General features: G+C 42.2%; 4 protein-coding genes across 10 annotated transcripts in view; 1 reads left to right on the top strand and 3 right to left on the bottom strand.

Annotated features, from left to right (window-relative positions):
• Positions 1 to 2,399, bottom strand: part of LOC135528129 (plasma membrane calcium-transporting ATPase 3-like) — a 33,975-nt gene extending 31,576 nt beyond the window's left edge. For all 7 annotated transcript variants that reach the window (XM_064956969.1, XM_064956971.1, XM_064956970.1 and 4 more), the window contains exon 1: positions 1,957 to 2,399. The gene's annotated coding sequence lies outside the window, so the exon portion shown is untranslated. The remainder of the gene's footprint in view (positions 1 to 1,956) is intronic.
• Positions 2,400 to 4,022: 1,623 nt separating this feature from the next.
• On the bottom strand, positions 4,023 to 24,961 carry LOC135527448 (deleted in malignant brain tumors 1 protein-like). The gene is made up of 14 exons (XM_064955973.1): positions 24,913 to 24,961; positions 24,379 to 24,420; positions 22,253 to 22,588; positions 22,041 to 22,064; positions 14,230 to 14,547; positions 11,989 to 12,306; positions 11,164 to 11,505; positions 11,028 to 11,051; positions 10,328 to 10,357; positions 9,883 to 10,200; positions 9,710 to 9,733; positions 9,447 to 9,578; positions 5,094 to 5,411; positions 4,023 to 4,571 (listed from the first exon to the last, which is right to left on the bottom strand). Exons 1-14 carry the CDS (start codon positions 24,959 to 24,961, stop codon positions 4,549 to 4,551), a joined length of 2,298 nt encoding a protein of 765 aa, XP_064812045.1. The 3' UTR covers positions 4,023 to 4,548.
• Positions 24,962 to 28,058: 3,097 nt separating this feature from the next.
• Positions 28,059 to 33,842, top strand: LOC135528127 (UDP-glucuronosyltransferase 2A1-like). The gene is made up of 2 exons (XM_064956967.1): positions 28,059 to 28,234; positions 32,063 to 33,842. The coding sequence occupies exon 2, from the start codon at positions 32,070 to 32,072 to the stop codon at positions 33,696 to 33,698; it is 1,629 nt and encodes a 542-aa protein (XP_064813039.1). The 5' UTR covers positions 28,059 to 28,234; positions 32,063 to 32,069; the 3' UTR covers positions 33,699 to 33,842.
• A 68-nt stretch (positions 33,843 to 33,910) lies between these two features.
• LOC135528128 (death effector domain-containing protein-like) lies at positions 33,911 to 43,706 on the bottom strand. Its single transcript, XM_064956968.1, has 5 exons — positions 43,582 to 43,706; positions 41,116 to 41,757; positions 40,713 to 40,817; positions 39,299 to 39,436; positions 33,911 to 39,006 (listed from the first exon to the last, which is right to left on the bottom strand). The coding sequence occupies exons 2-5, from the start codon at positions 41,690 to 41,692 to the stop codon at positions 38,576 to 38,578; spliced, it is 1,251 nt and encodes a 416-aa protein (XP_064813040.1). The 5' UTR covers positions 41,693 to 41,757; positions 43,582 to 43,706; the 3' UTR covers positions 33,911 to 38,575.
• Between the last annotated feature and the right edge of the window lie 8,523 nt (positions 43,707 to 52,229).

Here is a 52,229-nt window from a genome sequence, read left to right as displayed (position 1 = left end):
ATTGTAAGGATTTCAGCATTTTGACAGGATTTCACTCTATCATAAAAATGTGGTCTATAATTTGCACCAAGGAGAATTATTAATGAGCCAATAGGAGTTGCTGCCATCCCACCCCCTCCCTCACTGGGACACAAATCAAACAAAACAAAAAAACAGATATAATTTATTTATAAAAGGTCTATTGATTTTTAGTTTTTTGATTTAGGATGTTATGGCCTCTCTAACTGCTGAGTAGTGCGTTGGCTCTCTGATCAGGGGGACATATTTAACCGCAATGAACGTTCATTGAAAGGCACTGGGATGAAAACCCATGCAAATATACAATATCTTCATAATGTTATTTATCTATGACTCTAAGTTACATCCTTGAATCTTGGCATCAAATTGTAATCACAATCATGATCATGATTTTATACATTTTAGGACCTATTCAATGTTTTAGAGGCATTTGCAAATAATCTAAAGGTGTGCATGGAATTATTTGATTATTTTGTCTCCTCATGAATTTTAGAAGCCTTTAGGTAATGCATCAGACCTACACTATTCTGAGTATTGTATAATGACCTTCGCATAATAACCCCTCTCCTCCTCATCTTCAAACAGTGAATTGCATTCCCTTTATGCTATTCCACCCATACTTGCTATATGGGCCCAGGAATCATCAAAATCCCAACAACATTTTTAAGGTTAAACACATTTTCAGAAAATATTTGTTATCACAGTACAGTCTCCAAAACGAGCGTCGTGACGCTCGTATGGAAATAGCCAATCCATGTCTAGAATGGGCTTTTACCAAGGCGACGCGCACAGCCATGATGCTCAGCGATCTGGGATACAGAGGATACTCTCCTCCGAGTGATGCGAGGCGAAAATTGCCTCCATCGTGGCACGAAGGAGTAGGCTTTATTAAGATGTTTTTATATTTCCACAGTATCAAAATGTGAATGGAAACATATGTGTTTATATATCATAACTTTAAAAAATCCTCAATATCCCTTGCAAGACGGAGCATGTTTTAGTACATTGTCAAAATCCACCATGCCCTTTACTTGTAACCTTCAGATATCAGTGTTAACCTTGGTCTGCACAAAGTCTGTCTTATGTCAGCGATATCCATCCCTTACGATAGAAATGCACACTAAAGTAGGGAAATAACACCTTTCCTTATATTCATAATTTTTACAATTGTTTTTCCAGAGGTGAATGGGGATATAATGGGCCTAATATGAACGAGAACATGTTTTCGAGGCAACAGATTTCAGAGGAATTGCAGCTCATGGAAAATTACGATTGGAACATAGTGTGTTTCTTTATGGTGGGAAAATTATACAATTTTGCCCGAGTGAATGTGCTACATTTAATCTGTGAGCTGGCCTACTACAAGGTTATAACAGTGTTGACTGGCTCATTTGCGGACTAATTTATCTCTGTGCACGGATTTGACTCATTCAGACATAAAATAACGGCATACTCATAAAAATCATAGAAGTGACCCGTAGGCCTATACCCTATTCCCAGAATACGCCAAATCGGGATTTTATATATTCCAGATGGCAATGCTGCCCTACTATGAATAATAATCTATTCTTGTTGTACACACCATTAATGTAGCCTACCTAGTCTACTCGGTAATAAATTATAATTGCCTGACAAATAAATGTTTTATAGCATGTCGTATTGATAAAGGTTACGTAGCCAATTAACTATATTGGATTCATGAATACATTTTATCTCATAGCTTACCTGTACCATAATATTTTGGATGACTGCTATCAATACTAGTGTTCTACCGAGAAAGGTATGGGCAATAATAATAGGCCTAGGTCTAATAAATGGTGCAAATATTCGCCATTTTCACAGGTCACTCCAATATCATGAGGCATTTTGATGCCATATTATCCTTAGTCCACCATAATGATAGACCACCATTGAACTGAGATTTAAAAAAATACTCACCCGGCCATGTCCAAGGACGTCAAAGGAGAGTTTCGAAAAACAGGAAATCCAATGTTCTTTACTTTTAAATTCGCTTCATATCCGACAGACAAAAACGTTTGAAGGATGTAGACTGTACCGACGTGATGTTCCATCTGTTGTTTCTGGTCAGGAGATAACAATGTATAGCACGGAATTGTGCAGACGTCTATGTGGAATTCCTCTAATGCGGAATAAAATTATATGATGGAAGGCAGATATTAGCGTGTTTGCATAAATTAACGGTTAAGGACCGCAGGTAGCTAGCTATTTGATATTATTACTTTTATTCTGGTCGTTGGTCCCAATTATTCTCGTTGCTGTAATTTTTTCGTCTAATTGATTATACAGCATAAGCTCCAATTGGTGAGCAAGAATTTGGGTCTACATGCTGAAACGATTCCTCGCTTACCGCACTCGTCCTATGATGATGGCAACATTAAAATGGGCTGTTCTATGCGACGGGTAGGAGTGGGAGGGGTGGATGGATGCTGCGACTGCCGAGCTGACGCTCCTAGCTATCCCTCCCTGCAACCCCTCCCCTTGCTCACTCAGACTTTACAACCACGTTAGTCCAGAATATTGGTACTAATATCCCTATATAGACTGTCTGAGCTTTAGACAGCCATTGGTAAAACAAAATGTCAATATAATAAAAAATAATAATCAAATCATCATACAATAAATAATCATCAGAATGACTTTCATCAATTTATGGAGGTAGATAGGCCTATATAAGCTACTTGATAGCCCTACGTTGAAAACGGCTCTGTAACATGTTTATGTTGCCTCATCACGATTAAATATTTTTATTATCATCATAATAATTATCTAAGCATTTTGTCTACAGAACATGTAATAAACAATCAGAGCATATAGTGTTACGTAGTTTATTACACATAGACAAAATGACAGGTTGTTTCTCTGTTCTCATTGATATGCACTGTCCATTCATCATAATCAGATTTCTCCTGTCCTTCTCCCCAGAACACATTGCCTTCTAATGCTAAACTACATTAATTATAGAGGTAGCCATGTAGCCAGCGACTTCCCTATTAATAAAACATAGCCCAGTGCCAACACAGGAGTGGGGTGAGGAAGAAGGAAGAGGAAGGAGGAAGGAAGTTATTGAGTCCATGACCTTCACCTGCATGAGTCTGGCATACACTTGGTCTCTTCATCCCTCTATAAAAAGAGACCATCTTTTTTTAAAGTAAAGCCCAAACAACAATTTACACAATCATTTAATTAATTTGAAATCCTTTAAATGTCCTATCAGAATTGTAGCAGATGTGAATTGAGATCTGCCGGCTCTAGCACACCACAACTGGACTGTATCCCTCTTCTGGCATAAAATGGAATTGCCTGATTGCATATTCAGAATCTAAATAGAGATTATTAAGGCTCACCCTGTGAAATGAGCTGAGTTGCTGGGCCTCTTTCATGTCATAAATGTGATTGTCTGATGTTATTTCTGTCTAATGTTAATTCATTGAACAGCAGTGCACCTCCCATAAGCCTAACGTGACAATGTGAAACCATTAAGGTGATTGTGGGTGAGAGATAGGAGGACAATAAGAATGTAAAATGAAACATATATTCCTATTGATATTTTGGGAAAAGTCTAATGTTCAAGTTAGCCTATATTGTAAAGCTTAATTAGATACCTTGATCATCTCACAATGACCTATTGTTGCTCTCTATTGATGGAGTGGATGGAGAGGAATTTAGCAGGTGAACTTACTCTTGCAACTTTGTGAATATATGGGTAAAATCCCAAAGAAAATAAAGAAATGGTAAATACCTTGGAAGAACAATACAGTATTCATTACTTTGATTTAATCCAAGATAGAGTCAATAAGAATAATTCACAGTACACTAGCCTGGTAATATGACTCAAGGTCCTGTTACTTGTAGAAAGCAAACTATGCAAGGGACATAACAAATACAGTGTTTAGTAGAACTAGAAAAATGTCAACACAAACTTTTAAATGTCTAAATATAATGTAATGAATTTAAATTAAAATCATGAATAAAAAATTGCCCATTATTTTCTCTGATGATTTTTTTGAATTGTATTTCAGTTCACTTCCTAATTGAAGTTACAGTATTGTCAACACTACACAAATAATTTTCAACACCTTATGCATACTAATCTTATACCTCATGTGATTGCATTTGAATTATATTGGAGTTCAAATTTAGAAGGCCTTTGGGGCTTGGCTGGCCTGGGTTGTCTTCACCTTCTCAGTCTGGAAACTCTGACACAGCAACCTTCTTGGCATTGTGTCATTAAAGAGGGCTTTTATGAATGATACATGAGGCAGGATTTTAAATAGTTGGATGCCACATTCCCTGCTGAAAGCAAGAAAATCCCCTCTGGTCAGAATTCAATTGTTACAGATAATGGTTTTCCGTACTGTATTTTTATTAGTGTGTTTGATTTGCACACCAGCATGTCCCAGGAGGAGAGAGGTGGTATCATAGAAATATAATTTGAATGTACATACAGTATATATGGTTGACCATTGTTACTACTAGACTGGATGGATGAGATCTCTACAGTACATGCTTTCAGAAGGCCCCGGAAGCAGAACCTAAAATTAGAAAAACAGTAAAACATTGACACATAGGGTCACCACATATTAAAATGATCAAAATTATTACTTTTCACACAGACTTTTACACAGCATCTACATATGAGCTAGCAACAACTTCTTGACTGATTTCTACTTAACGGGATAGTTCACCAATAGTACAACATTAAATTGGTTTCTTTATCCTGTAAAGGATAAAGAACAAGGTTTGACAGAAATCCATGTTTTGGTTAATTTCCCTGGAATTGTTTACAAATGCTAACATTTTAGAATTTGTGGCACGAATCCATCCAAATCATGGCACCAACATTTTTTGTAAATCATGTCCAAATCATTCGAAAGTATCTAATATGTATTGTGAAAATCAACAAAGTCACCTATAGATGATTTGAACATGATGTGGGAAAAATGTTAACATCAGTACCATGACTTGAATAGGATTTGTGTCACAAATGTAAGTACAGTTACCAACATAGACAATATCATGATATGTAAACTTCCTGCCACAAACATTTATCTCACCAACGCAGGTGACTCCTGCATCTTCATGGTGGCCACAGTCATGGTTACCCAGGCCACTGTGGGGACACTGCAGCAAAGAGTCTTCAGAGCCAGAACAAGCCAAGTCATCCAGAGAGATGGAGCCACTGCCCTTTCCAAACCTGGCAGATCCAAAGGCCTCTAGTGCTTCTCCACAGCCCAACTCTCTGCACATCACCTGAGCATCCCTCTGATCCCAGTCATCATCACACACTGTACCCCACTGGCCAGAGTCAAACACCTCCACTCTACCAGAGCAGTTGTTGGGACCGTTGACCAGACGCACTCTGGAAATGACATCTGTAATAGACAGGTAGAACTGTGAAGATGACAGGGTGTGGGATTGATGTTTAGTTAAAAACTTTGTAGAAAATATACAGATGTAGCATCTTAATTAGATCACCCTGTTGTAGGATAACATGCAATACAGGAAATGTAGAACTTGTAGTGTATTTGAGGTTTAAGACGGCTTCTGAAGTTTGTAATTTCCACTTTGAAATCTCAGACTTGATTTTCCCTTATGAAAAATGTATCAACCCCGACAAAAATGTCCATTCATTCTAATCCACAGAACAATTAACATTTCATGTTGATGCAGGAATATTTGCCATTGACCTTAACAAGGCCCACAAGACCAGTGGAAGCAAAATAACCCCATAACATAAAACAATACACCACCATATATTACAATAAGTATGGGGTCCTTTTCTGCCCATGCATTCTCATTTCGAGGCCAACCCCCAGCACTGGTGAGCGTGGCCAAAGAGCTCTATTTTCATGTCATCTGACCATAGAACCGGTTCCAATTCAAGTGCCAATGCCATTAAGCAAACTCCAGGTGTTTACATTTGTTGGATGACATGAAAGTTGAGCTCTTTGGCCACGCACACCAAATTAAATCAAATCAAAATTTATTGGTCACATAAACGTGCTTAGCAGATGTTTCTGCGGGTGTAATGAAATGCTTGTGCTTCTAGTTCCCGACAGTGCAGCAATATCTAACAAGTAATATGTAACAATTTCACAACAAATACCTAATACACACAAATCTAAGTAAAGGAATGGAATTAAGAATATATAAATATATGGACGAGAAATGTCAGAGCAGCATAGACTAAGATACAGTAGAGATTATAGAATACAGTATATACAGTGGGGCAAAAAAGTATTTAGTCAGCCACTAATTGTGCAAGTTCTCCCACTTAAAAAGATGAGAGAGGCCTGTAATTTTCATCAGACTATGACAGACAAAATGAGAAAAAAAATCCAGAAAATCACATTGTAGGATTTTTAATGAATTTATTTGAAAATTATGGTGGAAAGCATTCAATTGCATTGTCTGTGGATCTATTGGGGTGGTAAGTAAATTGAAGTGGGTCTAGGGTGACAGATAAGGCGGAGGTGATATGATCCTTAACTATTCTCTCAAAGCACTTCATGATGCCAGAAGTGAGTGCTACGGGGCGATAATCATTTAGTTCAGTTACCATTGCATACTTGGGTACAGGAACAATGGTAGCCATCTTGAAGCATGTGGGGACAGTAGACTGGGATAGGGAGAGGTTGAATATGTCCGTAAACACACCAGCCAGCTGCACATGCTCTGAGGACGTGGCTAGGGATGCTGTCTGGGTTGGCAACCTTGCGAGGGTTAGCTAGTTTAAATGTCATACTTACGTCGTCCACGGAGAAGGAGAGCCCACACTAGGTGGCACTGTGTTATCCTCAAAGCGGGCAAAGAACGTGTTGAGCTTGTCCGGTTCCAAGACGTTGGTGTCCATGACGTGGCTGGTTTTCCTTTTGTAGCCTGATTGTCTGTAGACCCTGTCACATACGTCTCATGTCTGAGCCATTGAATTGCGACTCCACTTTCTCTATACTGAAGTTTTGCCTGTTTGATTGCTTTGCAGAGGGAATGACTACTTTGTTGTGGTTCGCATGTTCAGTTTTGCGTGAGTGCTGCCATCTATCCAGTTTCTGGTAAGGGTAGGTTTTAATATTCACAGTGGGTACAACATCTCCTATACACTTCTTGATGAAATCAGTAACCGTCTCAGTGTACACGTCAATATTGTTCTCGGAAGCTACCCAGAACATATCTCAGTCCGCGTGATCAAAACAATCTTGAAGCGTGAATTCCAATTGGTCAGACCAGCGTTGAATAGTCCTTAGCACAGATACTTCCTGTTTGAGTTTTGACCTATAGGAAGGGAGGAGCAAAATGGAGTTGTGGTCAGATAGGCTGAAAGGAGGTCGGGGGTGGGCCTTGTATGCATCCCGGAAGTTGGAATAACAATGGTTGAGTGTTTTTCCAGCGCAAGTACTACAGTTGATATGCTGATAGAATTTAGGTAGCCTTTTCCTAAAATTTGCTTTGTTAAATTCCCCAGCTATAATAAATGCAGCCTCGGGATATATGGTTTCCAGTTTACATAAAGTCCAGTGAATTTCCTTGAGGGCAGTTGTGGTATCGGCTTGAGGGTGGATATACGCAGCTGGGACAATAACCAAAGAGAATTAACTTGGGAGATAATACGGTCGGCATTTGATTGTGAGGTATTCTAGGTCGGGTAAAAAAAAGGATTTGAGTTCCTGTACATTATTACAATTACACCATGAGTCATTAATCAGGAAACATACACCCCCGCCCTTCTTCTTCCCGGAGAGATGTTTATCTCTGTCGGCGCGATGAACTGAGAATCCAGATGGCTGGACCGACTCTGACAGTATATCCCGAGAGAGCCATGTTTCAGTGAAACAGAGTATGTTATAATCCTTGATGTCTCTTCAGAAAGTAACCCTTGCCCTGAACTCATCAACTTTGTTGTCCAGGGACTGAACATTAGCGAGTAATATACTCGGAAGCGGTGGGTGGTGTGCGTTCCCCTAAGTTGGACTAGAAGACCGCTTCCAGTCCCTCTTTTTCACAGGCGTTGTTTTGGGTTGCTCTTTGGAATCATTTCAATTGCTCTGGGTGGTGTGAACAAATGATCCGCTTCGGGAAAGTCGTATTCCTGGTTGTAATGCTGTTAGTGCTGGTGAGTTACCGCCACTCTGATATCCAATAGTTCTTCCCATTTGTAATAATCTACCAGTGGTAGGTTTGGTGTCGAAATGAGAATGCATGAGCAGAAAATAACCCATACAGTATGTACTGTAAAATATGGTGGAGGATCTTTGATATTATGGGGCTATGTTGCGTCCATTGGTCCTGGGACCCTTGTTAATTAAGGTCAATGATATCAGAAACTTTACCCAGTACCAGGACATTTTAGTCAAAAACATGGTTGCCTGTGAAGGAGGCTGAAACTTGGCTGCAAGTGGGTCTTCCAGCAAGACAATAACCCCAAGCACACAGCAAAATCCAAATAAATTATTAATTGGCCACAAAATCAACATTTTCCATGAAAACATGTGGTTTAAATTGAAGAGCGCAGGGCCTCCTGAGTGGCACAGTGGTCTAAGGCACTACATCACAGTGCTAGAGGTGTCACAACAGACCCAGGTTGTATCACAACCAGCTGTCATAGGGTGGCGCACAATTGGGCCAGCCTCGTCCGGGTAAGGGGAAGGTTTGGCTGGGGGGGCTTTACTTGGCTCATCGAGCTCTTGTGGCGGGCCAGCTGCCTGCAGGCTGACCCCGGTCGTCAGTTGAACAGTGTTTCCTCCGACACATTGGTGCTGCTGGCTTCTGGGTTAAGAAGCGCGATTTGGTGGGACATTGTTTTGGAGGACGCATGACTTGACCGTTTCTCCCCGAGCCCTTTGGGGAGTTGATGCGATGCGACAAGATTGAAAAAGGTGGGTAAAATACTAAAACAATTGAAGAGGGCAGTCCATAAGTCAAGGATCTGGAAGGATTCTGTATAGAGTAATGGTATAAGATCCCTCCCAATGTGTTCTCCAACTCATAAACCATTTTAGAAAAAGGGTCAATGCAGTTATCCTCACAGTGTGAGGTATTGAAAGGTATTGACCTTTTGAGAAAAAAAAGTATTACTTGTTGAACAAAATCTGTTTCCCTGAGCAGTTTTATTAGTATAAAATAACATAATTTCAAAGAAACAATATAGCTTAGTATTTTAATGATTTATTTTATACAGTAATTTTTGCTCATCTTTATCAAGGTTGTCAAAAAAATGTGGAACCCATTGTATGTAACCTTAAAAAGTGCTATATAATAAATAAAGCTACCTGCGTTTTAAATTAGCTAAAGGTTGCAGTGGCTGTTTAAAGAAAACTGAAACATAAATTACAGTTCTCCTGGCCAATAAACTACTTTCAGGATCAGGAACCATCTAACAGTTGAATATGGAACTTCCCCTTAAATCTCACCTGAGCAGACAACACTCGCATCCTCAGGATGCATGTAGTTGTACTGACCTATCACATCAGAGGGGCAGTCCATGTTGTCCAGAAGAATGGGAATACCATCTCCCATACCAAACCAGGCCCATACGGAGGCATCTATAGCCCACATACAGCGGAGCAGTCTGCAGACCATGTCAGCAGGGCTCACGTCCCAGTCATCATCACACACCGTACCCCACTGCCCCGCATGACACACGTATAATATAGTTGTATGGAATTGATCTTACTGTTTCTAAATGGGTCTTCTTGTTCTTGAATTGAAGGTTATGAAAATAGGAAAATATGGAAAAGGGATATTGACAATGAGAGTGAGATATTGTGAAAAACAGGTATTAAATTATCCTTAATTCATCTGAACATAAACTATTTTTGTCTACTGTAACTGTAGACTGAGACTTACCCATCATGCAAGTTACACTGGCATCTTCATCATGGCCACAGTCATGGTTTCCTATCCCTCCTGAGCTGCATTCCAGTAAAGATCCCTCACTTCCCATGCACGCCACATCATCCAATAGGATTGAGCCACTCCCCTCACCAAAGTGAGCCTGGTGAGGAGCCTCTGTGGCTGGTCCACAGCTCAGCTCCCTACATACAACTTGGGCATCTAGCACAGTCCAGTTATCATCACAGACTGTCCCCCAACTCCCATCCTGGTAGACCTCCACCCTGCCAGAGCAGCGGTTGGGACCATCAACTAGGCGCACTGTCAAGTCAGCTGTTTGAGTTAAGAGGAAGGGAAAGGAAGAAACTTGTAACGGGCATCGACTTTTTGTTTTACAAATACATATTATGACTTGTTTAGCAACTGAAACAAAGTAAGGAACCATTTTTAGATTACTCACAATGGGAATCTGGATCTGAAGGGTACGTACCTGAGAGAGAGAGAGAGAGAGGGGGGGGGAGAGAGAGAGAGAGAGAGAGAGAGAGAGAGAGGGAGAGGGAGAGGGAGAGGGAGAATATCGTATGGTGTTAAATCTTTCCCCTTCAATTATTGCTGGAGAGACAGACAGCACCTGCCATTGTCTGCCAGCTGAATTACAGGACCCAGGTCAAGGGAGATAGGTCGCCTAGCAGTTAAGAGCTTTGGGCCAGTAACAGAAAGGTCTCTGGTTTGTGAAAAATGAGTGAAAAAGTGAAAAATCTGTTCATGTGCCCTTGAGCTAGGCATTTAACCCTAATTGCGACTGTAAGTCTTTCTGGATAAGAGTGTCTGCTAAATGACTCAAATGTAAATGTAAATCTCTTATTCAAACCTAAAATATACCGACCATAAACAAAGCTCAGATTTATGGTGATAAGTGAAAACAAACTGCACTGAGGCAAACTGGTTATGTCAGTTAGGGGTTTCTTCTCATGACGTGTGAATCATAATTTCTTTGCATATGGTGAGGTTTTCTGCAATTGAAACATAAAGTAAAGACCCACTGGGAACACACTGTTTAAATCAACATTGTTTCCACATCATTACAATGAAACTACGTTGAACCAATGTGAAATAGACATTGGCTGTGCCCAGTGGTAATTCATTTTTAGATGACTCACAATGGAAATCTGAAGGGGATGGACCTGAGAGAGAGAGAAAGAGAGAGGGAGGAAAAAAATGTTAACATTACACAAGCCCCTGGTTGGGGTTGGTAGTTTAAATAAGTTGTCTGAGAAATTTCAACCATTCACTTACCTGACTGCCCCTCACATATCGCTGCTGCATCCTCAGAATGTCCACAGTTGTGTGACCCCAGTCCATCTGAGCTGCAGCCAAGCAGTGACCCTTCATTCCCAGAACATTGCACATCCTTTAGCCAGATCTCCCCCCTGCCTTGGCCAAAGTGAGCCTGGTCCGGGGCCTCCAGCGCCAACCCACAGCCCAGCGCTCTACACACTACCTTGGCATCCAGCAGGTCCCAGTCATCATCACACACTGTGCCCCACTGGCCAGAGTGGAACACCTCTACTCTACCAGAGCAGTTGTTGGGACCGTTGACCAGACGCACTCTGGAAATGCTGCTGTTCTCTGTAGGACCTGTAAACAAAGATAACTGTTAACTCCATTTACTAAGTGGTTTGGTTAGGTGAATCCCTGTTCGCTTTATTAAGGTACAATTGGGTTAACGAACAATACTGAGGTGAGTGCATGTTTCATCAATTTTGCATTGTTTTTCTTTGCATATACCAAAGCTTTATAAACACTGCAAAAGCAAAGGCAAAATACTGCAAACTTGACTAGTTCCGCTACACTGAAGGAATTATTTTTAAAGGACATCATTAGTGAATATGGCGCTAGGTTTTTATACATGGTTTTGATCCAGCTAATAAAGTAAGATCCCATATTAGATTGAGCCAATACTGCAAAAAGAGAATAGGAAAGTCCACAGGGAGTTCAATGGCTGGATGTCTACAGAAATACCTGTTGTAGAATTTGGTTTTTACAGTGTAACACTAGCCCTATTACCAACATATACAATATAATGATGTATAAATGTCCTGCCACAAACATTTATCTCACCAGCGCAGGTGACTCCTGCATCTTCATGGTGGCCACAGTCATGGTTACCCAGGCCACTGTGGGGACACTGCAGCAAAGAGTCTTCAGAGCCAGAACAGGCCAAGTCATCCAGAGAGATGGAGCCACTGCCCTTTCCAAACCTGGCAGATCCAAAGGCCTCTAGTGCTTCTCCACAGCCCAACTCTCTGCACATCACCTGAGCATCCCTCTGATCCCAGTCATCATCACACACTGTACCCCACTGGCCAGAGTCAAACACCTCCACTCTACCAGAGCAGTTGTTGGGACCGTTGACCAGACGCACTCTGGAAATGCCATCTGTAATAGACAGGTAGAACTGTGAAGATGACAGGGTGTGGGACTGTCGTTGAGTTGAAAACTTTGTAGACAGAAAAGGATCTTAATTTGATCACCCTGCTGTAGGATAACTTTCCTGCAGTGCAGGAAATGTAGAACTTGTAGTTTATTTGAGGTTTAAGAAGGCTTCTGAAGTTTGCAATTTTCACTTTGAAATCTCAGACTTGATTTGTCGTTATGAAATATTTAACAATTTCTACAAAAATGAAAATGAAGTATAATGCACATAATAATTCACATGTCCTATTTGCTCCAGGATTATTTGCCATTGACCTTAACAAGGGCCCCAGGACCAGTGGAAGCATAATAGCCACATAACAAAAAAAATACACTACCATATTTTACAATAAGTCTGGGCTTCCTTTCTGCTCATGCATTTTCATTTCGACGCCAAACCCCACCACTGGTGTATGTGGCCAAAGAGCTCTATTTTCATGTTCTCTGACCAAAGAACCGGTTCTAATCCAAGTGCCAATGCAGTTTAGCAAACTCCAGGTGTTGTTATTTGTTGGATTACATGAAAATAAAGCTCTTCGGATATGCACACCAGTGGTGGGGTTTGGCGTCGAAATGAAAATGCATGAGCAGAAAGGAAGCCCAGACTTATTGTAAAATATGGTAGTGTATTTTTTATGTTATGGGGCTATTTTGCTTCCACTGGTCCTGGGGCCCTTATTAAGGTCAATGACATCATGAACTTTACCCAGAACCAGTACATTTAAGACAAACACCTGGTTGCCTCTACCAGGATGCTGAAACTTGGCAGCAAGTGGATCTTCCAGCAAGACAATAATCTCAAACACACATCAACATCCACAAAGAAATTGTTAATTGGCCACAAAATCAACATTTCAGTCTCCGGATTTGAAAGCCATTGGAAACCTGTGGTTTGAATGGAAGAAGGCAGGCAATGAACTCAGACAAAGGATATTGAGGATCTGGAAGGATTCTGTATCATTAACCATTTAAAAAAAGGTTCAGTGTTGTTATCCTCGCAAGGTGAAGCATTGAAAGGTATTGAAAACAGGGGTGTCAATAATTTTGACCCCTACCTTTTTGAGAGAAAAAAATATTACTTGTTAAACAAAATCTCTTTCTCTAAGAAATTTTATTAGTATAAATAATATAATTTCCCCATTTTTCTGATCATACAATTTAGTTCAGTATTTTAATTATTTATTTCATACAGTAATTTTTGCTCATCTTTATCAAGGTTGTCAATAAATTCAGATCCCACAGCATATAACCATGACTGACCTATCACATCAGAGAGGCAGTCAAAGAGAGAGTCCTCTGTTCCAACACAGGCCATGTTTTCTAGCAGAATGGGAATACCACCTCCCATACCAAACTCGGTCAATCCGGTGCCATCCTAAGGGCTCCCGAGTGGCGCAGCGGTCTGGGTTTGAACCAGGCACTGCATCTCTTGCACTGAGATGCAGTGCCTGGTTCAAACTCAGGCTGTATCACATCCGGCTGTGATTGGAAGTCCCATACGGCGGCGCACAATTGGCCCAGCGTCATCCGGGTCTGGCCGAGGTAGGCCATCATTGTAAATAATAATTTGTTCTTAACTGACTTGCGTAGTAAAAAATAAATTAAAAGATTGACCACATACAGTGGAGCTGTCTGCCGTGCTCACGTCCCAGTCATCATCACACACGGCCCCCAATGACACACGTATAATATAGTTGTATGGAATTTATCTTACTGTTTCTAAATGCATCTTCTTGTTCTTGAATTGGAGGTTATGAAAATAGGAAAATATGGAGAAGGGACATTGACAATGAAAGTGAGATATTGTGAAAAACAGGTATTAAATTATCCTTAATTCATCTGAACATAAACTATTTTTGTCTACTGTAAATGTAGACTGAGACTTACCCATCATGCAAGTTACACTGGCATCTTCATCATGGCCACAGTCATGGTTTCCTATCCCTCCTGAGCTGCATTCCAGTAAAGATCCCTCACTTCCCATGCACGCCACATCATCCAATAGGATTGAGCCACTCCCCTCACCAAAGTGAGCCTGGTGAGGAGCCTCTGTGGCTGGTCCACAGCTCAGCTCCCTACATACAACTTGGGCATCTAGCACAGTCCAGTTATCATCACAGACTGTCCCCCAACTCCCATCCTGGTAGACCTCCACCCTGCCAGAGCAGCGGTTCGGACCATCAACTAGGCGCACTGTCAAGTCAGCTGTTTGAGTTAAGAGGAAGGGAAAGGAAGAAACTTGTAACGGGCATCGACTTTTTGTTTTACAAATACATATTATGACTTGTTTTGCAACTGAAACAAAGTAAGGAACCATTTTTAGATTACTCACAATGGGAATCTGGATCTGAAGGGTACGTACCTGAGAGAGAGAGAGAGAGAGAGAGAGAGAGAGAGAGAGAGAGAGAGGGGGGGGAGGGAGAGAGAGAGAGAGAGAGAGAGAGAGAGAGAGAGGGGGGGAGGGAGAGAGAGAGGGGGGGAGAGGGAGAGAGAGAGAGAGAGAGAGAGAGAGAGAGAGAGAGAGGGGGGGGGGGAGAGAGAGAGAGAGAGAGAGGGGGGGGGAGAGAGAGAGAGAGAGAGAGAGAGAGAGAGAGAGGGGGGGGGGAGAGGGAGAGAGAGAGAGAGAGAGAGAGAGAGAGAGAGAACGAGTATGGTATGGTATGATGGTGCCGACGGAGATGGAGCAGATCCTTTGGTTGCTCTCCCCAGTGTAATTAAGGTACTCGAGGCGGTCATCTGCACACCTCCCACCACTCCTGAGTATTTTACTCGCTAATGTCCAATCTCTGGATAATAAAGTTGATGAGCTCAAGGCGAGAGTTGCTTTTCAGAGAAACACCAGGGATTGTAACACACTCTGCTTCACAGAAACATGGCTCTCTCGAGACATACTATCTGACTCTGTAAAGCCAGTTGTGTTCTCAGTACATTGCACCGACAGGAACAAACATCTCTCCTGGAAGCAGAAGGGTGGCGGTATATGTTTCATGACTAACGACTTATGGTGTAACTGTGATAACATACATGAACTCAAGTCCTTCTGTTCACCTGACCTAGAATATCTCACAATCAAATGCTGACGAGAGAATTTTCTTCAATAGTAGCCACAGCGGTCTACTTCCCCCCTCAAGCTGATACCACGACGGCCCTCAAAGAACTTCACTGGACTTTATGTAAACTGGAAACCACATATCCCGAGGCTGCATTTACTGTAGCTGGGTATTTTAACAAAGCAAATTTGAGGAAAAGGCTCCTGAAATTCTATCAACATATTGATTGCTGTATTCGTGCTGCTAAAACTCTCTCATTACTAAACTACCTTCCAGAGTGCATATAAGGCCCTCCCCGGCCCTACATTAGGCAAATCCGACCACGATTACATCTTTCTCCTACAGGCAGAAACTCAAACAGGAAGCACCCGTCGTGAGGACTATTCAACGCTGGTCTGACCAATCGGAATCCACGCTTCATGATTGTTTTGATCACGCGGACTGTGATATGTTCAGAGTAGCGTCAGAAAATAATATTGACACATATAACGATACGGTGAATGATTTTATCAGGAAGTGTATAGGAGATGCTGTACCCACTGTGACTATTAAAACCTTCCCCAACCAGAAACTGTGGATAGAAGGGAGCATTTGCGCAAAACTGGAAGTGCAGAGAACCGCATTTAACCATGGCAAGGTGACTGGGAATGTGGCAGAATACAAACAGCGTAGTTATTCCCTCCGCAAAGCAATCAAGCAGGCTAAACGTCAGTATAGGGACAAAGTTGAGTCCCAGTTCAACATCTCACACACAAGACTTATGTGGCAGGGTCTACGGACAATCACGGATTATAAAAGGAAAACCGGGAACACCGACATCCTGCTTCCGGACAGGCTGAACACCTTCTTCGATTCTTTGAGGATAATACAGTGACACCGATGCGGCCCGCTATCAAGGACTGTGGGCTCTCCTGCTCCATGGCCGACATGAGTAGGACATTTAAGTATGTTAACTCTTACAAGGCTGCCGGCCCAGATGGCATCCCTAGCCGTGTCCTCAGAGCAAGCGCAGGCCTGCTGGCTGGTGTGTTTACAGATATATTCAATCTCTCACTATCCCAGTCTGTTGTCCCTACATGCTTCAAGATGGCCACCATTGTCCCTGTACCTAAGAAAGGAAAGGTAATTGAACTAAATAATTATAGCCCCGTAACACTTACTTCTGTAATCATGAAGTGCCTTGAGAGACTAGGCAAGGATCATATCACCTCCACCTTACCTGCCACCCTAGACCCACTTCAATTTGCTTACCGCCCCAATAGATTGACAGACGATGCAATCGCCACCACTCTGCACACTGTCCTGTCCCATTGGGACAAGAGGCATATCTATGTAAGAATGCTGTTCATTGACAATAGCTCAGCATTCAACACTATATTACTCTCCAAACTCATCATCAAGCTCGAGGTCCTGGGTCTGAACCCCGCCATGTGCAACTGGGTCCTGGACTTCCTGACGGGTCGCCACCAGGTGGTGAATGTAGGAAACAACATCTCCTCTTCACTGATCCTCATCACTGGGGCCCCATAAAGGTGCGTGCTCAGCCCCCTCCTGTACTCCCTGTTCAACCATGACTGCATGGCCATGCACTCCTACAACTCAATCATCAAGTTTGCAGACGACACAACAGTAGAAGGCTAGACTACTAACAACGATGAGACAGCCTACAGGAAGGAGGTGAGGACTCTGGGATTGTGGTGCCAGGAAAATAACCTCTCACTCAATGTCAACCAAACTAAGGAGATGATCGTGAACTTCAGGAAACAGCAGCGGGAGCACTCCCCTATCCACATCAACGGGACCGAAGTGGAGAAGGTGGAAATTTTCAAGTTTCTCGGCATACACATCACTGACAAACTGAAATGGTCCACCCACACAGACAGTGTGGTGAAGAAGGCGCAACAGCGCATCTTCAACCTCAGGAGGCTAATGAAATTTGGCTTAACACCTAAAACCCTCACAAACTTTTACAGATGCACAATTGAGAGCATCCTGTTGGGCTGTATCACCACCTGATAGGGCAATGGCACGGCCCACAACTGCAAAGCTCTCCAGAGGGTGGTGCGATCTGCCCAACGCATTACCGGGAGAAAACGTCCCGCCCTCCTGGACACTTACAGCACGGATGCCATAGGAAGGCCAAAAAGATCATCAAGGACATCAACCACGCGAGCCACTGCCTGTTCACCCCAAAATCATCCATGTCAGTACAGGTGCATCAAAGCTGGGACCAAGAGACTGAAAAACAGCTTCTATCTCAAGGCCATCAGACTGCTAAACAGCCATCACTAGCACATCAAAGGTGGCTGCCTATAGACATAGATTAGAAATCACTTGCCACTTTAAGGAAATGAAACACTTAAATAATGTCTCCGTATCTTGCATTACTCATCTCATATATATAAACTGTACTATTCTACGGTATCTTAGTCACTGTAATTGCGTGTAAATATTGCATCACCCATCTCATATGTACAGTGCCTTGCGAAAGTATTCGGCCCCCTTGAACTTTGCGACCTTTTGCCACATTTCAGGCTTCAAACATAATGATATAAAACTGTATTTTTTTGTGAAGAATCAACAACAAGTGGGACACAATCATGAAGTGCAACGACATTTATTGGATATTTCAAACTTTTTTAACAAATCAAACACTGAAAAATTGGGCGTGCAAAATTATTCAGCCCCTTTACTTTCAGTGCAGCAAACTCTCTCCAGAAGTTCAGTGAGGATCTCTGAATGATCCAATGTTGACCTAAATGACTAATGATGATAAATACAATCCACCTGTGTGTAATCAAGTCTCTGTATAAATGCACCTGCACTGTGATAGTCTCAGAGGTCCGTTAAAAGCGCAGAGAGCATCATGAAGAACAAGGAACACACCAGGCAGGTCCGAGATACTGTTGTGAAGAAGTTTAAAGCCGGATTTGGATACAAAAAGATTTCCCAAGCTTTAAACATCCCAAGGAGCACTGTGCAAGCGATAATATTGAAATGGAAGGAGTATCAGACCACTGCAAATCTACCAAGACCTGGCCGTCCCTCTAAACTTTCAGCTCATACAAGGAGAAGACTGATCAGAGATGCAGCCAAGAGGCCCATGATCACTCTGGATGAACTGCAGAGATCTACAGCTGAGGTGGGAGACTCTGTCCATAGGACAACAATCAGTCGTATATTGCACAAATCTGGCCTTTATGGAAGAGTGGCAAGAAGAAAGCCATTTCTTAAAGATATCCATAAAAAGTGTCATTTAAAGTTTGCCACAAGCCACCTGGGAGACACACCAAACATGTGGAAGAAGGTGCTCTGGTCAGATGAAACCAAAATTGAACTTTTTGGCAACAATGCAAAACGTTATGTTTGGGGTAAAAGCAACACAGCTCATCACCCTGAACACACCATACCCACTGTCAAACATGGTGGTGGCAGCATCATGGTTTGGGCCTGCTTTTCTTCAGCAGGGACAGGGAAGATGGTTAAAATTGATAGGAAGATGGATGGAGCCAAATACAGGACCATTCTGGAAGAAAACCTGATGGAGTCTGCAAAAGCGACTTACAGCTGTAATCGCAGCAAAAGTTGGCGCTACAAAGTATTAACTTAAGGGGGCTGAATAATTTTGCACGCCCAATTTTTCAGTTTTTGATTTGTTAAAAAAGTTTGAAATATCCAATAAATGTCGTTCCACTTCATGATTGTGTCCCACTTGTTGTTGATTCTTCACAAAAAAATACAGTTTTATATCTTTATGGTTGAAGCCTGAAATGTGGCAAAAGGTCGCAAAGTTCAAGGGGGCCGAATACTTTCGCAAGGCACTGTATATACTGTATTCTATACTATGTCACTGTATCTTAGTCCAATGCCACTCTGACATATACAGTTGAAAATCCAGAAAATCACATTGTAGGATTTTTAATGAATTTATTTGCAAATTATGGTGGAAAATAAGTATTTGGTCACCTACAAACAAGCAGGATTTCTGGCTCTCACAGACCTGTAACTTCTTCTTTAAGAGGCTCCTCTGTCCTCCACTCGTTACCTGTATTAATCGCACCTGTTTGAACTTGTTATCAGTATAAAAGACACCTGTCCACAACCTCAAACAGTCACACTCCAAACTCCACTATGGCCAACACCAAAGAGCTGTCAAAGGACACCAGAAACAAAATTGTAGACCTGCACCAGGCTGGGAAGACTGAATCTGCAAGTAAGCAGCTTGGTTTGAAGAAATCAACTGTGGGAGCAATTATTAGGAAATGGAAGACATACAAGACCACTGATAATCTCCCTCGATCTGGGGCTCCACGCAAGATCTCACCCCATGGGGTCAAAATGATCACAAGAACGGTGAGCAAAAATACCAGAACAACACGGGGGGACCGAGTGAATGACCTGCAGAGAGCTGGGACCAAAGTAACAAAGCCTACCATCAGTAACACACTACGCCGCCAGGGACTCAAATCCTGCAGTGCCAGACGTGTCCCCCTGCTTTAGCCAGTACATGTCCAAGCCCGTCTGAAGTTTGTTAGAGAGCATTTGGATGATCCAGAAGAAGATTGGGAGAATGTCATATGGTCAGATGAAACCAAAATATAACTTTTTGGTAAAAACTCAACTCGTCGTGTTTGGAGGACAAAGAATGCTGAGTTGCATCCAAAGAACACCATACCTACTGTGAAGCATGGGGGTGGAAACATCATGCTTTGGGGCTGTTTTTCTGCAAAGGGACCAGGACGACTGATCCGTGTAAAGGAAAGAATGAATGGGGCCATGTATCATGAGATTTTGAGTGAAAACCTCCTTCCATCAGCAAGGGCATTGAAGATGAAACGTGGCTGGGTCTTTCAGCATGACAATGATCCCAAACACACTGCCCGGGCAACGAAGGAGTGGCTTCGTAAGAAGCATTTCAAGGTCCTGGAGTGGCCTAGCCAGTCTCCAGATCTCAACCCCATAGAAAATCTTTGGAGGGAGTTGAAAGTCTGTGTTGCCCAGCAACAGCCCCAAAACATCATTGCTCTAGAGGAGATCTGCATGGAGGAATGGGCCAGAATACCAGCAAAAGTGTGTGAAAACCTTGTGAAGACTTACAGAAAACATTTGACCTCTTTCATTGCCAACAAAGGGTATATAGCAAAGTATTGAGATAAACTTTTGTTATTGACCAAATACTTATTTTCCACCATAATTTGCAAATAAATAAATAAAAAATCCTACAATGTGATTTTCTGGATTTTTTTCACTCATTTTGTCTGTCATAGTTGAAGTGTACCTATGATGAAAATTACAGGCCTCTTTCATCTTTTTAAGTGGGAGAACTTGCACAATTGGTGGCTGACTAAATACTTTTTTGCCCCACTGTACATTTAAACTCAGTTTTTCACAATTCCTGACATTTAATCCTAGTAAAGATTCCATGTCTTAGGTCAGTTAGGATCACCACTTTATTTTAAGAGAGTGAAATGCCAGAAAAATAGTTGAGAGAACGGTTTATTTCAGCTTTTATTTCTTTCATTACATTCCCAATGGGTCATACGTTTACACACACTCAATTCGTATTGGTTAGCATTGCCTTTAAATTGTTTAACTTGGGTCAAACATTTTGGGTAGCCTTCCACAAGCTTCCCACAATAAGTTGGGTAAATTTTGGCACATTCCCCCTGGCAGAGCTGGCGTAACTGAGTCAGGTTTTTTTGTCCTCCTTGCTCGCACACACTTTTTCAGTTCTGCTCACAAATTCTCTACAGGATTGAGGTCAGGGCTTTGTGATAGCCACTCCAATACCTTGACTTTGTTGTCCTTAAGCCATTTTGCCACAACTTTGGAAGTATGTTTGGGTCATTGTCCATTTGGAAGATCCATTTGCAACTAAGCTTTAACTTCCTGACTGATGTCTTGAGATGTTGCGTCAATATATCCACATCATTTTCCTGCCTCATTATAACATCTATTTTGTGAAGTGCACCAGTCCCTCCTGCAGCAAAGCACCCCCACAACATGATGCTGCCACCCCCGTGCTTCACGGTTGGGATGGTGTTCTTCGGCTTGCAAGCCTCCCCCTTTTTCCTCCAAACATAATGATGGTCATTATGGCCAAACGGTTCTATTTTTGTTTCATCAGAACAGAGGACGTTTCTCCAAAAAGTACGATCTTTATCCCCATGTGCAGTTGCAAACCGTTGTCTGGATTTTTCATGGCGGTTTTGGAGCAGTGGCTTCTTCCTTGCTGAGCAGCCTGCTAAACACGTGTATGTGACCAATACATTTGATTTGAATCTTTCCTCTTCAACTACTGCTGGAGAGACAGACAGCATCTACCATTGTCAAAGGTTAAAGGCGGTAGGTAGCCAAGCGGGTAATAGCGTTTGTGGTTCGCATTCCTGAGTTGACTAGGTGAAAAGTCTGTTGATATGACCGTGCAGTAAAGGGTTTCTTCTCAGAACGTGTGAATATACAAGATATCTGATGTGACTATAATTTCTTTGCATATAGTGAGGTTTTCTGGAATTGAAACATAAAGACCTACTGGGAACGCACTGTTTAAATCAACATTGTTTCCACATCATTACAATGAAACTACGTTAAACCAACGTGGAATAGACGTTGAATTGATGTCTGGGGAATAATTTTGAAATTACTCACAATGGAAATCTGAAGGGGATGGACCTGAGAGAGAGGGAGAGAGGGAGAGAGAAAGAAAGAAAGGGAGAGAGGAGGAGAGAGAGAGAGAGAGAGAGAGAGAGAGAGAGAGAGAGAGAGAGAGAGAGAAAAAAAAAATGGTAGCATTACACAAGCCCCTGGCTGGTGTTGGTAGTTTAGATAAATCTTCTGAGAAGATTCAACCACACACTTACCTGACTGCCCCTCACATATCGCTGCTGCATCCTCAGAATGTCCACAGTTGTGTGACCCCGGTCCAACTGAGCTGCAACCAAGCAGTGCCTCTTCATTCCCAGAACATTGCACATCATCTAGCCAGATCTCCCCCCTGCCTTGGCCAAAGTGAGCCTGGTCCGGGGCCTCCAGCGCCACCCCACAGCCCAGCGCTCTACACACTACCTTGGCATCCAGCAGGTCCCAGTCATCATCACACACTGTACCCCACTGGCCTGCATAATAAACCTCCACCCTGCCAGAACAGATGTTTGGGCCATCCACTAAACGTACTCCTGCAGCACTGACCGTGGAGGCTGGAAAATAATTGTTTTGTTAAGTCCCACATTAAGTGACTGGGTATTTATATGATAGTCACATATATAGGAACTACAGTGTATGATTGTCATCATGGAACTACAGTGGCTGGGTGAAAGTATTCACCCCCTTGGCATTTTTCCTATTTTGTTGCCCTGGAATTAAAATGGATTTTTGGGCAGTTTGTATTATTTGATTTACACAACATGCCTATCACTTCGAAGATGCAAAATATGTTTTTTTATAGTGAAACGAACAAGAAATAAGACAAAAAAAACAGAAAACTTGAGTGTGCATAACTATTCACCCCCCTAAGGCAATACTTTGTAGAGCCACCTATTGCAGCAATTACAGTTGCAAGTCTCTTGGGGTATGTCTCTATAAACTTGGCACATCTAGCCACTGGGATTTTTGCCCATTCTTCAAGGCAAAACTACTTCAGCTCCTTCAAGTTGGATGGGTTCCGCTGGTGTACAGCAATCTTTAAGTCACACCACAGATTCTCAATTGGATTGAGGTCTGGGCTTTGACTAGGCCATTCCAAGACATTTAAATGCTTCCCCTTAAACCACTCTAGTGTTGCTTTAGCAGTATGCTTATGGTTATTGTCCTGCTGGAAGGTGAACCTCCGTCCCAGTCTCAAATCTCTTGAAGACTGTAACAGGTTTCCCTCAAGAATTTCCCTGTATTTAGCACCATCCATCATTCCTTCAATTCTGACCAGTTTCTCAGTCCATGTCGATTAAAAATATCCCCACAGCATGATGCTGCCACCACCATGCTTCACTGGATGGTATTCTCGGGGTGATGAGAGGTGTTGGGTTTGCACCAGACAATGCGTTTTCCTTTATGGCTAAAAAGCTCAAATTTAGTCTCATTTAACCAGAGTACCTTCTTCCATATGTTTGGGGAGTCTCCCACATGCCTTTTTGCGAACACCAAATGGGTTTGCTTATTTTGTTTCTTTAAGCAATGCCTTTTTTTTGGCCACTCTTCCATAAAGCCCAGCTCTGTGGAGTGTACGGCTTAAAGTGGTCCTATGGACAGATATACCAGTCTCCGCTGTGGAGTATCTTTGGTCTCTTTGTTGCCTCTCTGATTAATGCTTTCCTTGCCTGGTCCGTGAGTTTTGGTGGGCGGCCCTCTCTTGGCAGGTTTGTTGTGGTGCCATATTCTTTCCATTTTTTAAATAATGGATTTAATGGTGCTCTGTGGGATGTTCAACGTTTCGGATATTTTTTTTATAACCCAACCCTGATCTGTACTTCTCCACAACTTTGACCCTAACTTGTTTGGAGAGCTCCTTGGTCTTCATGGTGCCCTTTGCCTAGTGGTGTTGCAGACTCTTGGGCCTTTCAGAACTGGTGTATATATACTGAGATCATGTGACAGATCATGTGACACTTAGATTGCACACAGGTGGACTTTATTTAACTAATTGTGACTTCTGAAGGTAATTGGTTGCACCATATCTTTCTAGGGGCTTCATAGCAAAGGGGTTGAATACATATGCACGCACCACTTTTCCATTTTTTTATTTATTTTTGTACATTTTTTGAAACAAGTTATTTTTTTCATTTCACTTCACCAATTTGGACTATTTTATGTAAGTCCATTGCCTGAAATCCAAATAAAAATCAATTTAAATTACAGGTTGTAATGCAACAAAATAGGAAAAATGCCAAGGTGGGTGAATACTTTTGCAAGGCACTGTACATTTGATTTTGTATTATTATTAAGATTAAACTTAATAACAGAATTAGTTGCAAGTCTGCTTCACTATACTTACTTCTATCTAGAACTCGAGATGCTCCTTCATTGGTGCAAACAACTACATGAGTGGAAAATAATGATAAACATACAATGAGGTAAAGATGTTATATTGTATTGCCATGTCAAAAGTCCTGTGTCTGTGTAAGTTGATAAGAGATGGACACGGACGTGTTTCAGTTCTCATTTGTTTTTAGTTAACAGATTAATTGGAAAGCAAAGTAGACCAGGATATTAGTAGTCATATACCTCACAGTGCTGTTTCTGAACTTCCGCAAAGCAATAGGGTGTTTCTACAATGGAAATGTTAGTGAGTAGAGTCACTATTGTCGATTAACCCAATAATATTAAATAAATTATTATTTGCTGAGAACCTATGCACAAAACTACTACATGAAATCTTAGAGCCCTGTGTATACATGTAGTACAGACAATATGAATTGTGCATTAAGTATTTTGTGAAACACACTATTTGCTCATATGGGACAAACACATTCATAAATAGTTAACATAAATATTAATAAATGGTATTGTTAAAATACAGTTTGCTCACCTGCAATCACAAATGCTACGTACCACTTGCGCTTGGGTGTAAGAGTCATGATCAACGTTGAGAATGAGTGTATTGTCATGTATGAATCTTTTTATAGACAGATTTTGTTACCTTTTGTTGTGTGTCACCTGATTCCTACAAAGAAAAAAAATGGATATCTAACAAAACGTGGCATTTATTTATCACTGAATACACATTATATAACACCCATGAAGATTACTATTTGAAGAAACCACATGAAGGCATCTTCTCTGGGAATAAGACTAACACACTGTTTATCAAAACGGAATACAAGATTTGGAAAAAATAATTAATTTAATTGGGAAATGGTTGTTTCAGATCCAAATGAGTATGTTCAAGGTGCTTTCCTCTTCCCACTTTCAATTCCTTGAGGGGTAGGCCTGTTTCATGATAGACAGTAGGGTGGGGTCACTTACTTACACCTTAAAAGGAAACTCCCTTTTCACTAAGGACCCAATTCTAAATTAGGATTCATGCACATGCATTATGTAAATGAGAGAATAAAGCAGGGGGAAAAAATAAAATAAAAAAATAATTATGCCATCACAAATTACTCAGTTCAAGCCAGTCATAAAACGCTTTATGCAAAGTTGTTTTCTAACTGGTGATGCGCAAATTGCGTGTTTGTCACGTCCTGACCATAGAGATCCCTTATTTTCTATGGTGGGGTAGGTCAGGGCGTGACTGGGGGTTTAGTCTAGTTTATTATTTCTATGTGGGGCTTCTAGTTTTGTTTGTCTATGTTGGTCATTTTGTATGATTCCCAATTAGAGGCAGCTGGTAATCGTTCTCTAATTGGGGATCATTTTTAAGTAGCATTTTTTTCCACCTGTGTTTTGTGGGATATTGTTTATGGGTAGTTATATGTCAGCACTCCACTGTCATCACCCTCCTTTCGTTCTTGCTTTATTGTTTTGTGCGTTTCTAATAAATAATATGTGGAAACCATATCACTCTGCAGCTTGGTCTGATAATTATTCCAGCGAACGTGACAGAATATCCAACCACAGCAGGACCACGCAGCGTGCCCAGGAGGAGAGGGTAACATGGACTTGGGGGGAGATTCTGGACGGGAAGGGATCCTGGACTTGGGAGGAAATCCTGGCAGGACAGGATTGCCTTCCTTGGCAGGGGGGCGCAAGGAGAGAAGGGAGGACAGCGACGACGGTTTACGGCCACAGAGAAAGCCCAAAAGAAAGCCCAAATTATTTTTGGGGGGGGCACATGGGGTGATTGGCGGAGCTGAGGAGTGAACCATAGCCAGTCTGGGAGAAGAGGGAGAAACTGGAGGTGAGTGAAAGGAGAGAGTCAGAGAACGTCAGAGAGGAGTGAATGGAGGTATTGGAGGACAAAGAGCGGAGAGAGTTGTTGAGTTGGTGGGAGATGCACGACAGTTGCCCTAAGGAGCGTGTCATCAGTTTAATGCCACCTGAGTCAGCTCCCCGTACTCGTCCTGAGGAGCGTGCTATTAGTCTGGTGAAATCTGTGCCGGATCCACGCACCAGGTCTCCAGTACGCATTCACAGCCCAGTAAGTCCTGTGCCAGCACTCCACACTCGCCTTGAAGTGCGTGTCACCAGTCTGGCACCACCTGTGCCGGCTCCTCGCACTAGGCCTCCAGTGCGCCTTCCCAGTCACGTACGTCCTGTGCCTGCTCCTCGCACTCGCCCTGAGGTGCGTGTCACCAGTCCGGTGCCACCTGTGCCGGCCCCACACGTCAGGCCTCCAGTGCGCCTCCCCAGTCCAGAGCTTCAGGCGACGATTCCTAGTCCAGAGCTTCCGGCAACGGTCCCCAGTCCAGAACTTCCGGCGACGGTCCCCGGCCCGGAACCTCCTGCGACGGTCCATGGTCCGGAACCTCCAGCTCCAGGGCAGGAGCTTTCCTCTGTGCCGATGCCCAGTCCGAGCACGGTGTCCAGTCCAGCTCCAAGGCAGGAGTCTTCCTCTGCGCCGATGTCTAGTCCAGACACGGCGTCCAGTCCAGCTCCATGGCAGGAGCCCTCCTCTGCACCGATGCCCAGTCCAGACACGGCGTCCAGTCCAGCTCCATGGCAGGAGCCCTCCTCTGCACCGATGCCCAGTCCAGACACGGCGTCCAGTCCCGCTCCATGGCAGGAAACCTCCTCTGCACCGATGTCCAGTCCAGACACGGCGTCCAGTCCAGCTCCATGGCAGGAGCCCTCCTCTGCACCGATGCCCAGTCCAGACACGGCGTCCAGTCCAGCTCCATGGCAGGAGCCCTCCTCTGCACCGATGCCCAGTCCAGACACGGCGTCCAGTCCAGCTCCATGGCAGGAGCCTTCCTCGGTATCTAGGTCCTGTCCAGGCACAGTGTTCAGCCTGGGTCCATAGCTGGTCCACCCCCGATGCTGGTTTCAGGTTTTGCGGCCGGAGTCCGCACCTTTGGGGGTACTGTCACATCCTAACCATAGAGAGCCCTTATTTTCTATGGTGGAGTAGGTCAGGGCGTGACTCAGGGTTTAGTCTAGTTTATTATTTCTATGTGGGGTTCTAGTTTTGTTTGTCTATTTTTTGATTATGTTGTGATTTTGTATGATTCCCAATTAGAGGCAGCTGGTAATCATTGTCTCCAATTGTGGATCATAATTAAGTAGCATTTTTTCCACCTGTGTTTTGTGGGATATTGTTTATGGGTAGTTATATGTCAGCACACGTTTCGTTCTTGCTTTATTGTTTTGTGCATTTCACTAAATAAAGATGTGGAACCCAGATCACGCTGCACGTTGCTCCGAGTATGCTTCAAACGATCTAGACAATGTTAGACATATAATTCCCCTTTAGAGATCATATAACTGCTAATGCTCTTACTATTGGTTTTGAAACAATATTTCATTATGAATGAATATACTTACATGGGAATAAATCTCATATCTTGCACTTTTCATGATCACATTGTTTTTGGATTATGAGAGGCTGAGTCATTGTGAATGAATTGTACATAATCCCCTCTGCATAATCTGTTTTTGGGGCAGGCATTATATTCCAGAACACATGCTTCAGATCAGGCACACCTTCTCTCCTTTGGCTATGGCCCAGACAATGTCACATATCTGGGTCAAAGTTAATTTGTACTTTTCCTGTGGTGTGTCAAAGTGCGACATATGTGTTTGTTTTAGTAGTCTCCGAAAAACTGTGTTGAGCAGTAGTGAAGAAACAGCCACTGACAGGATTGCATTTTTCTTTGCCTTGGAGATATTCATCCCTATTTCAAAGTACTCTCATACTTAAAGGGACTTTTTGGGGCCACTTTCAACAAGTTGCTCATATCTTCCTACCCAAGGTAAGATGTGGCCTTTTATTTTGGTATAGTATGTGTGTGTGTTACATTCTGTTCTTTGAAATAAATATCCATAATACTGTACCAAATAACTTCAAATAAATGTGGTCCAACCCCTGCTTTTTGCAGAGCCGCCCCTACTTTGGGTTCAGGGAAAGTGACGTTACACAAGTGGATGCAAAATGTTATGACTTTCTGCAAATGAGAAACAAAGGTATACTGGTACCTATACATAACATCCTCAAGCCTAAAGAACTTCACATTTATGAGCACATTGTTCTCCCCTCCTTCAAACAACTAAATTCTGATTACACTGAATGAGATATCTATGTGCAGTGTATATCATCACATAAAAGTCCATTATCTTGTAAAAACTTGTTTGGCCATGTCCATTGTGGCTCACACAAAGGTTGGTGTCAGGTGAAGGAAGGGATCCAACTTCAGTTCAAGTGTACACCGTGACTACAACAGTGGCAGTTTAAGATGAGGGAGGACAATATATATTTTTCATGAGCATGGCCTTATTTATATTACAGCATATTGGATGACTGTCATTCATATTCCATTCACCCAGTTCAATTTAACTACGATAGCTACTACATGATACTCAAATGTTCTCTATACCTATCATGAAGTTGCGACAACCTAGCCTATGAATGAAAGTTTACAACGTAGGTGCACACAGGTTGAGAGAAAATGTTGAGGCGACAGAAGGTTGAGAGAAAATGTTGAGGCGACAGAAGGTTGAGAGAAAATGTTGAGGCAACAGACAGTGACACATGGACAAACAGTGACACATTCAATACTGCCTTGCACACTCTTGCCTGCATCTAGCTGATGTAGGGTGTAATCATTAGTCAAACAGTTGGAAACCAGAGTTTGTATAGGACAAATGTAGGTATGTATATTCCCGTTTTGTTCCGTTTGATCTGTTTAAGAAAAGTTTTTCAACAGAATCGACGGAATGAATACACCCCTGATCACGTGTAAAGACAGTTCACTTTCATAGCAGCCATGTTGTATTCCTTCTCGCATCTATGCGCTCTCCTCCACACACCTTTTCCCTTTGATTGTGGATTTCAATCCACAACACATCAGTTGTACCAGACTAAAAACCTTTCCAAGCCAAACCATATCTTAACCTCTACACACATCCTACATTGTTGTCACCATATTAGCTAAAGTAACGTCATAGTCAACATAGCTAATACAACTAATGCGTTAGTAAACCCGCTACAATCATGCAGTAACGTTAGTGTAGTCAGTAAGTAGTTTAGCACTTAAACCGGAGGGCCCGGTGGCAATAAATTAGTCAAACCAAAAGCTTACCTTGACTTGGAGGAGTTCCAGTGTTGTGTTGTATAGTCATTGCCAGCTAGCTAACATAGCATCCCTCTGTTTGAGCAGGGTGCTTGAGTAGGCTAAACTCACTAGCTGCATTTGCTAGCTAAGTAAGTGAAACTTAAAGTAAAAAAATAAAATAATAATCTCTCTCTCCTTCTTGTCTTTCATTTTGGAAGAAATTAATTTGTTAAAAACTGTTCAACTATTGTCTTTCTCTCTTTGAGAGAGAAGCTTATGCTTTCAGTACTTGATTTCTTCTCTGGTCCTTTGACTGGGTGGACAACATGTCAGTTCATGCTGCATGAGCTCTGATAGGTTGGAGGAAGTCCTCCGTAAGATGTCATAATTACTGCGTAAGTCTATGGAAGGGGGAGAACCATGAGCTTCCTAGGTTTTGTAATGAAGTAAATGCACCCAGAGGACGGAAGCTAGATGTCTTCCGGCTACACCATGGTGTTACCCTAAAGAGTGCCGTTGAGGCTATTGTAGACCTTCAATGCAAAAAAAACTGTTTTTAATAAATTAATTGGTGACGTAAATACATTTAGTATAGTTTTATCTGAAAAGGATAACCTTTTAAATGTTTAACCATTTTTTAAATTACATTCACTGGAGGATGGTACTCTCCTTTCTCCTCTGAAAAGCCTCCACGGGACAACAACTACTGCTATTTGAATGCTAGTCTCGTTTTTTATAATCTAAGGCCGGCCAACGTTGAATTACTGTTTAACGGATGCCCCGCCTTACTTTTCTCCACACCCCACAAATATATGGGCAATGTATGATTTGCTTGTAATGCACTGTCCGCTCTCCTTTGAGGCTTTCCCAAATTGAAGCTCAAGAGACCAAAAAACAGCCTCAGATCACGTGCTCAGATCATGTTCGAGCTTCGAGACAGTGAAACACACAGGCTCGCATCTGCAGATCACTTGCCGATGTTTAATTTTTCTCTCATGCTGTCATGGCTGAAACCAGCGCCAAATGCCTACTATTTATGTGTCCAGGTTAAACGTGGGACGTCCCTCATTATAAGCAAACAGTCAGTTAAATGCATGGTTAATGCATCAATTTCAGATATATTAGTGATTAAGTGATTAATAGACGAAACAACAACGTCATTGAACCAGAGATCAGGGTATTCATCAGCAAAGACGCAGTGCAAGCGGATAGTATTTTAGACAAACAAATTGAAGTTAAAATGATTGATGAAATCGAAGTGTGTTAGCTGTATGGTGATTTGCGATTCATAACTTACATTTGACCGGTACTAGATCAACCGATAACACCAAGACAGAATGCGTTTGAAGTGCGCACACGCTTCGCGCAGATCCATTATATGAGGTCTCCAAGGTGGGGCCTTTTCGTGGCAGCCAGACGAGACAATCGAAGGAGGATGCGTTGAGCAAAGTTACTGGGCTCGAATTTAGTCTTTAGCTCTACAGATTGATGCCTCCAATTGTGCATGTTATAAACAACGTTTATTTTATTTTTTATTTAACTAGGCAAGTCAGTTAAGAACAAATTTTTATTTTCAATAACGGCCTAGGAACAGTGGGTTAGCTGCCTGTTCAGGGGCAGAACGACGGCTCGGGGATTTGAACTTGCCAACGCTCGAACCACTAGGCTACCCTGCCGCCCCATTTAGATGATGATAGGCTATACTCTACGGCTGGATATGTGTATTTTTTTTAACATTAATTTGGCAGACCTCTTTCTTCAAGACCTAGTCTATGACAGGCCTAATCATATTTGTATGAATATTTTGTTAACGCCTAACATTTATTTTATTACACATGTATTGTCAATCATTCTGTAATTAGATTTTTTTTAAATAGTTTACTCTATTGCCCTATGCATCACATTCAATTAGGAGATTGGATTGCACTTTTTTTAATAATCAGGAATAAAGAAACTGTCACAAGTTATACTTCCCATTGTGTTTCATTTCTCATGGTTATAACAACATTGTAACATCTGCATTCTTTTTAAGAAAAATGGTGAATGTTTTCCCATGGAATAATATAATTTTTGAAGCTCACATTAGGCCTAGAGCCTGCACAAGTGCCTAGGACATTGTGGTAAAGTTATTCCTTCTCCACTTAATGTTTTTTTCTCACTTGCCTCACTTTTCTTGGGGGTTAAATCCATTAAACAGTGAATCAATTTTGTTTGGCCTAACCACTATTTATTCTCAATAATGGCCTCACCAACATATATGCCTAGCTTGCTTCATATCCTCTTCTGCCGGGCAATCTTAAAGTTGCAGCATCTCACTGATTTATATTTTTATCAATGGCAGTCTGTTACCGCCAATGTAGCTAAAAGATAAGAGAATATGCAACCAATGCATTGAATTCATGTTTGAGATAGTAAACAACTAGTCACATTATTTCATGTGTGTGTGTGTGTGTGTGGTGGATGAAAACACTTTTAGACTGTTCAAACACAGAAAGCAACAATATTTGTTACATTCTTTGTCCTCTCCAGACAAACCATGCTAGTCACCGTGGCAGCCCCACGTTGCTTCCCTCCACATCCTGCTCTCTTCCTCCTGACCTGTCTCCTGTGGGTGTTCCCAGCTCAGAGCCATGCTGGCAACATCCTGGTGTACCCTGTGGACGGCAGCCATTGGCTCAACATGGACATCCTCCTGCAAGAGCTGTACCAGCGGGGGCACTCTTTAATGGTGGTCCGCTCATCCACCAGCTGGTACGTCCCTGAACACGCCCCCCACTATTCCTCCGTCACAGTGCCGGTGCCCAGGGCCAGCAGACTGGAGGACCCACAGTACATGGCATACTTCCTGAAGAGGAGCCTGGAGATATGGACACGAGAGCGCTCCGTTTTGTCCTTCATTGAGCTACAGAAGGAGACTATTAATTTGCTGGAGGAGGCCCATCGCAGCAGTGCTGAAATGGCCCTCTTAGCCATGGAGGACAAACAATTAATGGAGAAGCTGAAGGCAGCCAACTTTGATTTAATGTTGACTGATCCTGGATTTGCAGGAGGAGTTGTATTAGGGACTTACTTGGGTCTTCCTATTGTGCTTAACGTTCGTTGGATCACTAATGCAGAGGGACACTTTGCAATTGCACCTTCGCCCCTTTCTTACATACCAACTATCGGGTCACTGGTCACAGATAAAATGAGCTTTGCCAACAAACTGAAAAACTTCTTGCATTATGGAATCGCTCTTTATATTGATTATGGCATAACAAGACCCTTATACCAGGGTGTGATCAACAAATTCATCGATCCAAACACCAACATCTATTCTCTCATTCAAGGGGCTGACCTATGGCTGATGAGAGTGGACTTTGTGTTCGAGTTCCCACGCCCCACCATGCCCAACGTGGTTTACATGGGGGGCTTCCAGTGTAAGCCTTCTAAGCCTTTGCCAGCAGAGTTAGAGGCATTTATGCAAAGCTCAGGGGAACATGGGGTTGTGGTCATGTCTTTGGGGAGTCTGCTGGGTAGCCTCCTACCGGAGATCTCAGAGGTCATTGCCACTGCCTTCGCCCTCCTGCCTCAGAAGGTGGTGTGGAGACACACGGGAGAGAACCCCTCTACTTTAGGCAACAACACACTGTTGGTGAACTGGCTGCCTCAGAATGACCTACTGGGACATCCCAAAACTAGAGCTTTTGTGACACATGGGGGCACCAATGGGATCTATGAGGCCATCTACCATGGGGTTCCCATGTTAGGCCTTCCTCTAATTTTTGACCAGTTTGACAACATGCTGCGTCTACAGGCCAGGGGTGTGGCTAAGGTTCTCGAGGTGACAACCCTAAAGGTGGAACCTATGACACAGGCACTGACAGACATCCTGGACAACAGGAAGCACTATAGAAACAATATGCGCAGGATGTCAAAGCTCCACCATGATACACCTCTCAAACCAATGGACAACGCCATCTTCTGGCTAGAATTTGCTGTGAGACACAAGGGTGCAGCACACTTGCGCACTGAGTCCTACAAGATGCCCTGGTATGCTTACCACAACGTGGATGTGCTGGTACTTCTCCTGACTGTTGTAGTCTCTGTCCTGTTACTAACGCTAATGACTTGCAAGGTTTTAGGCAGGGCTCTTTGCCGAAAGAAAAAGGAAAAAGTGCAGTAATTTCTGAAGAATTTGTTTTACATTCTACAGTACATTAAAATTATCTGGTGCAATTGAAATCCACTACAAGACAAATGGGCATGAAACTTTGTCAAAAATCAGACTATAGATGATTAATCAATCACTCTTTCTTGTAATAAAATAAAAACAGCAATTTAGCAAATGTTAAATCAATGCAATCTTGTCAATGTCACAATATTGCTAATTCAAAATTTTTATAGATTTTTAAAGAACTTTATTTTTTTTACAGACATTAAAATGTACCCATCACCTATAACCATGTTCATATTCACATAATACCACAATCTCTTTCTTGGTCAACACAAAATAATTACGAAATAAAATGGTCGACAACAATGTGATGAATTTTTTGCTTTTATGTCCTAGATTTCTGAGTGGTGGATTTGACTAATGTTTGTGTGGTACAGTTAAATATTTTAAACAGTTAAAAAAATAAAGTGCCCATCAGCTGTATGGTATTGACAATACACATCTCTCCAATTTATGAACAGTCCCATTTGCTTGCACTACGCAAGAAAAATGCAGTAAAAAAATTGCAAAGCAAATTAAATATAACCTAATGAATTATCTACAGGTTACAAAAGTTGTCTCAAGTTTCTGGGGATCATGATCAGACATGCAATCTATCTTAAGTCAGATTTTTTTTAAACTTATATAGAACCTATATACTGAGTGCACAAAAAATTAGGAACACCTGCTCCATCCATGACATACTGACCAGGTGAATACCGGTGAAAACTATGATCCCACCTGTTAAATCCACTTCTATCAGTGTAGACGAAGGGGAGGAGATGGAGTAAAGAAGGATTTTTAAGCCTTGAAATAATTGAGACATAGATTGTGTATGTGTCATTCAGAGTGTGAATGGGCAAGACAAAATATTTAAGTGTCTTTGAATGAGGTATGGCAGTAGGTGCCAATAACTGCAATGCTGCTGGTTTTTCACACAACAGTTTTCCATGTATCAACAATGGTCCACCACCCAAAGGACATCTAGCCAATTTGACACAACTGTGGGAAGCATTGGGGTCAACATGGGCCAGTATTCCTGTGGAATACTTGACACCTTGTAGAGTCCATGCCCGACGAATTGTGACTCTTCTGAGAGCAAAAGGGGGTGCAACTCAATTTAAGAAAGGTGTTCCTAATTTTTTGTACACTGTGTACAATAGATACCAGTTTGCAACTTTGCTATATTCCATTAGAAAAACATATCCCATCGTAACAGTGGCTTTAAAGTGTGGTGTGTCCTTTTCTGACATGTGCCCAAGGGTTTGTATGGGAAACTCCTCAATAACTTCAGTTGGCCGAGGGGACTTTTTTATACAACTATCTATCTAAAGATAATTGGGTTAGCAAGAAAAGGTAGCAGTAAAACTGATACTAAACTGATACTAAAACTGATACTCAAATTGCTAAACAATCCTAATTTCTAATGTTCTTACTTCAAACTACCAGACAGAACCTTTTATGTACCAAGATAAGATTTTAGCACTAATTAGGACTAGCTATTTTATTAAATGACCATGTAAAGGGGAATGTCACTGATCATTTTAATAACTAGAGTTAAAATCAAGAGTGATTTTTGAAAGCACTTTCATCTTCCATAAAAAATGTAATTTTGCTGCTCTGCAAAAGTGCGAAAAATGCTCATCTTGTAGGCTATAACATTAATTTACCAACAAATTACAAAATGAGGGGAACTGTATTAAATATTCAAATGGCAGTCTTTGCTCAATGTTAACTTCCTAAAGTAAGTATCGGAGGCTCTTAACTGGGGTAGCACTTAACCATGCTAAATTGTGTCTATTTGTAGGCTATTGAACTGTGGACAAAGATGAATCTATGCCAGCCAAACATAATAGAATCCTTAACGCAGACATGCCCTGAAAATTTGGTCCAAAATAAATCAAATGATTTTGGTCTTGAACATTTGCACGAAACAAAATTAGCAATTGTAGTAAAATTTGAGATGACTTGGAAAGCAGATCAAAGATAGTACTGAATCAATATTGATCAACTCAAAACGTTTGTCTTTCTTTTTCTGAAAGTTTGATTTATGCACTATTAGTATTTTTTCCATTTCAAATTCCAAAATAACATCATGTCTAATCCTGATTGGTCAATGTAAATAATGTCAGAGTAAATTCCACTAGATGGGCCAACTGCGAAGTCAAAATTGGCTATATTGAAAAATTCATGAAAACAAATATTTGCTTTTAGGGCTTAATTTAAGGTTAGGCATTAGGGTTACCAGTGTGGTTAAGGTTAGGTTTAAAATCAGATCTTATGACTTTGTGGCTGTGCCAGATAGTGACCTCTGCAGAATCGCTGTCTCCTGGTGAAAGACTCATGACAATAAATGCCAACCTGCTTCTCTATTAGAGGCGAATATTCATGATAATTTACATTGACATCAAAAAAGGTATAGTAAACGGATGATTGATTTCATGTGGATTTAGAAGAGACAGAGAGGTTGTACTTCTCACAAATATAACGATAACAAAACAATTGCTTAAAGAATAAATGTAGCATTTTTTCAAATTAAATGCAAATTTTGACATTCAAAATCAGTAAGAAATCTGAGCCATGGGTGAATACAATTTAACATTTTTTTTTATATACGGGAGAGTAGACGGGCAATTCCACAGTACGGTAAGGGACACGAGGCAGGTTTCCATTGACCAAGCAATGTCACATCAAAAGAATGTGCCACGTGTAATGGAAACGGCAGATATGAGAATTATTATCCGTTCGACATGGGTGGATTTTTCTATCGTCCAACTTTATTTATTGCAACAAATTATGGAAACTTTTTCAAATGAATTATGATTGGCAAATAATTAATGTATGCGGGCATGTTATACACGTAACTATAAAAGCTCCACTCCACATTTCATTGTAAATGCCTACTGCTTGCTAAATCTATTTTTCAATTTAAAAAATGTTTCCTTTACAGAACATGGATTGTTTTGACTTTCAAAATTCCCTGAATTGCTTCGCCCTGCTTTTCTGGTTAGCTGGATGCAAGTTTCACCATCCAATTATTACAGATCTACAGGAGTCACCATGGCACGGACCGTGGCGCTACATTGGCACGATTATGATTAGAATATGGCAAATAAGACATCCCGATTGGCACAGCGGTCTAAAGCACTGCAGCGCTAAAGGCATTACTACAGACCTGGGTTCGATCCCAGGCTGTGTCGCAGGCGACCGGGAGACCCATGAGGCGGCACACAATTGGTCCAGCATCGTCCAGGTTAGGCCGGCGGGATATCCTTGTCCCATCACGCTCTAGCGACTCCTTGTGTCGGGCCAGGCGCTTGCACGGTGACTGACTACCAATTGGATATTATGAAGGGGTAAAATGTACCCTCCCCCCAAAAAATATATAAATATTTTAAAAAGACTACGGCATTCTATCCAGATAACTTGGTCTACCTGAGACATGAAACAGATTGGTGGGAGGGCATACAGGCTGTCGCCAATTTAGTCACGCGCAATTTGCCTAAATGTATAATGGAAACACTTCAACCAATTCATTTTTATTCAACACTTTCATTTTTTTTTTAAGTGCCGTCATTATGCCCAGCTGTTTTTTTTAATACACACAACAGTTAAATGGAAACGCACCATAGCAGGCAATTGTCGCAACCATTTTCAATGCAAACTTTGTAAATGTCGACAGAAAAAATATATATAATTCACTTGACAAGTTGATGGAAACATAGCTACTGAGACTTTTTTTAAATGTACGTTAAACAAAAACCAATGATTGCAAAATTAATCAAACCTTACAACTCTATGCCTATTTTTACAATTCCAACTGAAAATGTTACAAAAACACAGAACAGTGCGATGCAAAGTTTGGTAACAGAATGACAATTTGTGCTGTAATTCGGTTACCAAGCTTTACACATGCAATGTTCTGCGGAAATTTTTAAAACAAGTTCTTGTGCATAGAGTTTTATGCTTTGTTTAACTTTGTAATGATAGGTTTTTGTTTGGCATACATTTTAAAGTGAAACATCGGCGTCTCAGTGTTACTGCTACTGTGGAATTGCCCCAGATACAGTATTTTAGGGAGCAAAATGACTTCAACATGACCTACCGCTTAAAAAAAATATTTATATATACTGCATTCTATATTTTGTTGAATGTATATTTGTGATGCAACAATTTTCAAGCACTTCTCAGTAAAGTTAATATTTTTTCCCCTTCTCAAAATGCTGGTACCTTGTTGTCAAATGAACAAATATTGTGAATCATTCTTGTTGATTTGGTTCACAATATTTGTTCATTTGACAGCAAGGTACCAGCAGTTTGAGAAAATTTCAGACTTATTTACTACCAAATAATTGTATGATGGTAATGTCTCTGGCTTACAAGGATTCTGTCCTAGCCTGGCAATAAACAAAATGCAAAATGTCCCAACAGTGACTTGCCTGCTTATAGCCATGTGAAGAAATAGTCTACAAGGGGACATTTCATGAACACTTTTTGGGAAAGAGATGTGTGAAACCAAAAGAAAATGTAAAATCTGATTTTATAGCCAACTCACAAGTTACAATAGAAAATATTAGCATTGTCCCTCCAGTGGAAAGAACTTCAACTTTCAAAGCTCTTCTCTTCAATCTGTGTTCCACATCTCCTGACTCACTTGCTTTGGATCACTTTTATTTCACATTTCCTTCATAGATGAAAGGGCAGGGCACCCAGCATTCTCCCTCACACTTCGTCCTGAAACAGAACAGCCTCTTCACTTTTCTTGCTCCTATCCTCACCATGAAGTCAAGTTCTCTTATTCGGGACACGGGTTCCCCCTCTGCTAAAAGCAGCAGACGCATGCGTTTCTAGGATGGAGTCCCTCTGCTCCCTCCAAGTGCGGCTGCGGTTTCAGCTGCAGACCCTGCCCCCACTCCTGTGACCAGATTCCGGAGCAGTTTGCGGCGGCCAGCCTGATAGTCCTCCTCATCCACATTGACCAGGAGTTTGATGGCCTCGTGGCCCACTGCCTGTTTGAGTGAGTCTGTGATGAAGACACCCTTCAGGGCCTCCAGCAGGGAGCCGTTGATGTAGTCCCGCCAAAAAGCATCTAGGTAGGTGAGCTCCGAGAACTTGATGTCGCAGATGATGGAGCCCAGGTCCCGGGACTTGAGGATAGTGTTTGCCTGGTTGAACCTCTCAAACTGCCTCTCCAGAGCCTCCTGCTTGTTGGAGAAAACGTTTCCCAGAAGCGCTGATTCATGCTGGCAGTACTCAGCACGCACTCGTAGGCGGATGTCTGCAGGGGTGTGGGGTGAATAGGGAAGAACAAGGGGAGGGGTGACACAGAGGAAGAGGTGTGCCGTCTATTGGAAATTATACCTTCAATGAATCATGCCGCAATTATTAATTTTTAATCAGAGTCTGTATAACTTGCCGCAGATCTGTATGCATGTGCTTTAGCCAAGTCCTTTGTCATTCATTGTCATGAAATAACTGACAAAAAGTAGATACAACCTTTGAAAGCATAAAGTTACTTAAGAAGTATTTTTCTTCTGTGCTTTCATGATACACACTCAAAATGCCCTTACCACAGGTTTGCTTTTCCCTGCAGTCACCTGTGGCGTAGGCCCTCTTTCTTTTGCGGCTGGGTAATGGGGGGCCTGGCTTGGTGCGGGAAGGGCCCACCTGGGTCCCCGATGGAGAACAGCAGATCACTGGCTGGGGACCTGTTAGTAGAGTGGGGGGCAAAGACATTTACAGATGTATTTATGTCACTATTTCCACCAATTCTATTAATTCCCCCAACACACATACACTACATCACCAAAAGTATGTGGACACCTGCTCTTCAAACATGTAATTCCAAACCCCCCCCCCCCCCCAATTTGCTGTTGTAAAAGCCTCTACTCTTCTGGGAATGCTTTCCACTAGATTTTGGAACATTGCTGCGAGGAATTGCTTTCATTAAGCCACAAGAGTATTAGTGAGGTCAGGCACTGATGTTGGGCGATTAGGCCTGGCTCGCAGTCGGCGTTCCAATTCATCCCAAAGGTGTTCAATGGGGTTGGGGTCAGGGCTCTGTGCAGGCCAATCAAGTTCTTCCACACCTATCTCGACAAACTATTTCTATATGGACCTTGCTTTGTGCACAGGGGCATTGTCATGATGAAACAGGAAAGGGCTTCCTAAACTTTTGCCACAAAGAATGTCATTGTAGTATTAAGATTTCCATTCACTAGAACTAAGGAGCCTAGCGGCAGGGTAGCCTAGTGGTTAGAGCATTGGACTAGTAACCGAAAAGTTGCAAGTTCAAATACCCGAGCTGACAAGATACAAAATCTGTTGTTCTGCCCCTGAACAGGCAGTTAACCCACTGTTCCTAGGCCGTCATTGAAAATAAGAATTTGTTCTTAACTGACTTGCCTAGTAAAATAAAGGTAAAAAAATAAATTTAAAAAATGAACTGCCTCAGACCATTATTCTTCCTCCACCAAAATTTACAGTTGGCACTGTAATGCAGGTAGCATTATCCTGGCATCTACCAAACCCAGATTAGTCCGTCAGACTGCCAGATGGTGAAGCGATTAATTACTTCAGATAACGCGTTTCTACTGTTCAAAGTCCAATGGCGGCGAGCCACCACTCCAGACAACGCTTGGCGTTGCGCATAGTAATCTTACGCGTGTGTGCGGCTGCTCAGCCATGAAAACCCATTTCATGAAGCTCCCGACGAACAGTTCTTGTGCCGACGTTGCTTCCAGAGGCAGTTTTTAACTCTGAGCCATTGTTTCTCCTAGACGTTTCCACTTCACAATAACAGCACTTACAGTTGACCAGGGTAGCTCTACCAGGGCAGAAATTTGACTAACTCACTTGTTGGAAAAGTGACATCCTATGATGGTGCCACGTTGAAAGTCACTGAGCTCTTCAGTAAGACCATTCACCTGACAATGTATACTGTATGTAGTGTATGGAGCTGTATACATGCAGAGTCAAACCCACCTGTCCTTCTGTGGGGTGCAGCCTCCCTGCTCTCTCCTCCTCTTCTGGGGGACACATAACGCACCGACGTCTCTTCCAGGTACTTATCCACTGGGTCTGGGCACACTGAAATTTAAAGCACATGAAGGCTTTTGGTTAGTGACTTAAAATATTTCAATTTAACGTAAAATGTCAATTGTTAACTAAGGGACTAGAAAGTGTGTTTTAAAGATGGCGAGAAGTGGAGAGAAATATTCGGAATAACATTTAGGAGATTGACAACATAACATTTTGCAGATGGGGAATCTACGTTTCTCGGTCTCAACACCATTACATGTAGTTTGGTCTTTTAAAAAAAAAATATATATATAAAATAACAGTGGGCCTGAAAAAGGCAAAGATTGAGAAGGAAACCAACACTTACCGGTCTGTCTCTTCCTGAGTGTGACGTAGGGCAGCAGGTCGTGCCGTGTGATGATGCGAAGCAGCTGCAGGACGTGTCTGAAGTTGGTCTCATCACATCGCCCCTGGCGCTCCAGAGCCAGCAGGAAGTCCCGGCCACTCCTGATGCCACCGCGCTCATACTCGTCAATGACATCCACGAACAGGAACGAGAGCACTCGCACATCGCGGTGCGTGAGCTGGGCTCCCACTATGTCGAACATGCGGTGCAGTGAGTACAAGCCGTAAGCATTGTCTACGGCCTCCTCGGGCCAGGGTTCAAAGCGTCCCGACGAGGGCGTCCTTGAGGAGGCAGAGTTAGTGCAGGAGGCCAACGTGCCCCTATTCACTGCAACTCCGCTGGAGGTCCCCACCGACGAGGACCCCACACCGCCCATCAGACCCGTGTGGGAGGGAGGGTGCCCCGCAGCACTACTCTGAGTAGAGTCCAGCTGGTTTGGATGAATGTGAGGCCTACCCGGGTGAGCTAATGAGTTCTGGGGGATGAGGAGGGGAGGGTTGACATTTGCATTGGGGAGGGAATGCTGCTGTGAGGTCATCACTGTGTTAGGGGTGGACAATCCCAACAACTTCTGTGTTGTGTCTGAATACTTCAACTGCTTTCCTACAAGAAAAGGAGGGACAAAACACTATTCACACCTAAAATGACCACATTTAAAATACACAAATGCGGGACAACAGAATGATTTTGCAGGACAGTGTGAGCTTACATAAATACAAACATTTGGTAGCACACACACCCCCCGCCAAATGTTAATGGTTTCATCATAATTTCTTAAAGGTTGTACCAACAAATGTAGCTTATTGAATATATAGAATATATAGAATATGCATAAAAATGCATCCTTCAATTGCAACGTTTGCATATGCCCAAAATGTCTATTTTTAATAGGTTACCCTCAAACACCAAATTAGGCATAATACATTTCAAAATAGACCATGGCATGATCAATGTCAATCGTGTTTTACCAGTGAAATGTAAAAAAAAAAAAAAAATTGTCTGCATTCTAATCATTTGATCTCAATCAGTTTAATTGGGAATATAGATTAGATGTTCTTGAATTGCTGTTTCGTGAATACATTAGAGCAGATGGCTGTTTTATGAAAATCTGGGAATATTTCTGGTTCGTCTCAGGGAATGTAAAACAGCTGGGAAGGGAGACTTAAAACGGGATTGAGTGAAGTAGCAGTAAATATGTTGAATAAGCAACTGATGAGCCTCACAGATTTGACGAAATTACCTTATACATTTTAGTTAACGTCACCGGTAGGTTTAGGCTACCACATCCTTATGAAATGTATATTTTCATAAACGCAAAGTGACTGCAAAAGACACGCTGGAATGTCTAACTGAAAAACGCTTACCTGTAACTATGTGTTGAAATTCATACTTTTATTTTTTTATTATTGAACGCAAACACCGAATTTTCCTGGGAGTTCAATTTAGCGCGAATGCGCTTGTGCCAATTGAATATCTGTGTATGTAGTACGTCAGTCACCAACGCTACGTCTCCAGTTGAGCAACACAAACTTAGGAAAACGTCGGTTGTTGTATTCCAGTGTTTCCCAACCAGGGGTACTTGAGAAGACTCATGAGACCATAGGCTTATTGGTAAAGTCCACATGAGGGGGTACTTCAAAGGTACCCTGGGCAGAGCAAAATATACTTGATGTTACAGTAAACGAAAAAGGTTGGGAATCAAAGTTTTTCTTCAGTATGAATGTCAGTAACTCTTACCCCGCGGATAGACTGCAGTTGTACAGGACAAACATAGGTATATGTAAGCGTTTTCAGAATTGACATGTTCACAAGTATCGACTGATGGTGACCCAATGTTGTTAGATAATTGTGCTACCAGTTATCAATACTCACCTCCGCCTCGGAAAACTGGCTACATTGAGGCGTTCCTCAACTAATCTACCGCTAACTAATTACAACAGTCGGGAAGCTAGCGTAGCTTGTTAACAGTAATGACCAGCTAGCTAACGCTAGAGTACTAACTAGCAACCTACATTATGACATTGTTGACTGTCGCTAACCCTAAATGGCTAGCTGGCTAAACCATGCAGCTAACTGGATAGCCACCGTGCTACAAATAAGCAGCTTGTTATTGTGAAAACGTAGCCAGCTAACGTTAATTACGTCAACTAGTTTAAATATAGATGAACTAGTTAGCTAAATATTTCAGTTACACACAAAATGCAACAAAAAATGTTTAGTCATCATAAAATAAACGACACCACCAGTAACTAACTAGTTTTTCAAAAAAAGCTAGTTAGCTAACAAGGACTTGGTCGCTTATGCTAGTTGGCTAACTTTGGCAAAGTAGATAACGTTACCTGGCTATTGATGCTTACCTTAGCTACGTTTCCATGAGTTAATACCTTGATTCAAAGTAATTTAAATTGAAATACCGTAGATACTTACTTAACGTTTTTGGTTGAACCCTTAACTAGCTCCTTCAAGATCAGAAAACACAATTAAAGTGTATAATTTCACACTCTTTCACGAGGCTAACAATTAGCATGCCCATTTTCGTATCCCAGCTAAAATGAAAGAACATCCGGTACACGACGCAATATTAACATCCGGGTTACAGTGGTTTAGACTAGTAAATCTCAAATTCGGTTCGCGTTAGAATTCTTGTAAACCAGACACTCCTTTCCTTCTTCGAAGTTCTCTCTCTTGAAGTAATCTTTGATCTAAACACAGTTGGCTAGGTAAAAACACACATGTTTCTCTACATGAAATGGATTGTTTGTTTATGACAACAAAAACAGGATTAATGTGTTTGGGTTATGATGGGTGATATGAAGTTTATTTACAAATTAGGGACAGTTCGACATTTACTGGGGGGGTTTGCCATCCAAACTTTTTATTGTTGCTTTTGGCAAGGTTGTGTGTTTTTTTTTATTGTGCACGGGAGGGTATTACATTTTTTCCCCCTGGTTTACATTCACTCTTTTGCAGGTTTTACTATATAATGTATGGCATCCTAGCTGAATTTACTCATCGGCTTGCATGCGCCTCCCCTATATCAAGGTGTTTTGGTACTTCCCTTATGCCCCACACTTTTCCGACTGCTAACTTTCACAATACCATAGGTCAATATAGTGTCTATTCTGTCTAGCCTGCCCTCTATCCACAGAAGTGGTAGATGGATCATTTGTTCAGATCTGCAATAGGCTAACTAGAAATCAAACCACATTGGCCAATCTGCAGTTGCTACATCCCACTGCTGGATTGCTTCTGAAGCTCAGCTGGGTGGTCCTGGTCAGTCCCTGGATGGGAGACCAGATGCTGCTGAAAGTAGTGTTGGAGAGCCAGTAGGAGGCACTCTTTCCTCTGGTCTAAAATAAAATGCCCCAGGGCAGTGATTGGGGACATTTCCCTGTGTAGGGGTGCCGTCTTTCGGATGGGATGTTAAACGGGTTTCCTGACGCTCTGTGTTCACTTTTTTAATTTATTTTATTTTACCAGGCAAGTCAGTTAAGAACAAATTCTTATTTTCAATGACGGCCTAGGAACCGGGGGTTAACTGCCTGTTCAGGGGCAGAACGACAGATTTGTACCTTGTTAGCTCAGGGGTTTGAACTTGCAACCTTCCAATTACTAGTCCAACGCTCTAACCACTAGGCTACCCTGCCGCCCCAATACCATAGGTCAATATAGTGATCCCATGGCACTTATCGTAAGAGTAGGGGTGTTAACCCCGGTGTCCTGGCTAAATTCCCAATCTGGTCCTCATGCCATCCTGGTTACCTAATCATCCCCAGTTTACAATTGGTTCATTCATCCCCCTTCCTCTCCCCTGTAACTATTCCCCAGGTTATTGCTGTAAATGAGAATGTGTTCTCAGTATACCTACTGAGGTCTAGAAAGGCACAGTAGCAGGTCAGTCTGGCAGTGTTTTTACTTTTGATACTGAGATGCGCTCTGCTTCCTCTCCAATCCAAGCGTCATTTAACTTTTAAAATGTACCATAACTCTCCTATAGGCATGTGTACATTTGTCCAAAATATAATTCCAGCATCCTCAAAATGGCTTGGCATTAACCAGGGTTCCATCCAACCTTTCTATGTGAGGAAAGTACAGTTGAAGTCAGAAGTTTACATACACTTAGGTTAGAGTCATTAAAACACATTTTTTATCCACTCCACAAATTTCTTGTTAACAAACTATAGTTTTGGCAAGTCAGTTAGGACATCTACTTTGTGCATGACACAAGTAATTTTTCCAACAATTGTTTACAGACAGATTATTTCACTTATAATTTACTGTATCACAATTCCAGTGGGTCAGAAGTTTACATACACTAAATTGACTGTGCCTTTAAACAGCTTGGAAAATTCCAGAAAATTATATCATGGCTTTAGAAGCTTCTGTTTTATAACCCATGTCCCTTCACAGGGGCGGGCCACTGATTGAGCAGAGCCCTAACCTTATGAAAACCCAAATCTCTCATTTGGAAGCTAAAATTACATTTAATCTCTTCACCAATAATTTTATATTCAAACATTTAAATTGAACAACAATTCCATGTGAGTCTTATAACTACAATTTGCAGACTTTCCACTAGAGTTTATGTCATCTTATCATTGATGAGAATGTCTCAGATGACAACCGAACTGACATCATATTCATTCAGTACCACCGCATATGTTCAATTGGTCGGATTACCAGAATATATTTAATTTCCACCCACCTTCTGATGTTCCTATGTTAACCAAGGGGTTTTCAAATTTCACATCAGTAGGGTAGAGAGAGGAAAAAGGGGGGAAGAGGTATTTATGACTGTCATAAACCTACCCACAGGCCAACATCATGACACCAGCTTTGTCAAGAGGAATGGGCCAAAATTCACCCAACTTATTGTGGGAAGCTTATGGAAAGCTACCCGAAACGTTTGACCCAAGTTAAACAATTTAAAGGCAATGCTCCCAAGTACTAATTGGGTGTATGTAAACTTCTGACCCACTGGGAATGTGATGAAAGAAATGAAAGCTGAAATAAATCATTCTCTCTACTATTATTCTGACATTTCACATTCTTAAACTAAAGTGGTGATCCTAACTGACCTAAAGCAGAGATTTTTTACTAGGATTAAATGTCAGGAATTGTGAAAATCTGAGTTTAAATGTATTTGGCTAAGGTGTATGTAAACTTCCGACTTCAACTGTACATGTTGGATAAAAAATGTCACAACATTATGTTAAAGCATGCAGTTTATTAGGCTTGATTAAATAAATTATGATGAACTTCACAGGGTGTTGAAAGTGCATGGTGATGCGCTTTTCAATAAATATTGAGGGTCTTATTCTGGTGACATGATGATCGATGGCTGCCGTTTTGCAAATAAAAATGATCTCGCTGATACAGTGTGGGTATAACCTACATGATGAGATTATTATGAACAAGTGTCCATGATAAGATTATTATGGACAAAAGTGTAATACCCACACTGTATCTGCGAGCTGTTGGCTCGAGCGCACGTGCCAATACCAGAGTGGGTATTATCTTTATGCAGATGTTTGAATATTCGCATGCAAATCTGTCACCATTGGATGGAAACCTAGCTATATACACCCTAAGGACTCTGGCATGTGCGCTAGTCCAGTGCCACTTTGATTATGCCTGCACATCATGGTTCACCAGCAACCTCAAACATCTCAAGTATAAGCTACAGACCAGCCAAAACAAGCTTGTAAGAATTGTACTAAATTACCGCTCACGCTCATCTGGTGGTTGAACATTTTAAGCAGCTCGGCTGGCTATCCGTGGAAAAAAATGTATTATTAATTCAGCTAGGTCTGCTCCACACAATTATCATGGACTCAGCCCCCAAGTACCAATTCAACTTTACTGAGCAAAAATATAAACACAACATGCAACAAAGATTTTACTGAGTTATAGTTCATATAAGGAAATCAGTCTATTTAAATAAATGAATTCGGTTTGTTGGTCACAGATACCTTAAAAAAAGGTAGGGACATGGATCAGAAAACCAGTCAGTATCTTGTGTGACTACCATTTCCCTCATGCAGCGCGACACATCTGCTTCGCATAGAGTCGATCAGGCTGTTGATTTTGGCTGTGTGACGTTGCTGGATATTGGCAGGAACTGAAACCCGCTGCCATACATGTCGAACCAGAGCATCCCAAACATGTTCAATGATCGAAATATACTTTCCTGCAAAACTCCCCACCCACTGTGGTACAGATCTGCTATTTTTATTCGTTATAAGTGGAACTTCCATCAGCAGCTTGCCAACTAATTAGCTACTAGCTAGTAGTCACTGTTAGCCATGGCTAGCAGACTTTACTTTTAGCTCAGTCACCAGCCAGCTTTAGCTCGGTCGACACCTGCCAGTCTGCACAGCGTGATATCGGACTGCTTTTCTCCACCACATCACCGGATTCCTGCCTTAAGCTCTGGGCCATTACACCGGATCATCGCAGATAGCTAACTGCAATCGTGTGGCTACCGCTGGCTAACGCCTCTGTCCCGAAACAAGCACCAGTTAGCCTTGAGCTAGCCTCGAGCTAGGCCCATCACCCGGCTAGCCGAAGAGGTATACCCGCTAATTTGTGGGCTACAATTCCTCTTTTGCCAATTGGCCTGGACCATTTGTTGCCAACACGGAGCCCCACCGATCCATCACGACTGGTCTGCCGACGTAATCGTCCGATGTGGTTTCAACAGGCTTTTCCGTTGCATTGTCACCGAAGACCCTTCTGCTCTCCCCGGCCCACTAGCTTTCTGAATGCCTTGCCTCCCGCCCGCCTAGCATAGTGGCGACTACCGAAGGGCTCCCGGTCTCACTTATTGCTGCTCATTAGACCCTATGATCACTCGGCAACACATGCCTCTCTTTAATGTCAATATGTCTTGTCTTCCGCTGTTTCATTTAGTTATTGTTTATTTCACTGTAGAGCCCTTAGTCCAGATCAACATGCCTTAGATAGCTCTTTGGTCACACACCCCACACACGGGAGACATCACCTTGCTTAGCTGGTGTCTCCAGAGATGCAAGCAATCTCATCGTCACTCAATGCCTAGGTTTACCCACACTGTACTCACATCCTACCATACCCTTGTCTGTACATTATGCCCTGAATCTATTCTACCATGCCCAGAAATCTGCCCATTTTATTCTCTGTTCCCAACCCACAAGACGACCAGTTCTTAAAGCCTTTAGCCGTACCCTTCTCCTACACCTCCTCTGTTCCTCTGGTGATGTAGAGGTTAACCCTGGCCCTGTAGCCCCCAGCATCACACCTATTCCCCAGGCACTCTCATTTGTTGACTTCTGTAACTGTAAAATCCTTGGTTTCATGCATGTTAACATCAGAAGCCTCCTCCCTAAATTTGTTTTATTCACTGCTTTAACACACTCTACCAACCCTGATGTCCTAGCCGTGTCTGAATCCTGGCTTAGGAAGGCCACCAAAAATTCTGAAATGTACATTCCCAACTACAACATTTTCCATCATAGAACTGCCAAAGGGGGCAGAGTTGCAATCTACTGCAGAGAGCCTGCAGAGTTCTTTCTGTCATACTATCCAGGTCTGTGTCCAAACAGTTCGAGCTTCTACTTTTATAAAATCCACCTTTGCAGAAATAAGTTTCTCACTGTTGCCGCTTGTTATTATAGACCCTCCTCAGCCCCCCAGCTGTGCCCCGGACACCATATGTGAATTGATTGCCCCCCATCTATCTTACTAGTTCATACTGTTAGGTGACCCAAACTGGGATATGTTTAGCACCCCGGCCGTCCTACAATCTAAACTAGATGCCCTCAATCTCACACAAATGATCAAGGAACCTACCAGGTACAACCCTAAATCAGTAAAACATGGGCACCCTCATAGATATCATCCTGACTAACTTGCCCTCTAAATACAACTCTGCTGTGTTCCACCAGGATCTCAGCGATCACTGCCTCATTGCCTGCGTCTGTAAGGGGCCCGGGGCCAAATGACCACCCCTCATCACTGTCAAACATTCCCTAAAACACTTCAGCGAGCAGGCCTTTCTAATCGACCTGGCCCGGGTATCCTGGAAGGATATTGACCTCATCCTGTCAGTAGAGGATGCCTGGTTGTTCCTTAAGTGCTTTCCTCACCATCTTAAATAAGCATGCCCCATTCATAAAATGTAGAACTAAGAATAGATATAGCCGTTGGTTCACTCCAGACTTGACTGCCCTTGACCAGCACAAAAACATGCTGTGGCATAATGCATTAGCATCGAATAGCCCCCGCGATATGCAAATTTTCAGGGAAGTCAGGCACCAATATACACAGTCAGTTAGGAAAGCTAAGGCTAGCTTTTTAAAACAGAAATGTGCATTCTGTAGCACTAATTCCAAAACGTTTTGGGACACCAGAAAGTCCATGGAAAATAAGAGCACCTCCTCCCAGCTGCCCACTGCACTGAGGCTAGGAAATACTGTCACCACCGATAAATCTAAGAAAATCGAGAATTTCAATAAGCCCCCCCCCCCCCCCCGCTTTTCTCCTTCACCCTAATCCAGATAGCTGATGTTCTGAAAGAGCTGCAAAATCTGGATCCCTACAAATCAGCTGGGCTAGACAATCTGGACCCTCTCTTTCTAAAATGATCCACCGAAATTTTTGCCACCCCTATTACTAGCCTGTTCAACCTCTCTTTTGTATCGTCTGAGATCCCCAAAGATTGGAAAGCTGCCGTGGTCATCTCCCTCTTCAAAGGGGAGACACTCTAGACCCAAACTGTTACAGACCTACAGTGGGGAGAACAAGTATTTGATACACTGCCAATTTTGCAGATTTTCCTAATTACAAAGCTTGTAGAGGTCTGTAATTTGTATCATATGTACACTTCAACTGTGAGAGATGGAATCTAAAAATCCAGAAAATCACATAGTATGGTTTTTAAGTAATTAATTTGCATCTTATTGCATGACATAAGTATTTAATACATCAGAAAAGCAGAACTTAATACTTGGTACAGAAACCTTTGTTTGCAATTACAGAGATCATACGTTTCCTGTAGTTCTTGATCAGGTTTGCACACACTGCAGCAGGGATTTTGGCCCACTCCTCCATACAGACCTTCTCCAGATTCTTCAGGTTTCGGGGCTGTTGTGGGCAATACGGACTTTCAGCTCCCTCTAATGATGTACCATTGGGTTCAGGTTTGGAGACTGGCTAGGCCACTCCAGGACCCTGAGATGCTTCTTACGGAGCCACTCCTTAGTTGCCCTGGTTGTGTGTTTCGGGTCGTTGTCATGCTGGAAGACCCAGCCACGACCCATCTCAAATGCTGTTACTGAGGGAAGGAGGTTGTTGGCCAAGATCTCGCGATACATGGCTCCATCCATCCTCCCCTCAATACGGTGCAGTCGTCCTGTCCCCTTTGCAGAAAAGCATTCCCAAAGAATGATGTTTCCACCTCCATGCTTCACGGTTCGGATGGTGTTCTTGGGGTTGTATTCATCCTTCTTCTTCCTCCAAACACGGCGAGTGGAGTTTAGACCAAAAAGCTCTATTTTTGTCTTATCAGACCACATGACCTTCTCCCATTCCTCCTCTGGATCATCCAGATGGTCTTTGGCAAACTTCAGATGGACCTGGACATGTGCTGGCTTGAGCAGGGGGACCTTGTGTGCGCTGTGGGATTTTAATCCATGACGGCGTAGTGTGTTACTAATGGTTTTCTTTGAGACTGTGGTCCCAGTTCTCTTCAGGTCATTCACCAAGTCCTGCCGTGTAGTTCTGGGCTGATCCCTCTCCTTCCTCATGATCATTGATGCCCCACGAGGTGAGATCTTGCATGGAGCCCCAGACCGAGGGTAATTGACCGTCATCTTGAACTTCTTCCATTTTCTAATAATTGTGTCAACAGTTGTTGCCTTCTCACCAAGCTGCTTGCCTATTGTCTTGTAGCCCATCCCAGCCTTGTGCAGGTCTACAATTTTATCCCTGATGTCCTTACACAGCTCTCTGGTCTTGGCCATTGTGGAGAGGTTGGAGTCTGTTTGATTGAGCGTGTGGACAGGTGTCTTTTATACAGGTAACAAATTCAAACAGGTGCAGTAATACAGGTAATGAGTAGAGAACAGGAGGGCTTCTTAAAGAAAAACTAACAGGTCTGTGAGAGCCGTAATTCTTACTGGTTGGTAGGTGATCAAATACTTATGTCATGCAATAAAATGCAAATTAATTACTTAAAAATCATACAATGTGATTTTCTGGATTTTTGTTTTAGATTCCGTCTCTCACAGTTGAAGTGTACCTATGATAAAAAAATTACAGTAGATGCTTACTGGAGAACTTATTTGTATTGCTTTTAATCTTTTTAATGAATTTATCTTATTAACACTTTGTTCTAGCTAGCTTTTTGTGTAGGTAGCTATCAAGTAAACACAATGATATAGTATGCTTTGTAAGTAGGAAAACCTGCAAAATCGGCAGTGTATCAAATACTTGTTCTCCCCACTGTATATCCACCCTGCCATGCCTTTCTAAAGTCTTCAAAGTTAACAAACAGATCACCCACCATTTTGAATCCCACCGTACCTTCTCCACTATGCAATCTGGTTTCCGAGCTGGTCATGGGTGCATCATAACCGCCATAGATAAAAGACAGGACTGTGCAGCTGTTTTCGTCGACCTGGCCAAGGCTTTCGACTCTGTCAATCACCTCATTCTTATCGACAAACTCAATAGCCTTGGTTTCTCAATTGACTGTCTCGCCTGGTTCACTAACTACTTCTCAGATAGACTGTGTCAAATCGGAGGTGTGTCAAATCGGAGGGCCTGTTGTCCGGACCACTGTCAGTCTCTATGGGGGTGCCACAGGGTTCAATTCTCGGGCCTAATCTTTTCTCTGTATATATCAATGATATCGCTCTTGCTGCTGGTGATTCTCTGATCCACCTCTACGCTGACGACACCATTCTGTATTCATCTGGCCCTTCCTTGGACATTGTTTTAACAACGACCTTCAATGCCATTCAATGCCAAACGAGCTTCAATGCCATACAACACTCCTTCCGTGGCCTCCAACTGCTCTTAAATGCTAGTAAAAC

This window comes from Oncorhynchus masou, chromosome 33 (assembly GCF_036934945.1).
Source record: "Oncorhynchus masou masou isolate Uvic2021 chromosome 33, UVic_Omas_1.1, whole genome shotgun sequence".
NCBI lineage: Eukaryota > Metazoa > Chordata > Actinopteri > Salmoniformes > Salmonidae > Oncorhynchus > Oncorhynchus masou.
The sequence above is the reverse complement of the archived record's forward strand: the minus strand, read 5'-3'. Positions and strand labels throughout refer to the sequence as shown.

Excerpts from the sequence above, each read along its gene's own strand:
- LOC135527448 (XM_064955973.1), bottom strand. The coding sequence starts at position 24,961 with ATGACTCTTACACCCAAGCGCAAGTGGTACGTAGCATTTGTGATTGCA. Across the intron at positions 24,421-24,912 it reads CGTAGCATTTGTGATTGCAG|TTGTTTGCACCAATGAAGGA; the intron begins GTGAGCAAACTG and ends CCACTCATGTAG. Across the intron at positions 9,579-9,709 it reads AGAAGACCCATTTAGAAACA|ATGCCTCCGTATGGGCCTGG; the intron begins GTAAGATCAATT and ends TGTGGGCTATAG.
- LOC135528127 (XM_064956967.1), top strand. The coding sequence starts at position 32,070 with ATGCTAGTCACCGTGGCAGCCCCACGTTGCTTCCCTCCACATCCTGCT.
- LOC135528128 (XM_064956968.1), bottom strand. The coding sequence starts at position 41,692 with ATGACCTCACAGCAGCATTCCCTCCCCAATGCAAATGTCAACCCTCCC. Across the intron at positions 40,818-41,115 it reads ACTCAGGAAGAGACAGACCG|TGTGCCCAGACCCAGTGGAT; the intron begins GTAAGTGTTGGT and ends TTTAAATTTCAG. Across the intron at positions 39,007-39,298 it reads CAGGGAAAAGCAAACCTGTG|ACATCCGCCTACGAGTGCGT; the intron begins GTAAGGGCATTT and ends ACACCCCTGCAG.